At 45.9% G+C, this 60,948-nt stretch overlaps 2 protein-coding genes across 3 annotated transcripts; one reads left to right on the top strand and one right to left on the bottom strand.

The window, feature by feature from the left end:
- Nucleotides 1-560: 560 nt before the first annotated feature.
- LOC143836138 (uncharacterized) lies at nt 561-45,954 on the bottom strand. Of its 2 annotated transcripts, XM_077335011.1 has the most exons (7): nt 45,328-45,954; nt 6,676-6,793; nt 4,298-4,357; nt 4,035-4,052; nt 3,256-3,417; nt 2,318-2,402; nt 1,564-2,157 (listed from the first exon to the last, which is right to left on the bottom strand). In XM_077335011.1, the coding sequence occupies exons 1-7, from the start codon at nt 45,486-45,488 to the stop codon at nt 2,153-2,155; spliced, it is 609 nt and encodes a 202-aa protein (XP_077191126.1). In that variant the 5' UTR covers nt 45,489-45,954; the 3' UTR covers nt 1,564-2,152. The 2 variants fall into 2 exon arrangements, with proteins under 2 accessions (XP_077191125.1, XP_077191126.1); XM_077335010.1 differs by lacking the exon at nt 4,035-4,052 and having other exon boundaries at nt 561-1,717; nt 45,328-45,946.
- LOC143836137 (uncharacterized) lies at nt 17,165-20,823 on the top strand. The gene is made up of 4 exons (XM_077335008.1): nt 17,165-19,130; nt 19,598-19,681; nt 19,862-19,945; nt 20,225-20,823. The coding sequence occupies exons 1-4, from the start codon at nt 18,509-18,511 to the stop codon at nt 20,752-20,754; spliced, it is 1,320 nt and encodes a 439-aa protein (XP_077191123.1). The 5' UTR covers nt 17,165-18,508; the 3' UTR covers nt 20,755-20,823.
- Nucleotides 45,955-60,948: the final 14,994 nt, after the last annotated feature.

Raw genomic sequence — 60,948 nt, 5'->3', positions numbered from 1 at the left:
ATCGGGGCAACTACTTGAGATCAAAACCAAAGAAGAGCCACATATGATTCAAGTCACCTAGAGTAGCTTCAGGGTGTGTCCAAATTAGTGCTGGTTTTCATGCAATATGGCACCGAAAATGGAAGAGTCAGTGCAGTCCACATAACATTTATTTGTTTGTTTGTTTATTTGTTTGTTTGTTTATTTGGATTTTTATACTGCCCATTCTTTATGGCTCTGATCTGTTGTCACTTACTTCGAGCCTCATTAAAGAGAATTTCAACTTTTAAGAAAGCCCTAGAAAAAAATCTAAATTGTAATTTCTGTAATGTAGTTAAAAATTTGGCGAGAGGGAAAGGGGTTACTCTTGAGAGAAGCTTCACAGGTCAGACATTCAGTCCTGCTTTCCTCATTGACATTTCATACTTCCTTTCCTGAGATCTGCAGTCACTTTAGTCAATCTTTCCCCAAGTGCATCCATTTCCTCGCCTCCTCTATGGTAGCTACAACAGCAAAAGCAATTACAGGCTAAAAAGGATTCCTGCTCAAAGAAACAATTCCTCAAAGAGTGAGAGATGGCACACATCCTCCTCCTATCACATTATAGGCCCGAGTCTGACCTTTCATTCCTCTATCTAGGCAACTTCACCTCTGAACTAGTCATTCCTTCCACTGTTTCCACCCCCACGTCTTCTCACTTCACAAGATTTAATGACATTTTGATTTTTTAAAAAATCTTTATTTTCAACATGAATATGTGAACACAGAATTTGAATAAACTCTGCTGTCTTCAACAAAACCTTTACAACTTACCAAGAACAATACAGGAAAAGACAGTGAGATTCTCCATTGCTATGAAAGCTCCAGTGTCTCAGGTAAATATCTTAAGAAAACATGGTATTGATTGAGTGTCTGCCTTTCTGGCTTGGACTCAAGGCAGAATATACAAAGTGAGCAAATACAGTTGATGAATAGGACATTCAATATACAATGAAAGAGGATTAGGGTTGTACAACCAACTAGAAGTCTAAACAAACAAACCCTAAAGCAAAGGATAACATGACACATTAAGCAAAATTCCATTGTAGGATCCATAATGATTTATACTGACACACTGGTCACTTGATTCAATCCAAAGGTATTAACAGTGGAATAACAATGGAGTCTAAATTTAGTTTAAATGGTCAGGATGTGGAAATCACCAAATAAGCATTGATGTCTGTCAATCACATTTTAAATTTTCTCTTCTTCCATGGGGCTCAATACTGTGGCCTGTAAGTTTCTCTCCACAAAGAATTAGGGAAATTAGGTTAAGAGATGGGTCCCGAGTCACTCAGTAAGTTTCAGTGTTTAACAGAGATTTAAACCTGGATCTCCCTAGTACAACATTCTAACTATCTGACAATACTGAATCATGCCAAAAGAGATGGCCTCAATGAAACTCTTCTTCTGCCTAATTTAAGGCTCTTGTCGAGATGTCTTCATACATCCTTGAAGAACAGCTTTGTGCCTTCACCTTCCCCCAGTTCCCCAGTCAAGCATGCCCTTTCAGCTGCTTCGCTGTCCAGCTTGCAAATCAGAACTGGAATGCCTCCATAACTCTGGGAAACTATATTTACTGCAGCTTGTAACTTCAAGGACACACCTCCAGTGGTATCATGTGGGAGCACAGATGTGACCACTGGTGGGTCCATATTTCCATCAGGGCCAATAGTAATGGAATTCACAAGTCTAGCACCTGTTCCAGAATAAACACATGATTCAAAATTACCACATTAGAACACAACATAGACAGGCTCACAATGAAGAAAAAGAACACTGCATTTTGAAATAACAACATTAATCTTTATAACCTGAACATCTCCCTGTGACACCTAGCAAAAATGATGACTCAAAATGGTTAAGACAAAGGCCCAGGGATCAGGAGACCCAAATTTTCTTATATGTTCTTTTGTGATTTTGAACATCCAGGGTGGGGAGGATTGTGTTGGCAGCTGAGTTCCATCTGAGCCAGGCTTTTCTTCCTCCCCTTGCAGATACTATAGAACTTGGGCAAGGTCAGAAGCACAAGCCCTTGGTAGCAAGACCTTCATCTCTTACCCTGTGGCTTACAGACTGTTCTTTCAGAATAAGCCACTGTATCCTAGAATGGCCCAAGATGGATTTCTTTGGGTCAACCTGTTGTACAGAAGAAGAAGATTTGGTTCTTATCATACTTTCCTTTTAAAATATCACACAAACCTGGTCTCTTTCCATCTTTTAATGTTGCTGTTCAAAAGAAACAACAGGTAAATAGACTGAAACACAGTTCTGAAACATACAACTCAATATTGTGTACCTGGTTTGTCCGGTGGACAGCTGTATATTCCACTCACATCTGTGAGAAATACAACTCGCCTGGGAGAGAATTTCTGAGCAAGAATCTGTAAAAGGAAACATTTAATATGGAAGTACATGAATTTGCTTCACAGGGAGTTAGTCCATTTGTCTATTTAATGTAGTACCACCTAGTGTAACAACATCTAATCAGACTGGTAGCAGCTCTCCAAGGCCTCAAAGAATAGGGCTGGAAAAGACCACTGCCTGATATTCTTCAAATGGAATTTCCAGGGATGTAATGTATGGGTTCCTATCACTTAGGCATGCCCCACATTCTAATTGGGCAACATTCTTATAATTTATCATGTGCCTTACCCTACTATCTGGAAATTCATTGAAATTATTGTAAAGATTACCATTTCTCTATTCTAAAGAGAAGACTCACAGAAAAGAGTCTTAATTGCAGCTCAGGGATGTTTTCTTCAAGCTATTTGCATATATATTGAAATTAAATAAATGGGTTGAAATTAAATCAACAGTATTCATCCAAACACTATAAATAAAGTCCTGACAGAACAATTTATCAGTGGAACAGGCTTCTTAAGAATGTGGAAAGCTCTCCTTTGGAGGTTTGTAAGCAGAGATGGCCATCTGACAATAATGCTGATTCAATGCATTTGGCAGATCATGAAATGAAGTGTAGGAAGGAATGAGCTAGTGCTTGGCTCTCCTGGCCCCTTCTTATATGCCCAGATTAGCCCAGGGATTTGGGGGGCTTTTTGCTTTTCTCTGGGCTTAAAGCAGGGGCCCCTGGGGGAGTGGAGGGGGGAAGTAGCTGTGAATTTCTGGCCCTGTGCAAACAATGGGTTATACTTGATGACCCTTGGGATAACTTCCAGTTCTTTATTTCATTACAGTTATGTGCAGAAATGTACCCTCCTTTTCCCCATCTCTTACCTCTATGATGGTATCGCCAGATAAAATGCAGCAGTGCTGTTCCAAGTCCAGTGCACAATCACCATGTAACACTGGGACATAACCTGAGTCCAAAACATCTTTCACTGTATCAATACCAGCCTGACTGACATTTTTCAACGTTGTCTTCCAGGTTCCAAAAGGCTTTTAAAAAGGCAACAAAGACAAACAATATTTATCCAATCCATACGCTGGGTCCCAGCCTGCCCTATTTTGCTGCTGTGTTCCTTGGGTCCAAGGAGCCTTCCCCCAAAGCAAGAGGCTTCTCCTCTGGCATATTCCTGGTACTGGAGGAATGTGTAGGTGGAACAGACTGTTGAGCTATAGCCCTATATATTTATAATCTCCCAGTAGTTCTTGAACTATCAACTAGAGTGCACCAATCAAATCCAGTTGCAAACTTGGAACCAAAACTCAGATTTTTGTGTGGCCCTATCACACCTAGCTATCAGACATCACACTCCTGTCTCAGATTTATTGCTTGTTTACAATTAAGCAACACATCTGAATTGCTGGAGCATGATGCATTCCTATGTAATGAATGAAGTGATCTTGCAAAACGAAACTGAAGGAGAGATTAATTGATGAGGGATATGGGTGGATACATTGTTTGATTCCCTGATGGTGCTAGACATTTAAGTCTGCAATTTTGTTGCTTTTAAAAGAAAACAGAGTGGTAACATTTATTTATTAAGCTGAATCCTCATCTTAAAAAGGTAACTGCATATTTAGACAATGTACGAGTATTCAACTATATTTACCTTTAATTGAATGACCACCTGAAATAAAGAAGACATATCCACTAAAAATCCCTTAATTATTTGACATCATATTGTGAAGGCAGAAGACTAAGGTAATTTAGGGCAGATCCAAGGCCTATGTATGCCCCAGCACTTCTCTTTATGGCTTGATTCCATGCCCCAACACTTAACTCCCCAATTCCTCTCTTCCACCCATGGTTATTTCTTCCCCAGAAGGATATCGTATCATAAAAGAAAAGGAGGCAGGGATCAGGTGCCCTTACCGAAATGCTCACTGCTGGAACTCCACTCCTTACCAACTGATCTGTCACCAGATGGGTCAGCTGTGGGGAAGGAAAAAATGTCACTGAAACCCTAAAAGCTTTCACAGTTTCTTGAGCTCAATTTTAAATATCAGTTTAGTAATAGTTCTCCAATTTAAGGATCCATAAGAGGGGTGGGGGACAGAAAAGCAACCAAACTGGCCATGTGTATTTATTGTATCTGTTTCAAAGCTTTCATATGACACACCTGGAGGCACCAGATAACCTTAATTTGTCTGCAGTGTTCCTGTTAAGCTGTTGCCGAAGAGACCCAGGCACACCAGTATTTTGGCAATGAGTCTACGGAAACATTGTGGGCAATTATCAGAAAAACATGCTTATCCACTAGCCTTTGTAGGAAAGCACAGAGACCTCACGATGGCCTAGTGATCTCTGATTTCCTGCACAGATCCTAAGCCAATCTGGAGCAGGGATGGATGAGGTTACAACCCTGCTCTTTAATGCCGGCTTGAATCTAACGTAACCATTTATGATGTAAGAGGAGCCTTGCCAGGTACAAGCACTGGATTCCCCTGGAGGCACCGCTTGGGTTGTCTGAGGCTGGACAGTGAGCTATCGCAGCCGGGTGCGGACACCTTGGACTCTAGTCAAGAGAGCATCACTGCAGTGATATGATGCAATGGATTCTAATGAAGCTGTCAGTGCCACCTTTGACATCCCTTCCTAGTTTGTTTTGAGAACCAAAATATCACCTCGCAGCTTTTCACAGGATCAGGATTTCAGAACTGTCCCAAAATAGACTATCCCTAGGGACAACATTTATTTATTGAATTCATTTGTACGCTGCTTTTCTCCCCAATGGGGACCCGAAGTGGCTTGTATTATGCCCCTCTCCTCAAATTTATCCTCACAAAGCCCTGTGAGGTAAGTTAGGTTGAGAGAGTGTGGCTAGCCTAAAGTCATCCATCAGGCTTTCATGTCACAAATGGGGAGTTGAATAGGTTTCCCAGATAGTAGTCCAACACTCTTAACTACTACTTGAACAGTTCTGCAGGGCCTGCAAAAGGGAGCTCCTCCACCAGGCATTTGGTTGAAATTGACCTGTGCCATCACTTCCCAAGGGCCCTGCTCCTGAGCCCCCTCCTAGGGCACCCACCATAATTCCACTCAACCCACTGGGCTATCTGTATTGGTTAATTTAATGTTTTCTACATTTTTCTACTGTTCCATGTTGCTTGTTGTTTCACTTCATTCATTATTGTTAATCTAAGATATCTGTATTTTTTCTGTTCTATGTGAACCGCCCTGAGCCTTTGGGGAGGGTGATATATAAATATAACAAACAAATAAATAAATAAATACATCACACTGGGTCTCAGCTTCCAATCTCTTTTATTCTCCGGACAAAGTTCTTGGCATGTATAACTCAACTGACCTTTGTATCTTTTTCTGAAGGCAACCAAATAATAAGTCCAGACAGGCATTTACCAAGAGACTGTAGGTTGTCAAAGAAATGCATTTTGTAAACTACAACACGCCTGTGCAGAAACCCACTGTCTGGCCTAGAGCCTGGATTATACACTGCCATGTTCCTTTCATGAGCTTCATCAAATCATGCACAGCAACTGATACAACTAGTTATCATCTAGTTTTATAAAATACAAGCAGAGACCTTATCATTCTGCCTAAAGGACTACCAATGTAGGAGAGTCAACTGATACTGAAAGTCTGGACAGTGAGATGAACACATGTCCAGGTGGTTAGAGATAATCAATAATTTCCCACACATTCTGAGAGCACAATCATTGAGGTGATGGGCATGCATATTCATAGCAGTCACTGAACAAACATTGGTTCTGAATCCAAGGCTAGCTTGAACTCCAATTCATGATGTAATTTGTTCTTCAATTAGCCCAGCAGACTATCAGTTGATCAAATGGGCAGTGAGGTCATACAGCTTGCAATTAGCAATGCTGGAAACCTTTACCTAAGAAGGCTTCCACCAACTCCAGTGACCCTTCATTCAAGGTACAGAAACTCAAGTTGAAAGAAGGCTTCTTTGGCTAGACAGATATGCAAATGATCAGGATAGGACTTATCTATTCTGGTTTAAAGCAATTAGAAATCAGTGGGTGAACAGAATGAAGACATTTTTAGGTAACAGTCTGGAAACTCAAACACACTTGAGACAATTATTTCAAAGGTTCAAGAAATCAAATTGCCCGCCACCTGTTCCTGCCCCATCCATTTGCCAGAATTCCAATGCACCGTACCTAAAGGTCCTAGTAGGAGCCTTTCATAGCACAGGATTAAAGAGATGATCAGAGGGCATTTACAAGGCTGCTGAATGAAGTTGTTTGATAATGATTGCCAAGTACCTTGGTGACAGACAGTCTGGTCAAACACAGCCCTTGTCTCAACCTGGGGCTCACAGCTGATCCTGTTGATGACCCACAGGCAACAGCATGTTGTTTTGCTTGGAAATGTCCAAAGGAACTGGAAAGAAACAAGACAGTGGAGTTACGTAGAAGAGAAAGCTGGCTCACTCAGGCCAACGGCTATCATCGCTTCTTTAAAGCCGGCAAAGGATGGGCCAGAGAGCCTGAGAATACCTCCATGACGACTCAGAAGCTCTGAGGCAGCTCAGGCCAGCGGCATACTTTCAAGGTCTTGCATTACAAGAGAAACTTGAATTAATGAAAGGCACGCTTACACTATCTGTTTATTGCAAGCCATTTAGAATGCCCGCTCTGGCCGAAGTGCACTGTGTAGCTGGGCTGTGAGCCAATTCGCATGACCGTCACTGGCCATCCATGTGTAGCATTAGATTTTCTTTGCAATTGCATTGGATTCAGGGATATTAAATTTGCACCCCATAGCACTTATGCAGGTAGTTGGTCTTAACTAGGCAGTTGACATGCTAAGATCTGTAAGTGCTGTGTCCAGCCATTATGAGAACGGGCTCTTAAACTTTTTCTCTGAGCACTGGCTATTCTTAACATTCCTGACTCTTCCGTGGAATACAATAAACAAGCAAAAACATGAGTACAACTATGAACATAGTTAAGCGAGGATGCACCAAAAACGAGCATAGGAGGTGAAGAAAGATAGGGAGAAGATTTCTCTGTGTGATGCTTATCCATCGCCTGACTTCCTGCTGCCACGGTAGCCACTCTGGAGACAGCCAATGGAGCCCTACTACTTGAGATGCGGAAGACAGCAGACTCTCAGCTTCACGGACCCATCTCCAATATCAGATGCTGCTAGAACAACAACCCTCCCTTTGCTTGAATCATGATTTGGGCAGCTGGGTGGATGCAGTTGCTGACACTATTTCAGGTCAGTTTGTCTAATAATAGCTCTGTCATACCACTTCCAACAATTTGGTAGAAGAACAGTGGTTTTTATACCCCACTTTCCTCTACCATGAGGTCTCTCAAGACGACTTACAATCTCCTTTCCCTTCCTTTCCTCATAGCAGGCATCTTGTGAGGTAAGTGAGGCTGAGGGAGTTCTGAGAGAACTGTGACTAGCCCAAGGTAACCCCACAAGATTTATGAGGAAAAGTAGGGAATCAAACCAGTTTAGAGTCCACTGCTCTTAACCACTACACTATGCTGGCTCTCTGGAAAACAAAATAGGCCTTCATGTAAAGATGCCCTTTGAATGCCATGGAATCTCACATTAGAATCCTGTGAGAAAATTTAAATGAAAGCCCTGTAAAAAAAAGTTGCCCAAATGGAAGTAGAACAAGGACCTATGAATACTCCCTGGATTCTGGTAGAAACCACTGGAAATTTTCTCTGATTTAAGGTGGTTCCATCAGCATAGCAGGACTTGCCCACCTTCGTCCTCCCACTGCAGCTGGAAATATCCTCCCAAACAGGAGATCTTCTCCTGGAAATACATGAGGAAGGAGTTGGAGGACTGCACTGGGAGGGATGATTGTGAAAAATGCTCTCCTCTCTCCTTCCATTTGTGGAATCCTCTGGATTCAATCTGTACCTAGGCCTGGGTACATAGTTTTGTATTCCGATTTCCAAAACAATACTGTATAGCAGTGGTCCCCAACCTGCGGGCCATGGCCCGCCGCCGGGCCGCAAAGGCCTCGGCGCCGGCTGTGGCTCCTTCCCTCCCCCCCCCAAGCGAGAAGCTCGCCAGGCCGCGAGCAAATCGGCCGCCAAAGCAGCCGATTAGCGTCTTGCCGGGCAAGCTTCTCACTTCAGGAGGGGAGGGAAGAGAAGCTTGCCCAGCCGCAAGCTAATTGGCCACTTTAGCGGCCGATTAGCTTGCGGCTCGGAGGGGCCGGGAGGGGAAGCCGCGGCTGCCTGCATGGCGGCGGCGCAAACGCGCATGCGCGGACTGCCGCACCGCGCGTTTGCGCCCCTGCCGCAACGCGCATGCGTAGCCGTGGCCGCATCACGTGCATGTGCGGCTGCGCTGCGCATGCGCACATGCGTGATGCGTGGCCGAAATCACGCGCGCGGCACTTCACGCGTATGCACATGCACGAAAGTGCTGCGCATGCGCGATTTCATCTGTGCATCGCGCATGTGCGCATGCACAGCACAGCCCTGATTCCCTCTCCCCCCCCCTCCCGCAGTAGGAAGCTTCCCGGGCCGCAAGCTTGCGGCCCGGGGAAGTTCTTTACTGCGGGGGGGCGGGGAGAAGGAACCGCGGCCTGGCGCCCTGGCCATCACGGCCCGGCACCGGGCCGCGGACCGCAGGTTGGGGACCACTGCATTAGTCCATCTATGTTTCACAGCATGCTGACATAAAGGTAAAGTGCAAGCACCCTGTGCAAGCACCAAGTAAACCCTGTGCAAGCACCAAGTTATGTCTGACCCTTGGGGTGATGCCCTCTAGCGTTTTCATGGCAGACTCAATACGGGGTGGTTTGCCAGTGCCTTCCCCAGTCATTACCATTTACCCCCCAGCAAGCTGAGTACTCATTTTACCAACCTCAGAAGGATGGAAGGCTGAGTCAACCTTGAGCCGGCTGCTGGGATTGAACTCCCTCATTTGAGCCATAGCATTAATAGAAGTCCTCTTTTCTTATCACTTGGACCTACTGAACAGAACCTCCTAGGTAGAAAGAAAAATCCCTGTCTTGGGAAGACTGTTCGTAACATCTTTCTGCTACCTAGTTCCTGAGCTGTAGGAGATCAAGGCAGTTTCTAAATCTCTAATTCCAGGGGATATCCTTATTGTTGACCTCGTTGACACCTTTCTAGAAAGCCAAACATACCAAGGTCATGTACCAAGCTGAAGCAGCAGCTATGTGAGCTCAGGCACCTTTTATAAATAACTATATGAAGAGGTGGCAAAGATCAGTGAGGTCATTCATACTGTTCACCCAATTCATCCTTGAAAAGTGGCCACGTACGGAAGCTGTGGTTCCTCACATGTTGGCAATGCTACAGTCAGTCAGTCATAAACCTGACTGCTGTTTATGTTGACGTGCCCCCGGGGGTCACACATCTAATCTCAGCATGAGAGGTTCCTTGTAAAATCCATGCACATACTCAAGGCTAGCCGGGAAATAATTTTTACTAGAGCTGGCAGTGTGGAAAGGGTACTGGTGTTGATGGTAAACAAATACGGCACTGAGAAAGGGCAGTCTCCATGGGACTGCTCCCACAGGAATGCCGAGGACTGTCTGCATTTCTTTACCCAGCAGGGGTGAGGAATTGAACATTCTGCTGAAAGTTTGCTTCAGTGCCCGTCCTGTTTTGTGCTTCTGCTTCTACCATACAAAAACTCTTTGTTTGGATGCTACTGTAAAGTTACAGAGCGCTCTGGATATACAAGCTGTTTAAATTGACATGTTTTTTTAAAAATTCTGCAGTTGTGCTACTGGCAGGCTGCCTCTCTCTGGCCTCCTTACCCTGGTATCCTTAAAGCCACAGGAGTTCTGTACCGCTTGAGAGACTGACATAGTTCGGGTGCTGAGGCTCAGGAACAGAACATCTGTTTGCAAGCAGCAGACCCCAGGATCCACCCCTGGTTATCTCACAGTTTCAAAAAAGACTCAGGTAGAAGATAATGTGGGAGACTTCTGGTTGAGACATGGGAGAGCTGCTGCCAATCAAAGAATGCTATCCCTGACTGACCCTGACTGATCCAGCTTAACGTAAGAGAAAGACAACGTAATGGCACAAAGTCTGAGTAAATAATATCTCAAAATATCATTATCTATCAATATCATTATTTATGTAATTATGTATTTATGTATGTATTTATTATTTGGATTTATTACCCGCTGCTATCACACAGCATCTCGTGGTGGGTTACAATAAAATGATAAAAACCGCAATTACATATAAAACCAAAAAACCGCTCCAGTGATGAGACAATACACACACACACACACACACACACACACAAATAAGTCCTACCACGCCCACTCCCCTCCTTCCCACAGCACCTCTGGGAGCCATAACATTTGGAGGTGTTGACAATCCCAGTACAGGAAGGTGTTCAGTGTGGAAGGGACCCCCGATCTCCTGCACCCCGAGCACAACCAAAGACCTGGCAGAAGAGCTATGCCTTACAGGCCCTGCAGAACCATACAAGCTCCTGCTGGGCCCTCAGCTCTTCCAGGAGCTCATTCCACCGGGTTGAGGCCCAGGCCGAAAACTGAAACACTGATGAACAGACTGGCCATGCTGTTTCAGACTTTAAGAGCCCTTTCTCAGTTTTGCAAGCAACAAGATCTTCTGATTTTATTTGTTTATTTTATTTGTTTATTTATTTTTGAATTTGTATACCACCGCTCTCAAATTGACTCACGGCGGTTCACAGTAAAAAGATAAAAACCAGTACAACCCCAAAAAAACCCTTAAACATTAACATTAAAAGATGACATTCTAACTCCCACCCCCTGTCCAACTTGCAAGCAAAAGCTCTCTCATTGGAAGTGAGGGTCCTGAACTAACCAACACTAAGGGTTCCCCCATTGGAAACTCCAGAACCTCACCAAGGCTTCAACCATATGCCTGGTGGAAGAGCTCCATCTTACAGGCTCTGTGGACAGCTGAGAAATCCGACAGGGCCCGTAGCTCTTCCGGGAGCGCATTCCACCAGGTAGGGGCCAGGGATAAAAAAGCCCTGGCCCTAGTTGAGGCCGGGCGACAGCCAGCAAATTCATACCTGCAGAGTAGAGTGCCCCGTGGGGGTCATAAGCAGGTAAGCGGTCCCACAGATAGGGCATGTGTTGAGATCTAAGATAGTTGATGTGCTTTTACCACTGTGTAGCCTCTTTTTTTTGTGCACCAGTTCAGCATAAGCCTTCGCGTGTCCATGTGTCTAAGGTAGACTTATAGCAGAATCAGATGTTACAAAAATAACATCTTTTTCACAGTCAGAGTAGTTCAGCAGTGGAATAGGCTGCCTAAGGAGGTGGTGAGCTCCCCCTCACTGGCAGTCTTCAAGCAAAGGTTGGATACACACTTTTCTTGGATGCTTTAGGATGCTTTGCGCTGATCCTGCGTTGAGCAGGGGGTTGGACTAGATGGCCTGTATGGCCCCTTCCAACTCTATGATTCTATGATTCTATGAAAACACATGGCAGATGTATTTAAATTCTCTCCTCTGTTTCCATAGCATCTAAGCTGTGTCTTTTTTCCTGGCTTCTGCTCCTGGCCTAAAGAGGCAAGAAGCAGTATTCTACACACTGATGCTAAGATCACTGTTAAATGTTACATGCATGTTACAGTAACAACCATATAGTTGTTACAACCATATAGTCATATGGGCAGTGACACTGATCTTTCTCATGGTTAGCATCAGGGAGAGAGACTGTTGCTTATGTTGCCAACAAACCAGGATTTATTGGTTATAAGACTGAGCAACTGACATGCTTAGGATCATGCATTCTTCCACACTCCCTCATCTGCTTTCATGATGCTTGGAGATTACAGACTCCCTGGGTTCCTGAAAAAACTGCAGTTGTGAAATGACAAACTATGGTTTGTTGTCTCATCTACAGTCTAGGATTCTAAATCAAGCTCAAATAACTGGCTTCAGCAGGCCTATTTTCTCAATTTCAAAAGTGGTTCTGTGCAGTAGGCTGTTGTTTGTGAAACATAAAGCCCAAATATTTATCAAGGATGAATTTAGTTGTGACAACAAATCAAGGTGTTGGATATAATTTAATGATATGTTGATGCTCCTACTACTATTGTACAGCACTAGAGCATTAAAATCTTCAGATCAACATCTGCGCAGAGTCTCTAGCCCAACGGAGGTCTCAACCAGGGACTGTATTTCGGCCCTGTACCCATCCTGGTGGAATGTGTTCCCAGGACAGATCAGGGCCCTCTAGGACCTAAATCAGTTCCGAGTTTATAGGCAAAGCCTAAAATAGCATCCACCAAGAGAGGTTGGCCTCACTAATGGGAGGAGGAACAGAACTAGAAGATCAGTTCCATGCCAAAGGACCCCCTGTTTGGGAATTTTAGTTGTGGGGAGGCATTGGTAATAATTGTTTTAAATGTTAACTCTCTGTTGTTGTTACTGTTGCCACCCGCCCTGAGTAATATGGAAGAGTGAGACAGAAATAAAGATGCGCTAGCAGGCCACCTGGCAGGGCCCCCCCCCAACCTGGCGCCACCAGCCTCCTCCGCCCCAAGCTTCGGCACGGGGAAAGGAACAGGGTCCCTCCCCTTCCCCTGGCGTGAAGCCTTCTCCCCCGCCGCCCTCCCGGCCCAAGGGCCGGGTTCCCAGTGAGGAAGAAAGCAGAGACGTGGCGGCCCTGCTGCCTTTCCCGCGGTGAAGCCTCAGCTGGCAGGCGCTTGGCAGTGGTGGTATTAGGGGGTGTTAGGGGGTGTGCGGAGGCAATCTGCGGGGCGAGGGAGGGCCCCCCACAGCCCCTGACCCTCAGGCTCCTGTTGTGGGGGCGGCGCAGGCACCCTTTACCTCGTTCTTAGCGGGCAGTTGGCGGCCGCACGATCCTTCTGCAGGCCAGCCTGTTAGCGGCTATGCAGCCAGTCCTCAGCGTGGGCCCACTGTTAGGCGTGAAAGCGGCTGGGCACACTGGCGCAGTGCCAGCGGCTGGCGGGAATCAAGCAGGTCCATGGCTCGGTGTGCATGCGGGGGGAGTGAGGGGCCACAGGCTCCGTGTCGGGCTGCCCTTGGATGGTGGCCACCGCTCCTCAGTGCAGGCTCCTCCTCCCTGGGCGAGGTCCTGGCGGTTCAGGACCTTGGAGCTGGCGGAGCTGGCAGTGCCGGCGTGGAGGCAGGCAGGCCTCATGGCAGGTCCATCCTGGGGGCCAGCAGCAGGCTCGCAGAGGCCTGGCCAGTGCGGTTTGTCGGGCAGCATGCTGTTGATGGCCGGGTGGAGGCCCCACAGGGGTGGTGATTGGGGGTGGCAGGTCGGGAGGTGCCATGTGCCTCCTGATGGGCTGGAGCTCCAGCCAGTCAGGCGATTGGCCCCTCGCCTGATTGGCTGGCTGGAATCATTCACATAAGGAAGTTCTGGATGGGTACAAAGCATTCATTTCATGAATACCAAGAAACTTTGCCCCAACTACCTCTAGCTCCTTTGCACTAAGGAGTGTTGTCCAAGATCTTTATGGAACTGCTGGGTACAGAATAGGGCCCCACAGGGCATAAAGATGTCATCACTTAGCCTCCTGGCGCAAGTCATGCACTGTGTGTTCTCACTGTGCACTTTTCCCTCCCAGGCCTAATCAGCAGAGGCCCACAAACTGGGCATATTCTCCTCAAACCACACACACACAAATTCCACTAGATGAAAAGAGAGACGTTCAAAGCTACAGAATGCAAAATGAGATGTGCCTCAAATAATATGCTGAATGAACCTAAAAAGCACATGACTAGTCTAAGGTAATGAAAGATTATTCATTCAGTGTCCTGAAGATAAACATGTCACAGACGGCCCCTTGGAGGATATCTGATCTGCCAATAAAAGAGATTGACAGGAGCCTGCTGGCCTTCACTTATGTCCAAGGCAGAAAATCGTTCCCTGCCACTAGCTTTGCTTTAAGGACTTGGAGTTGCCCCAGTTGAAACTGGACAACAAAAAGCATTGTCTCCCTCTTTCTCAGGAGTTGATTTATGCCTCCTAACCTATTAGTCAACTGATCTGTCTAGGAATTCACCACAGAGGACCTGTGTCTAATTTACTGAAGCCACCTGTGGCACTTCCCATCGAGATCCACAAATAACTTTTAGTACCTGGCCTCTCGTAATTTCTACTCTTTGACCGTTTAGGCACTGGAGGATTCATGCCGGGCTGCAGGCTGGAGTTTTAGTCATGGCAGGTTGCCACACCTCTTCCTGCACCCACACAGGGTAGCATTTGGCCCGGTGTGCCTCATCTGCCCCCAATTTGTTCTCCTGCACAGGAGCTGGGGCAGTGAAGTTCCCAGTGCGCAAACAGTCTATATGACATTTATATCACTTTTAGATCCCCTCATGTGCTTGTCAGCCCCAATGACATCTGTGACATTAGGGATTGATCTTGCTGTCCATATGAGCCTGAATCAGCTGTCAAGGTTTCAAATTAATCTGACAATCCATGACATTCAGCCTTTTTATAACATTAGAAAAAGGCTAAGATAAAGACAGGCAAAAGGTTAAATTACAACATAGCAAATTTAGAGTCCAGTAGCTCCTAACTGTTTTTTTCCTGACAAACATCAAAATAATCAAATCAGTTTCTTTCTCTCTCTCTACACTAAAAGCATTTATGAGTCCTTTCCCTTCCAGTTACATATCCTGATGGGGCTGAATTAAAATAAATTTCCTGGCAATGGCCCTACTGAATAATAATTTATCAGCACTGCCAGAGACATGTGGATTGGAAGTATGAGACTACTGCTGAAAAGTTTGAAGCACATTTGAGTCCATTCCTTTAGGTCAAGTTCACTGCCAGACAAGTACTCCAAAATGCATTACGATACAGACAGGGATGCTGAACCCCCTGCCAGGTAGCCTCATAAACAAGGAGATGGTTTTTCACCAGACTGCTCATCAGCCCACTTGTAGCTGTTAGACAGGTTGTTCCAACTCATCCTTCTGACCTGGAGAAGGCAATGCATTTGGCTTTTTGTGCAGTTGTGTTCTCACGTAGCTGTATAAAACTTGATTTCTTACCTTGCTGTGCTGCTGTTTAAACAAACAGATATGCTAGTCATAAATAAACACTGCATTTTGTTTAAAATCCTGCTATGAATTGTTTGCTTAAGGAGCCCTTAGCAATGTCCAAGGCTACCCCTCTGCTTGGATCAGCAGCATTTTCAAAAACCTGACACAAACCTGTTCAGCAGGCATTTCAGTTGTTCACTGCTAAACTCAGGAGATGATAATTTGATATCTTTGGCTTCAAAGTTTAAAACACCCTCAGTGATGGATATACTTCAGCAGCAAATGAGAATTTAGGGAGGGAACGACACATTCTACATATCCATCCCTTGTATTTAAGACAGCCAAGATAACCTGTGCCACTTTTTAAAAAATCTCATTTTGCCAGATCACTTATATGCAACAGGAGGCACCACTCATTTCACCCTAGCAAAAGGCAACTTAGAAGCGAGAACTAATTTGGACAATCTGTAGTGCTAAAGGGAGGTTTTAAATGTGATCCCGCAGATCTGATGCATACATTCAGAAATCTGACAAGGAAACAAAACCTGCAAATTCCAAACCCACAAGCACAACATGGCAGGATTTTGTTCCCATCTCCTGATAGCACAACTTACAGAGTAATTATTTGTTCAGAAAAGAATTCTGCAAGCACTGTAATTAAGCCAGAAGAGACGTAAACTGCACAGGCTAGACCAAATTAAAAACAAAAAATCTGTACTCCGTCCATAGTTGCCCATGCACCCCAACACATGCATTCATGCAGTGTTTCTTTGCATGCAGGTCTCCCCATGGAATTCAGCAATGTTGCTGCTCCATGTGTGCACATAGAGTTCCCATATGTTTAAATGAGCAGAGAAGTCCTGGCAAAGTGGGAAACATGCCCTGCACAGTCAAACTCACAGGGAATCACTAGAATGGAGGCGCTAGAGTATCAGGTACAAGTTTTGTTACTTAAGTGTTAAAATTTCTGTTGGAATCAATAAAAACAGTATAGAACTGAATGACTGTAACATTCAATGGCTGATTGGCAGTCACAGCAGAGCTTAGTAATTATCATACAAGGTCCCCATTAATTGCCATGATGGTCCTCTTTCATCCCAATGGCTTCAGCCAATCCAACATTGCATCAGGTTTGGTCCTTTCCCTTAGGAAACCTCTACAGAGAAGCCTTCAGACTGCTGTGGACAACCTGTACCTTCCCTGTCCAAATAGTATACTCATGACTATGCCAATAAAGGTTTTCTGAATCTGAATCTAGTACACTCATGTTGCCCATTATTTCTTAACTAATTTGAAGAGGAGCAGGACAATCAACTGCCAAAACAATGTGGCTATTCAAAAACAGCTGTTTCTAAAACTTCCCAAGAACCACACAGACTCTGTCATCTGGAGACTTAGCTGAGGCATTGATTTATGCCCCTATGACAGAGCAACCCTACCCTGACAATGTGGGGCGAAGTTAAACCACTGGCAGTTTGTCAACCTCATTCCCTAAGGGAGGATTCCATTTTCACTGTGGTTTTATCATCTCCCCTAAATCATGGGAAGGAAAAAGGCAGTTCAGGCCACAGATCAGCAAGGGGAAAAGCTGTTTTCCTCCTCAGAAAATTGCCATCACTTCTGATAATGCTAGCAATGTGTAACAAAGATGTGTCTCACATATGCCTTACATACCCTCCATCTATTTCACTGAGGCACGGAGTGTTTCTCCTTTGGGCAGGGAGACACCCATTCTGAGGGGCATTTCCCACGGCTTAAAAATAGCACAATGGTTGCTGATTGAAAACGCTACTAATTTGCCATAACGCACGACGTCGTTAACGATCTGCAACAATCCTGAAACCGACCCGCAAAAAGCGCTTCGTTGTAGCGCTTTTAGGGGAATCCAGAAAACTGGATTCACCCTCCGGATAGCGATACACTCCTGCAACCAATCTGCAACAGTAGCGCTAAAGACCTGTGCGTTACCATTGTTGCGGGTTCTTCAAAGTCCCTCCTCCCGAGCCTGTCCTCGAAACTTCCGGCGAACTGTTCGCCATTTTTTTTTTCTCCGAGCGAGCGGGGATCTACGAGGCAACGGGACAGCGACTGGCTTTCAAGCACGATCACTTTAGGAAATTCTGCCCGGACACCACAAGAGTTTTTCACAAGCACAGTGGCACACACCGTCACGTTCCCTAAATTTGGCCAAAGCTTAAAACCCCGTCTACCATCGGCCAGTCCTAGCGGAGTCAACGTACAGGGAGCATTTAAAAAAATTCTCCTCTGAGCGTGCCAACGAACATTCGCCGCTCGCAGTCTCCTGCTTAGCTTAGAGGGGTTCAATAGACATGATTCGTGGTGATATCATGAGGGGCGGCTTATGTGTAGTGGGTCTTTGTGTGGTTCCCGGTGCGTGCTTGTGCTTGGGTTCGGACAACCCCTTCCATTGGCGGCTAGACCTCCGGCAAGCGGAGTTGCCGTCCCCCGTTCATTTTAAAAAATTTTCCTCTGAGCGTGCCAACGAACGGTCGCCGCTCGCAGTCTCCTGCTTAGCTTAGAGGGGTTCAATAGACATGATTCGTGGTGATATCATGAGGGGCGGCTTATGTGTAGTGGGTCTTTGTGTGGTTCCCGGTGCGTGCTTGTGCTTGGGTGCGGACAACCCCTTCCATTGGCAGCTATACCTCCGGCAAGCGGAGTCGCCGTCCCCCGTTCATTTTAAAAAACATTCCTCTGAGCGTGCCAACGAACGTACGCCAGTAACATGTCATGTTTGGTTGATTTATGCTGTGGCTGGTGAATATTATTGGGGAACTGCCGAGTACTGCCGCACTTGCTCTCGGTTGAACACCGGCATGCGTTTGTGTAATGGCGGACATTTTCCTAAAATGGCTCCCGCTGCATGTTCAAACTGCTCTTCTCTCGTGTAAACGAATCAGCGCATGCGTTAAGTCAAACAACAAGGGCGCCAATCTGGCCATTAGGAGCAGATCCTGTTCCCGCGCGAGGAGTTTTGAACGTGACATGTGACCTAATGTGGCCAATGCGCGTGTCCCCTACTGCCCTCTACCAATCAGGAGCCGGCTAGTCCCTTTGTCTTTGTGTGCGGGAAGGTATATGATCCGTTGCACCCTGCACCTTCCACCACCATTTTGCTCAGCTACCAGCGAAAGCAACATGGAATCGTCTTCTCAAGCCTCGTCCGTCCCTGCAACCGGCCGTGGCCCAACTTGGAGGGACGCGGAGATCAGGGACCTGATCGGGATTTTCTCGGAGGAGAAAATCCAGGACGCGTTCCAGTCCTCCCACAGGAATAGGGAGGTATTCGAACAAGTGGCCATTAAGATGCGCGCCCTGGGCCACAACAGGACCGGCCTTGAATGCCGGTCGAAGACCAAGACAATGAGGGCAGAGTATATGCGTGCCGTGAACCATAATAAGGGTTCCGGCAACGAGAAGGTTACCTGCCCCTACTTCGAGGAGCAGCGCCAGCTGTACGGAGACGGGGAAGGATCCGGCAGGCCGAAGCGCGTCGGCCGGAGCCTTAAGGTGGTTCGGAAGCCGGCTGCCCCGGTCGAGGAACCACCCGCTGAGGAGGATCCCGGCGAGGGCACCTCGTCCAGCTTTCGCCCTCCACCCCCCGTCCAGCAACGAGCCGCGGAATCGGTAACGCTGGACCTCATCGCCATCGTTCCTGGGGAGCCAGAGGAGGCTCCTGAGCAAACGCCCCTTGCCTCCGGTAAGTGATTTTATTTTTATTTTATATTTCCTTTTGAGCAAATGTGTGTTCTGACGTTTGGCCATCGTTTTCTCGTCAGTTCGTTGCAACGCATAAGATGGTAGGCTGTGGAGTGCTTGCTGTGTTTACTATTTGAAACGGTTTTCATTTTATAATTTAATTTTAATTTTTAAAAGATTTTAAAAGATGGTAGGCTGTGGAGTGCTTGCTGTGTTTACTATTTGAAACGGTTTTAATTTTATAATTTAATTTTAATTTTTAAAAGATTTTAAAAGATGGTAGGCTGTGGAGTGCTTGATGTGGTTAGTATTTGAAACGGTCATGTTTAACCAACAGCCCCAAAATATTTGCTGCATGCCTCGCCCATAGGCCTTCTGCAGTACTTTGGCTCACTACTTTGGGAGCTTGCTTTGTGGTTCATGGTGTATGCTTGCTCATTTTTCAATATTTTCTGCTCTTGTCCACAGAGACACAGTTGCCAGGGACGGGGCCCCTCGAGTCTCCAGCAGCACCTGACGTGGATAGTGATTCGGGGGCATCAACTAACATTGGTAAGTATTAGTTAAAATAGGGGGGGGGGGCTGTTTTGACTGCTTTGTGCTTTTCTGTTTGTGCAGGGCAGCAGCACTGCTAAGAGAAAGAAGAGAGTCCCTCTGCGTTGCTGGTGTAGCCTTTGAAGCTGGCTTTGCCACCCTTTGGTCCTAGATCTGTTTTTTTTCCTTTTTTTGCAGATTTCATACCCGGAACACAGGAGGAGGAACAGCCTGGGTTGCTTGGACCTCCTGCACGGCGCAGGCGGATACAGATTCAAGATGGTGAGCGTGCATGACCTGTTCCTTTCGAGCCATAGCTGCAGGACAATGTCGCTAGGCACTAACCATGTGCTCCCTTTTAATTGTTGAGAGTCCTGCTGTGAAAGTAGGCAAAAGTAAAAGCACACCATGGGCAAACAAACAATAGCCATGTGCTCGCCGGGGATTGTTTAAATTCTTGGCAGGAAAACACGGGGACAAAAAAGAACACCATGTCCACCATGGTGTGTTTTGACTTTATTGATGTCACTAACAGTTTTGTTTCTCATTTTTTGCCAACAGAGGTTCTTTCAGATGAGGAGGAGGAACCACCCCTGGCTCCAGGCAGCCCACCACCTAGAGGTGCGCTCCCAGCAGAGGAGAGGCTTACGAGGGAACGCGGCAGGCTGAGGCGCGTCTCCGTCTTGACAAGCGTGGGAGAGAGGCTCCTTGAGCACTGCTATGAGGAGTCACGGCGTGCCGCTGCCGCTGACCAAGCCATGCTCACACTCATTGCCCAGGAGGGGAGAAAATTGAGGGCAGTCCTTAGAGAGACAAACCAAATCCTACGCGAAGGCGTGGAGGAGGTGCGACTGATAAGGAGACTCATGGAGAGGGCTGTAGTGGTCATGGAAAGGGCCTACCCTCCACAAATCGCCCCCGCCCCCCCACCACCACCCACACCACCACCCCCACCACCACCCACACCAACACCACCACTTCCAGCACCCACCCCACCGACTCCCTCTCAGAATGCCTCCACCCAAACACGAAGGAGGACTATTCTCGGAAAGAGGAAAATAAAACCAGCAGACAAGTACTCCCCCTCCTAGTTTTGCCCACTTTTTCTATTTCATGTTATCTGTGTTTTGTTGTTTGTTGAATAAAGTTTATATTTTTGACTCTGTCTCTGTGTACCCTACTGTAGAATCTGCAAGGCCGAAAGCGGCCTCTCTAGTGATTGTCTATATTGTGGTACTGCTGTGTGGGTTGGAGGTTGGAGGGGTGTTAGTTCAAGGAGTTTTAGGAGTGTGGTGTGGGGTTAAATATGTGCGAGTTTAAGAAGTCACACTGGAGTCTTGTTATAAAATTTGCAATAACATTTTATTTTAAAAAACATTTTAACAGGGGAAAAACATTAGGGAATGAAACTTGGAGCCCCACCAGCACCACCACCCCCCACCCCCCTGGAAAACCTATTTTTTTTAACAAAACTATACATTTAACAGGGGAAAAACATTAGGGAATGAAACTTGGAGCCCCCCCCCCCAACCCCTACCCCAAAACACAAACAGGAAACAAAACTCAGGTCCCACCGCTCCCCTCCCCAGCCCCTTCCATCGCCCTCACTCTCCTGCACAGCCGTCCCACGGTCCCCCTAACTTTGCGCCGGAAGAGCTCTTCGTCCTCCTTCTTCTTAACTGTGTGGGGAGGGAGAAAAAGTACACATTAGTGCCACACATATTTTCAAATTTCTTTAGTTTACATGCATACACTTTTAAGTGGCCTTAGCCACAGTGTGAGAAGAGTTGGGCAGTGGGGAACATAACCTACGTTCTTCCGCCTCCCTCTGTTGCCTTTGCTGCTCAATCTCCCCTTTCAGCTCTGCCACTTGAGCCTCCAGGGAAGTAACTCTGGCCTCCATCGCACGCAGCCTTGCCTCCACAGTTTCAGCTATAGAAATCAAACAAAGAATTTAATAACACTTCAAATGGGAGCATCACAGCAGGCTCCCATATGGCTCCATGGGGGTACACACACATGGGTCTCCCGCACAGGCATAAAACTCTCACCTGCAGCCTGTCCCGAGGTGGAAGGTCCCTCTTCCTCCCCCTCCTCACGCTCAGGTGCTGTTGCCAGCTTGGATGGTGATTGTGTGGCTGGGCAAAGAAAAAGACAAATCATAATTAAAAGCACACAAAACAGAGATGAAACACAGCTGGTGGACACACCACAGTTAGAGTCTAAGCGCATAACCAAAGTGGTTCTACAGTACTGGCTGGCTAAGTCTGAGGGGGTTGACAGCATCTAAATACTTTCTCGAATTTCATTGGGGACAGTAGGGGAAAGAGGCAGCTAGTCATTCCATGCATGTTTAAGGGTAAAACACAACGAGGGCAGCACTCACCCATATGCCTCCTCATGTCCAGGGGGGGCTTCCCAGCCTTCTCCCATATTTTTACCATCTGGTCGTGGAAGACCGTCCTCCCACTTGGCTGCGGGATCCCCCCCCACTGTTCCAGACTGTTTAGGAAGTCCAGCTTAAGGCGCTTGAATTTTGTCCGGACCTGCTCCCAGGTCCGGACGTAGCCCCTTTCCCTCAGCTTTGAAGCCAACACCAGGTAAGCACCCTTGGTGTGGCAGTGGGTGCTGGCCATAAGGCGGCCAACACTTTTCGATTGGAGCACAAGCTCCAGAAGTGCCTCAGCCTCGGCGCGCTGCCAGAAGGAGCCCTTCCGTGGCTTCGGCATCTTCGGAATGACGGTTAGGGAACGAACGTGCGTTGCTCCGATAGACCACCCCGTTTTTTAAATGTATCAAAGCTGCCCACCAATAAAATTATTCATTGGAACATAAGTGGATTGATCCTCCGGTTTGACAGGGGTCGCCAATACTTCCTGGCTACCCGCCTCCCCGAACTTTCCCCATTCAGCGCTTCCGTATTGTGTTTGTCAATTTCAGTTGGGAGTTAGCATTTAGGGCTGTCAAAGTGCTTTTGGACCAGAGAATCCCCGTTTTTTTGCTGGCAAAGTACACAAACCGCACAAGACAAGGTTAAACAAATAACACAAAACTTTATTCACCAACAAGAGAGTGGGAAAAACAATTAAACACGCCTCCTGTTTCTGTAGATGTGGGTGGCTATGGCGTCCCGAACCTTGCACCCCTCTGCATAGATTCTTCTTCTCCTTGCTTCAGGGATGTCTTGTGTGTCCTCAAGGACAACAGGATCAGGTTCATCCACAGGGAAGGGGATGTTATGTCCCTTGTCCTCGCATATGTTGTGCAAAATGACACACGCGATGATCAGCGGAGTCACATTGTCTATATGCACGTGTAGTCGGGACATCAGGCAACGGAACCGGGACTTCAAACGTCCAAAGGCACGCTCCACTACATTCCTTGCCCGGGAGTGAGTGAGGTTGTAGTGGCTATGCACGTCTGTCCTTGGCCGCTTGTAGGGAGTCATGAGCCACCGTCGTATTGGGTAGGCTCCGTCCCCGAGCACCAACGGCGGCACACGCACGCCCTCAATGGTGGCGGTGGGGTTTCCTGGAACAAAGACCCCTTCGTCCATGGCTTTCCTGAGGTTGGATTCCCTGAAAACAAGGGCATCATGCCTCCTGCCACTCCACCCCACCTCGGCATCGATAAACCGGCCGGAGAAGTCCACTGTTCCTTGCAGGAGAACAGAGCAAAAGTCCTTCCTGTTCCCGTACTCTTTTATGCTTCCCCCGGGGGCACGGATAGGGATGTGGCTTCCATCGACGGCCGCAAAACAATGCGGGAATCCAAGCCTGGCAAACCCGTCCATACTCTGGAATAAGGGAAAGAAAAGAATATAAGCCATTGCATGTCAGCGTGGGGTGTATCGCGTCTTCGTTGCTGACCTGTCAAACAAGAAAAAAAATTTAAAGGGCAAAGGGGATAGAATGACACTCACCGCTCCAAGCCGGTCTCCGAGGCACACGACTTTGCTGAACAATTCCGCCTCCATGGCGAGGCAGAACTCCTTAAGGATATCGCCAACCGTAGTGACTCCGAGTCCGAATTGCTGGGCTACTGTCCGGAAGTACTGAGGGGTGGCCAAGTACCACAATGCGGCAGCCACCCTTTTTTCAACTGGAACGGGGCGCCGCATGCCAGTGACTTGCCTCTCCATGCGTCCACGTAGAGCCTCCACGAGTTCAAAAAATGTCCCCCTCGACATCCTGAAGTTGGCAATCCAGTGGTCATCATCCCAGCGAGTCCACACAAAATTCTCCCACCAGTCAGAGGATCGTTCGTCCACCCAGAACTGTCTGGGGAACCGGACCTCTGCCAGTGCTTGCCAGCGTTTCTTGGCCGCCATGGTTACCCTTACAGAACGTCTTCTGCTGCTGGTCAGCGTTCCGGGCACCCGTTCTCGGTACTCCGCGATAGCAGACGTCCGACGCGACAAGGCGGTATTCATGCGCTGGAGCACCGCGAGCATGTAAGCCAGCAATTGAAAAATAAGCCTCTCCATTGCAACGTTGACCTGTGCTGCGGGCAGTAGGCTACGCAAACAAAAGAGTGAGGCCGACCGCGTGTCTGCCCAGGTGCATATAAGCAGGTAACCTGTGGGCGTGTACTGTGGGCGGGGATTAACCAATCAAACATGTCAATGCATCTGGTTCCTAGAAAACAATAGAAAACACGTTCCAAGGGCGCCAATGATCGGACGATAACGCGTTGCTACGGGGTTTCCTGGGTTTTTTAAAAAAAAAGGGGACCCCGACAAGTTCGGCTTTAGGGTCGAGGTCAAAGGTGTGCCTGCAGTTTGATTGACGGGCACGGGAGGCCAGAAGCGCTAAAAAGGGACCTCCTTTGTAGCGATAAGACGGAGAACCGGAAGCCTGTGGGTTACGAAAGTGGCGAGAAGTGAAAGTGCCAAATTCCGCAAAAACCGCAGCTGTGCGTTACGGGCACGGCTAGTTACATTTCGCTACTTGAAGTAGCGCTTTCACAAACGGCAACCAAATAGCAACTTTGAGCTCTGTGCGAAATGGCACTGAGAGTCAGCCTTACTGCCGAAATGCTCCCCCCATGACATTGTAAAATCCCATTCTTTCCCTTTGAGTGATAAATAATTTGTTGCCCAATAACCTGCTCTGCGGCAGTCTCAAGGCAAAGGGGCTGCTTATTCAGCTGGTCAAATGTTCATCTACTTGGCTCAATGCAATTTTTGACAACAATGCAAACTCAACTGCATCTCTGGGTTGGAAATGGCAGGCTGTGCCCAAAATTGCACTTCAGTTGCCATGTATACATGTTTCCAGGCAAGATTATTAGAGAAAAGGGTTCGAATTCCTACTCTGACATGAAGATTGCTGGGTGACCTCGCAGGAGTAGATCTCTCTTGCCTTAGCCTACTTCATAGCATTATTGTGAAGGGAAAATCCAAGAGGGGAGGCAAGCATAGACCACCCTTAGCTCATGAGAAGGACAGGATGAAAATGTACAACATAAGTAGGTAAAATTCCAGAGACATGTGAGAAAATGAAAAATGCATGGTTAAAAATCTTCCCAAGAGCTACAATAGTGCTTTACCTGGCATAGAGACCAGACTGTCTTGGGAAACAGGGCACTGGTGGAAGCAATGATATTGCATTAAGAATAGAATCTGTAGATCATTTTTGCCTTCTGTCTTCCCCATCTGCCAAATGGTATATGTGAGTTGATTTGTAGCTTTCCATTATTAGCTTGGTATAGTGGTTAAGAGTGACAGTTTCTGATCTGGAGATTTGATTCCACCTGCAGCCAGCTGGGTGACCTTGGGCCAGTCACAGTCCTGATAGTTCTGTTCTCACAGAACAGTCCTGTCAGAGCTCTCTCAGTCCCACCTACTTCACAGGGCGTCTGTTATGAGAGGAAGGGAAGGCAATTGTAAGCCGCTCTGAAACTCTTTCAGACAGTGAAAAGAGGGTTTTAAAAACCTACTATTCTTCTACTCCTGCCTTATGTACCTCCAGAAAAGCCATAGACATAAACACATGACTCTGCTTTATTCAGAATCAGATCAGTGGTCTATCAAGGTCAGAATGGTCTACTCTGACTGGTAGTGGCTTTCAAGGGTTTCAACCAGGGATCTTTCTTATGATTTGCCACCTGTCCTTTTCACTGGAGATGCTGGGGACTGAAAGTATCTTCGGCATGCCAAGCAAATGCTCTAGCATTGAGTCACACCCTCCAAAAGTCCCCTACATTTAAGCAACACCTTGTACCAATCTGTTTCTAATGATATTCTATTGGTAAGAAAAGTGAGCTATAATTACTCACAAGACTAAAGGGAAGCATAATCCTAAACAGAACTAGGATGAGCATGAGCCAAAAAAGTGCAATTTGGTTTTGTTTGCAGCATTCCCCATTTGCAAACCACAGACCATCCCTAACTTTTAGCTGCCGCACAAACTAGTTTGGGTCGTGAGGTGGCAAAACAGCCACTCACCAGCATGTTAGAGACACCAAACTCTGCCTGCTTTCTACCTGCTCTCCAGGCTTGGTGAGGGTTGGATGTACAGGCTCTGAAGTATGGCCCCCCAAAGATGCCTCAAGAAAAGTACTTTCTGGGGAAAATTACTGCCTGTATAAAACTGATCCCTCTTATTTTTGCTACAGCGGGCAAATAGAAAGGCTGAGGTAAGTTGGGACAGTCCCTGTTGCTGAGACTGGGAACTTCTCCACCGGACTGGCCGGTGGAAGGAACACTTTCTAAGGAGGTGCTTTTCAAATAGTGCTCTTCTCCCTGCCCCCAATTCCCTTGGAAGCAGCATGGCCAAACAAGACATGGAGAACTGCAGCAGCCATTTTGAAAGGCTTCAGGAGTGTATCGAATGAATCCTGTGCAAGCTAGAGACACCAAACTTGGATGGCAAGTAAGGGAGCTTCCACGAGAAGGCCACTGTGCGTTTGGTGTCTATAGCTTGCACAAGAGCCATTGTATACAATCCTGAACCTGTGCACATAAAAATTACCAGGGTTCAGGGATGCATAGAACAGATCCTGTGCAAACTAGAGACATTAAAATCCCAGGGGACCTCCCCCAGATCCTCCTCAACATGCCCTCCAAGTTCTCCCCCCACCATTGCTTTGAAGTTCTGTAAACATTTAAACTGAGCAGAGACAGTGTGTCTGGAAATGTATCCGCTCACAAACCAGCACAAAACTCCATGAACAGCATGAAAGTTTGTGCAAACTTGATGCCAGTTGACCTGCCACAAATTTGACTTTGCAAGCCACAAACCATCCCAAATTAATCACAGACTTTAGCTGGTGACCCGATTCATGCCCATCCCTAAGCAGAACTGCCTCCTTTTAAATTCACTGAAATAAATGGGATTATAAAGCCGACACTCTGATTAGGATGCAGATATTCCTTTCTAGAAAAACCACATAGGTTTCTAGCAGCACTCATCCATTTCTCTAGAGATCAGCACTCTGCTTCAGGGCACTACTGCTGCCTTCACAGCCTATGTCCTTCACTTCCCTCTTTCCCTGCTTACCTCAGCAATTGTTTGGGGAAAATAATCAACTCAGGGTCACATAAACTAGCCAAGCATGCCTGAAGAAAAGGAGGGGGCTCTGAAATTGCCACCTAAAGGAGGAGCCAGAAAGACGCACCTGTTGCTCAACAGCAGCCAAGGCTTATGTCAGAGCGCCGCAAATATTCTCCCTTCACGAGGGCTGCGACCTTTTCAAGCGTGTTTTATGGCAGCCCACACCCATTAGGGGCTACTTGATCCTCTGCTAATGCAGCAATTACAAAAGGGACCACAAGGGCTAGCCTGACTCCCTGTCAATGAGCTAAACACTTTCCCTAGGGGAGGGGACTGCTGAAAAGGGGCACGTTTTCCCATTCTGTCCACTGGCCTATGTGGTCCTTCCAGCTCAATTTTACCCTTACCGTTAACCTGCAGTGATCTAATAGCAGCTGCATGATACCACTTGAGAAAATGGGGATAAGCTAGCCAGCCAGACAACTTTCCCCAAAGCATTTCTGCAACAAAGGAACATGAATAGTTCACAGTGTTTTAAAAATGCCTGTAAATATCCTTAGATGGCCTTGCGACTTTGCAAGCATATTTATACTCCCTTGTTCTCTCCAGCAGGGGACTCAACGTGGCTTACAACACTTTTTTCCTTTCCTCCATTTTATCCTCACCACAATCTTGAGAGGTAGGTTAGGCTGAGAGAGAGCGACTGGCCCAAGGCCATCCAGTGCTCATCCGAGGCAAGAGCAGGGACCCTAGCCAAGCCGTCTAACCACTACCCCCTACGGGCTCCCATCAATAATAATCCTCAGCACTTCTACAATTCAATGTTTATAGCACTTCATCTTAAGCATATGATACTGCCGGCATAGCAGACAGGACAGTCGGTTTTGCATCATTCTTGTAACGTAGGCCAGTACTACTATCTTCATATTGCAGTTGTGAGCTGAGGCAGAAAGAATGCAACTTCCTTAAAGCCACCTCATGAGTTCCTGGCAGAGTGAGATGAATAGAGAGGGAAAGAACAGAGGAGAACCTTTACCAACTGCGCTATTTTGCAGAGGATTTTTCCTTCCTCAGTTCAAATCAGGGCCATCCCAAGAGTCTTTGGTGTCCTACGTCACTGGCACCCTAACCCCCATCGCCCAACCTAGAAACATGCAGAGCCAGGCAAGTAGGCAGCCATCGCGGCTAGCTGGGTGAGGGAAGGCAGCCTGGGTGAGCATGCCCTGGGCCTCCAGTGCCGTCACTGATCAAGTGGCTGCACTGGAGCTAATAGTTCACAGTGTGCGACTCACAGCCCTATCCATCAGATTAGCTACCATATGAGTTCAGAGTCACCCAAAGATTTAGTCTACTGTTGAGCTCGTGTTTTGATCTTTACTGATCTGAGTAGAGTCTCTTTTTTGGTCATAAGACAAAGGAGAACTGTGGGACCCAAATGCTTAAATATACATATCTGTGGCTTGGTCACTTAGCCACTCATTTGCATCAGCATAAATACCACAAAGAATGCTCTGAAAACTTTCCTATTTCCACATTGCTGCTGTTCCCTGACAAAAACTGCAGAAGGTCCTCTAGTCCCTTAATGAAGACCATTAAGGAAAGAACCCTAAAGACAGGGTTTCTTTATATGAAGTTCATCTATATTTCTGCTTCTGGAAAAATCTGCTCTCGCACATTGTATAGTGGTGTTTTAAGACGGATAATCAATATTTACAAAATGGCAACTGCTACTATCAATGCGGTCTTGGAAAGCTGTAAGCACAGAGATGTATCTTCCTATACCTTAGTTAAAGAAGCCACTGAGTATTGTTCAACATCAAATAGCTCATTAAAGAACACACTGTTCATTATTAAAGTCTTGTAGTCCCCAGCTTCCATTCTTTGAAAATCAAGGCAATGTACATTAGATCCTAAATCAAAAGTTCAAGTCCCTGTTTTTAGCCACATTCTTTTTCACAGCCCATACTAAAAATAAACGAAATGATGTGAAGCTAATTTTCCTATTTATACTCATATCACCTGGATATTTTAAAACCCAAATTGCCGAACCAATTATCTTTAAACCGCGGTATAAATAAAGGAGTAAGGGCTAATAGGGAGGAGATAGGGCGGGCCCTGTCCGTGAAAAAAACTCAGAGGGGCGAATCAGGAGCCGCGAATCGGCTCCTGATTCGCCCCTCCGAGTGGCACTCAAGGGCCAAGTGGCCAATGGGGAGCTGCGCGCAGCACGGCTCCCCATTGGCTACTTGGCCTGTCCTCGGCTGAGCGCTCCGGCGAGTCGGTCGTCCGTAGAGTCGGCCATCCTTGCCTCTGCGCTCGCACACAGGTAAGTCCCCAGGAAAGGAGCAGGGCCGCCGCGTCTAAGACACAAGGGTGGCGAAACTGTGGATCTCCAGATGTCCATGTGCTGGCAGGGGCTCATGGGAATTATAGTTCATTGACATCTGGAGAGCCACAGTTTCGCCACCCCTGTACTTGACAAATTCAGCACATAATTAATAAAAAGATGTACATATGAAGAGATTTGTACCCATTACATAAACACAGAATGTTTAAGTACCAGGAAAACAGAAGCGAGGAAGATAATTACCAGCTGAGGAGCCATCACAAAGCAGATGTTGTTTCTGTTCCCATCAGCCTTACTACAGATGGTGAAAGCTTCCAGAATGCAACTTCACACGCTGGTCGTCAGTAGTGGGCACATTCATAGATGCAGTAGCAGTCTTTCAGGTACCCTGGTTCCATGATAAATATATTTTGTTGTCAAGTCACAGATGACTGACAGTGACCTTGTGGGGTTCCCAAAGCAAGAGACATTCAGAGGTGGTTTGCCATTGCCTGCCACTGCATCACGACTCTGGGCTTCCCTGGCGAGCTTCCATATAAATACTAAAACTAATTAGAGTCACCCCTCTTTGCTTCTGAGATCAGGCTATCCTTGGCTATCCAGGTCAGGGCAGATCCAGGTACCTTGTTATCGGCACCTAGTAAATGTAAGAACAGCACTTTGAATGCTGGCTGAAAATGAACAGATGGCTAGTCTAGTTTGTTTACAACTTTGGAGCCAGAACTCCCAACATTAGAACATTAAATTAACCTGGATGGGATCACCTGCATGGATACTCATGGTCAGAATTTGCTTTTCATATATGTAGTTGGCATACCAGTCAACCTTGGTGAAACTTCGTGCAGATGACATCTCATTCCAAATCCCCAATTTATCTTTCTCAGTGGTTTCATGTAGATATTAAACATCACAGGGAATAGGATAGAACATGGCAAGACTTCAGAGTCAAGATGCCACAAAATGGATTAGCTATCCCCCAGCACCACCTTCTGGAATGAGTTAGCCAGATAGGAACACAACCACCCCATATGTTGTGTCTGATATCCATCTCAGCTATCCTGAAAGCTATCAGGGACAATGGTATCAAAAGACGTTTAGGAGAAACAACATGGCTGCAATCACCCTGTCTCAGCAGAGGTGTATCTGTGATGGTGCCCGAGGAAGTTAATTTCTTAAACTAGGCAAAAAACTGGACTGAAAAGAATGTAAGAGTGCCATCCTAAAGCATGTTAAGACAACAGGCTTAGAAGTGTGGAATGTTGCTTATGGCGGTACTGTTCATAACACATGAATGCTTGAAGTTCCAAAATACTATTCAAGCACATTGTCATAAAAGATGATACATGCTACCAATCAATAGTTATTAAGATGTGAGATTAGGGATGGCTTCTTCAGAAGGGGTCTTATGATTTGACACTACCCTTTAATGCAGCAGTCACTACTTCCTGGACCCAAGCAGGCAACCTCATGCAAGCTTTGAAAACCAAGATGGGCAAGGATCAAGCAGTCACAGAATTCTGAACGAACTGTCCATATCACTGGTCCTCACACAATAAAATCCATCCAACCAATTGGGATTAGGCTGGACTCTAGTGACATTCCCAGCCTCGTCTGAACAACTAGGGACAGGACACTTTACAGGCTGTCAAATCAGACATTCAATTTGTGTGCCTTTTTAGAACATTATTTGAATTGATTCCAAGGATGGAGACATGGCAAGTGCTCAACAACATGTCCCCAGTCATGTCAAGTGTGAATTTAGCATGAAAGATTGCAAGTTGTTTAAAAGTTTAAAAGTGAGCTACTTTCTGTTTGCCTTCCTTTTGTGCCAAAAAGAACATGGGTCCCTTGGAAAGGAGACCAAACAAAAGCTGGATGCTAAAGCTGATGGGAGATAGTAATGTTAAGGAGCGATAGGAGAAGGATGGGGGAAGAGAAGAAGGGGAGAGTTCACGCTCATGGTGTGGAGGGATCGTTTTTAAAATGGAATGGAAGTTTGTTTCAAACTATTTTTAATGCAACATAGACATGGGGTGAGATCGCCACATGCACCCAAAGGATTGACTGGCAGGGCGGCTGTTGCTGTTCTCCTGAAAGGTTAGCAAGTGAAAAGCACAAAGAGATGAAACCAAGAGGGTGGGATATTTGTAGCTGGATCCTTGGACTAACAAAGCCATATATAGGCAGATCCAATCTCAACGCTGCAACCCGGCCGCCGAGTCTGAATTTACAGCAAGCATTCTGCATCCTCTCTCAAAGTGCATTCCATCCGGGAGTGTCTGAGTACTACATCAGAGCTCCTGTGACCATTTTATACTGCAGAGTATAAAAATTTGGGGAATGGGAAGACTTTCCATTATGTCATTCAGTAAGACAGGAACAAATCTGGTCTGGGATAAGATGATATCCAGCTGGGCCATGGCTCCAAATGGTCAGTCAAATAGGCTATTTGGCTGGGTATTATTATTTGATATTATAAAAAATTTTCCATGAAGTCAAAAACATTGTGAAGGTGGCAGTCTACTTTTTATTGCATCTTGGAGGTACCAGTAATCAACAGGAAAAGTCCTTCAATCATTAGCTAGCTCTACAGGATTCCCCCAAACCACACTCATTTAAGAATCAGCACCCATTCTGGTCCACCAATTCTCCCCAGCCAGCTTCTGCCCTCTCAGCATGACACAGCACATCCTATTGGCCAAGTGTTGTAACTGCTCACATCAACATTGGGCTTTGAGGAGTTATCCATTGTTTTGCCTTGCAAGCAGAGCTATATTTAAGTCCTCTTACAAGCTTCAATCTATGTCTTTGAGCTTCTCCAGGTCAATGTCAATGGATGGAATAAGGCTTTGGGAGAAAAACCAAAGCACATGGAATAATCCATATGACAACCACACCAGCAACCAGATATTCAAGAAAACAGAGCAGAGAGGATATGCATGAGGTTGTGACAGAGACTGATGAGTGTTTCCAGACTCCCAGATCCTCTCTGGCATGCCCAGCAGGCATGAAAGTGCAAGTGCTTGTCACAGGAAGATGAATCTCAGTGGGTGGTCATATAGAGAAGTTCAAAGCACAGCTCTGTAGGGCTACTAGCCAAAAGACAGATGGTCACACTGGGATTTGCTACATAATAGTTCATATTTCTTATGGATCAGTAAGACGTCTAGAAATCTGCTTCAACAGGAACAAGTCCCCTTGGACAATATTCTCAACCAATAATTGTGACCTCCACAGAGACAGCATGACACACAAGAAGTATACACTATCCTGCGTTAGAGACACAAGAGAATAAAATATTTGAAAATGAAATAAAAATATGAGGTCCTGAGGGAGCAGACCTGCAAAGCCAGGAGATCCCTTACAGCATATCCCCTGAGACAGAACTCAAAGGTGTATCTTTTTGAAACCAGACTTGGTAGCCCCACCAATTTGAGCTGTCCTTATCTTTAAAAACAGGCAGAAGAAAAAGGTGATTCTTCAACCTTGCTGGAAGCACTGCTACAAAAGTCATCTAGCTCTGAAGAATCAAGAGAACCTCAAGGCAACTGCACTGGATAGATTCTGGGAAAGCCACCTGCAAAAGGTAGCAGGTAGGGACATCAGCAGTTTGGATATACAACAACAAGACAGTTGATGTTCCACTACCAGAAGACCAAGGGGTTTAAGAGACCTTTGCAGCCATCATTTTTTACCATCAGTGGGTAAGGCCAGAAATGTAATTACCTTACAAGACCTTTTGAGGAAAAGACTCACTTTAACCAAGAGAGAATCATAGCTGTTCACATCCTAAATTCAACCGAAACCATGCAAACTTCTAATCAGGCAGCAGCATTAGAAACACAAAGAGGGATTGGAAATAGTTTTTTTATAATTTAGACTGAATCATGGTGCAGTTTGAGATTATGCTAGGGGGACTTGCATTCACTGAGTAACTTCAGATGACTCATGCTGATCGAAGTGGACAAGTTGCTAAAAGCAGCAAAACCAACTACCTGCTCTCTAGATCCATGACCATCATGGCTGCTAAAAACATCCAACAATAGAATAGTAGCCCCCCCCCCTCCAGGAAATAATCAATCTCTCACTTTCAACAGGAGAATTCCCGGAGGGTCTAAAAGAGGCAGTGGTTTGCCCGCTACTCAAAAAACCTTCTCTAGACCCACAGCAGCCAACCAACAATTGCCCCATGTCACACTTAGTGTTTCTGGGGAAAATGCTTGAAAAAGCAGTCATGGACCAACTATCAGAATACTTGGAAGAAGCTTCGGTCCTAGACCCATTCCAGTCTGGTTTCCGGCCTGGCTATGGGGTAGAGACAGTGCTGGTCGCCCTGATGAATGACCTCCGTCGCCAGCTGGACTAAGGTGGATCGGCGCCTGACTGAACTAAAGCAGTTCTACGGGCCTGCAAAAGGGAGCTCCTCCACCAGGCATTTGGTTGAGGTCGACCTATCCATTGCTTCCTATTGGCCCCCCAAGCCCTCCCCTCCTACCATGACTGTGAACAAATCCACCTAACCCCTGGGTCTCAGTATGAGTTGAGCTAAGGCTCCTTGCCATGTTATTGTTGCTACTGTTATTATGTTAATGTTATTGTTGTTACCAGCTTACTGTTACCAGAATGATGTTACCTGTACCATTTTGTTGTTTCATGTAAACCACCCTGAGTTGTTCTCCAAGAGTCAGAACGCCTCCTTTCCTATTCAACACCAATTAAACTATATCACCGCACAATTTGTCATTCATTTTTCAAGGAAAAATTTATTCTAAATAACTGGACAAATAATGACCCCCCCCCCCCCCCGAGGCTATGACTGCTGAAATAGGAGTGTAAATTGACTGACTCACGACTTCACACCATCCTAATCCTGGACATTTATCAGTGGCTAAAAGGGAACATTTATTTCTCAGTAAAGCCTACTGTTAAAAGTGCTGGCAGCATTTACTTCCCATCATGCCCGGCAGGGTTTTGCAGAGTTTGCTTCCCAACTGAAATGGGGCAGCTGTTTTGAAGTGAGTGGCAGAAACAAGGCAGGAGGGGAGCCAGAAGAATCCCACAAAGCCTGATAGAGTGCTGGGAGGGGGGGGGGTTCAGGGATGCCAAATGCTACTGCCCAAGCTGGATTTAAGCCATGCTGCATGAACAAGCTCCCCTTCTCATACAAGGCCCTAAGAATGCAAGAGCTTTTGGACAGCAGAAACATGGTTCTACCATGCCATGGTCCATAATACTTATGTGCTTAAGAGCCACTCAAGACAACTGATTTAAGATCCAGCCATATTCCACCCTGAGAACTGCGTGTACTTCATATACTATGGACTGGGTTTTGTTATCACCTTTATCATGGAAATCAAGGCAGCATCAATAAGGTTCCCGCTGGGTTGCGATGAAGGCACTGATCAGGATCAGGCCTGCAAAGCTTCAGTAAAATTGCTGTCCCATACGTCTGTGCCTCTCAAACCATATATTGGGGGTGGGGTGACAGGGAAAAAATATGACTACAGGTAATAAAACTACAGTTCCATCCCATTCGCACACTGTAGGTTAGAAACTTGCATGAAACAAAAACAAAAAAAAATAAGGTAGTCTTGAGAGTTAAAGTGATGTTATCAAAATAATTAAAACATAAATTCTATTTTTAATAGAAAGGTTAATAGAAAGGAAAATCCTGCTGCTTCTTATTACTGCAGGTCTATGTTGGAAAGGTGAGTTTTGTGCAATTCTGAAATACAGAGGAGCCTTCCCAGGTCTGGGGTTTGTGAAGTGCTATGTCACAGAAGCTTTGGAACACTGATTCATAAATGCCTCCTTATCACATGAAGGTTCTCAGCTGTTATGCATGAACTACCCCCAAAAGTCAGTTTTGTCAGTGGGTAGGACATAAGTGATACTCAGGTTCAAGTCATTGCACTTTGAAGCTCATTTTATGAGCCTTTTCTGCTTCCTGTTTTGTATCCTTCCATGTCTTCTCTAACCCCAACCCACTATCCTTACTGATATTGATGAGGGAGGGAGCTTTAATAGGAGTCTCCGATTTCAACCCATTCCAATATATGGAACTCCATTCTGCCCATTTCTCTTGACAGCTGAAAGTGGCATTTACGGTGAAACAGCCTAGCCTCATGTCCAGTTCTGCAACTGACCAATCATCCAGGAAGCTTTGCACAACCTGCTACTTGCCTGCCTCTGCACTACATTTCCCACAGGGCATGACAAGGAGGCACGCAGGCCAACTCACTCGAAGCGCATCCCGAACTCCAGGGCAGGGACATCTATTTCACATCCTTACTGGGGGAGTCTGAAAATTAACAGCCCACCCACCATTGCCACAGAGAGGAAGTCACCCACTTTTCAGGTTTTGTTACCCTGACCAACAAGATGCATAGGCACCCGGAGTCAGACCACTAACAGTGTGATTCTATGAGCTTAGATTGGACTCCTTCCGCATGGGATTTCACTGTGACTCTTCTCCCCAGCCCTGAAAGCATTACTCATCTATCCCATCTGCGCAACACTCTCCCTTCCAAGACGTACAAGAAAACAGGCAAGCTCTGCAGCTGAAATTCTTCAGAGTCAATGCTGACTTCACACATTAGATTTATTCTGTTACGGCTATTAACTTAATGGCTGTTCACAGCCTGGTTCTGCTCCTAGGGGAGCTGGTCTCCTGACACCGGCCTCCTGGTATTGCCCCTCTGTCTGTGTGTAACTAAAGGCCCGTCACTGATACTATATCTGCCCCTCCCCCCTTCTGCATACTGGGAAATCTCCTTTTCCCTCTCACTTGGAGAACACCTGCTCCTGACCTTGATTAATGGCAATTATGCATTAAGAGATTCTGGGCAGCCTCAAATGGAATAATGTGCTTTACGTATCTCCAGGGCCTTGTAGAGCAGGAACGCAAAATGCCTTGAGAAGCAGTTATAAATTATATCTTCCAGTAGTCCCGAAAAATGTGTTCTCGTGGGGAACCCAAAGTACAGAATATTCCAATTGGCTTGGCATTGTGACCTTCCCACTGCTGTTTTATGCTACTGGCTCCCAAACTTTGGAACAAATGAACTTTTGCTGTTACATCCCAAGTTCCAGAAGCTGCATGAAAACATAATGAAGTCATGCCACCTCCAGTATCCGGTGCCAGAATTAGGGTGGCGGAAGACGAATCTGTTGATGGATTTGTGAGCTGCTAAGGGGCCACAGGGTTGGATGCTTTGGCTGCTTCGGCAATCACGGAAGCCCGAGGTGGCCAGCCGCCTCGGGCTTCCATGATCACTGTAGTAGCTGAAGCGCCCCGAAGCACCCAACCCTATGACACCATCTGAAAAGTTTCTATTGTAAGGACTAAATTACAAGGTGAAAAGATCCTGTGATAAAAGGAGAAACATAAGATTCAACAAAATTCCTATGAAACCCCAGGAAAGCCATTTAAAAGCCATTGTCAAGGACACGATAGCGGCCCTCATATTCAAGTCAATTCATGGCAAACGGACTGGTATGCCCAGGCTATTCCAACCTCTCCTCACAAGGTTAATTGCTGTTGCATTGGGGGCCTTTTGCTCATAAAAAAGACAAGGCATTCTTGGACCATAGTATGTAAATTCTTTTGCCTCCTGGCATTTTGAAGCTACGGATTTTAAAGTAGTGCTTTGTAGTCTGCGTATTTTATTATGTTTTTGTTGTTCTTTATGTTGTAAGCTGCCTCGAGGTAGAAAAGTAACTAATACATGTTTTGAATAAATACAATTTTCAGAATATAAACTTTGGAGTCAAAGCTCCCTTTGTCACAAACCCCTGCTAGTCTATTAGACCTGAACCTCTCTCTTCTACCACAGACCAACAAGGCAACCCTCTGAAATGCTCTTAAAGAAATCAATCTCTGTTGATATGTCTGATCCCGGAGCAGCAACACTTCACAGCAGATACCACTGGGGATCAAGTTAGTGGCCTCTTGAGCTAAATCGAGCGTTTCCAGCCAGGCCTTAGAGCCAGGAACTGTACAGATGTGTGCAATTATACTGGTATGAAACCGGAGCACAATCAGAATTCATCTCCACATTTAGGCAGCAGCTCAGTACCTGTGACTGATCTTTCACTAAAGGAATATGATGGAACATGAGCAAATCAGAGGACATTTCCCCCACTCAGTGGGGAATTCAGCAGGCACTGAGCGAACTTCCTGACTTCATAAAAGATGGTGATGAAGTATATTTACTATTTTCCCCGCTCAGTGGGGAAAACAGCTGGGGGAAAGGAGGCTGGAGAAGATGCAAGCAAATCCTGTGGATGCTCAATTATTAGAGCATCCTCAATTTTTTTTAGGGGAAGGGGCGGGAATCCCGACTGCAATAGAAAGATCTATCCTCTTTCCAGTCCCACACTCATCAGATTTTTCTCAAAAAATGGGGATTTTAAGTTTGCAACTTGAAATCATAAATAAATGACAATAGACACTGGCAGTTAGCGAGGGCCGATCTTCTGCCTGCACACACCTTCCTGAATACCTCAAAAAAGCTCAGCCAGCCACTGGCCCCGTTCTCCTTTTGCCTAAGGCTGTATTTGGTCATAATGACCATAAAAGTAAAAACCTGCTGCTCCCCAGAACTTTGCACTTATCCAAGATTTCATTGAAACTGGGCCTGCTACCCCTCCTAAGCAAGCCTAGTTAAGCATGCCTGCATGGCACCCACCTGGGTTACCAGCATCTGGCACACGTATTAAGTATGTGGAACAACCAAGCTTTGCATGGGTAGCATCCAAGTTTAACCAGGACTCAGCTGGTGCTTTTGCCTGGCTGTCATCAGGCACTGCAAGGATTTCCACCATAATCAGCCATTACCCTGGGGCAGGCTTTGTGCAGCCATCCCTTCCTGACTCTATAAAAGATGATGAAGTGCATGTCCTATTTAGGATGCAAGGCAAAGGGGCCACTGATGATCAAAACTGACATGCAGTCTAATTGGTGCCAGCTGCACGCCTTACCCCTCAGTCACTTGAGTATCAGCCTGGGATAGCAGCCCCCTTTGGCTCTTCAGGCCTTTGAAAAGTTTGCTGGGCAGGTGGTAATTGAAAGATCTTCACACCTGTTCCTGAAACACGTTCAGAGCATGGGGCTAAGCCCCTGCGCATCAAAGCACATTGCTCTCAAGTACCGCATGTCACGGATCCTCTGGCTGGCTCCAATACATGCCACAGATGCTTTGGTGCCTATGCAGAGCCACCCACGGCATACTAACCCTGAACGTAACCCAATCGCTGCAGACAATGCCCCACTAGTCCCATACCAACGGCGTGCCACTCATTGCAGCCTTTAAGTCCAGCTTGGCTCTTCCCAGAGCTAATCCATGTTTATCAGCAGCAACTGAAAAATGACAGGTTGAGGAAGGCAAGCTGGAGGGAGGCTGTAAAAATACACCGAGGTTGAGACATAGAGGAAGCACATTCCTTGGGAAAGAGACAATTTGGCCTGTTTCTTGCCTAGTCGGCAACTCCCATGTTTTTGTTGTATATGCAGTTCTGCCGAGGACTGAGCTTGAGGTCTGAGGCAGGATCGAGACTCTCAGCCTCTGATTGACTCAGAGCTGGCTTACCTCTCCAGGGGAGCCTGTGTGGATTAAAACGGACTAGCCGCAGCTTGATTGATCAGCTTGCGGCAGGATCCTCCAGGGATCTACTCAGCTTAAACCTTGTGTGTAACCAATCACCCTCAGCCATGGGTCAATCTATTATTTAACTAGTGTATATACTGGGGGGGAGGCATATTGTGGTTGATTTCAGTGAAGTCTTGGTGCTACTTGAAGAAGAAGAGTTGGTTCTTATATGCCGCTTTTCCCTACCCGAAGGAGGCTCAAAGCGGCTTACAGTCGCCCTCCCATTCCTCTCCCCACAACAGACACCCTGTGAGGTGGGTGAGGCTGAGAGAGCCCTGATATCACTGCTCGGTCAGAACAGTTTTATCAGTGCCGTGGTGAGCCCAAGGTCACCCAGGTGATTAGGGAGTGCAGAATCGAACCCAGCTCGCCAGATTAGAAGTCCGCACTCCTAACCACTACACCAAACTGGCTCTTGGTGTTACTTGTATCATGTATCATCACCAATAAAGAGCTGCAATGATTCCAGTGTCTGTATGTTCCTGAACCCACGGAGCTAACCGATTTCCTGAATAATAAGCCAATATTCATCAATGTACAGGCCGCATATTCCCGGCAAGAAGCCTAAATGGCAGCTACCATAGAAGTAGCATAATAAGACTAAAATAATCCACATTTTACTGCTGCTCTTGAACAGGACCCCCATGTCTGCTGCCTGAGGTCAGTTCTTCTCTGTGCCACACCTGCCAGCCACCCAGAGAGAAAGCAAAGCTCCAAGGAACACCAGGCTAGTGGTGCTGTGTTTGGAATGTCCAACTAGGGTCTTGGGGACCCAAGGATACCTCCTTCCTCTGCCAGGGAAGCTGACATGATAACCTGGGGCCAGCCAGGCACTCTTGGCCTAGCCTACCTCACAACATTATGTGAAGATGAAACAAAAGAGAGAACAACGCAGGCCACTTGGTTCCCCACTGGAAATTTAGTTCAAGCCCATCTGTGAGCGCATTAACAGCGTGTGGGTACAACTATCTTGGTGCCACAGCAGTCTACACTGGAAAATCCCACTGCAAATTACAGTTACAAGGATAGCACAATGTACAACAGCGTGTGAATACAAGATGTGCTTTGGACTGATAGTTCTAAATATTGCTTGTACACAAATGGATGTAGAGCTTGGACAAACAAGTGATCAGACCCCAGAGAAACACGTGCCATTCTCTGCCATTGTAGTCACCTGAGTCTTGACCTCACCAGTATTTTCCAGAATTTTGTTCCCCGTTATGGGTATAGCTATTAGATCTTTCTCTCTTAAGCTATAATCCATCCTCAAATACCTGCTTTGCGTTGCCCCCGAAAGCATTTCTGGAACCAAAACAGTAGGGAGATCAAATCAAATCCCTGAAGTTTGTAGGATGAACACTACTGCCACCTGCTGGAAGGTAGACATGACAAAAAATGTCAGAGTTTCTTAAGCTTTTCCCTTGCAATGCTCCCCAAACTGGGGTGGGGTGGGATGGGAGAGACGTTTAGTGATTTCCTCCAAAGACAAGACAAATTAAGGAGGACCAATTCCCCCGACAGCATATTCCTGTAGCCCAGTCCAAAGGATGGATTTATTAATGTTGGAATACATAAGATCCACCGTGTGCACGACTGAACAGAATATAAAGAGGGCATTGGAGGGAGCATTGGAGGAGATGTGTACTTAGAATAGGAACTTGCTGATATTTTTCAAGTAGTCTCTTCCAATGCCCTGATTGGCTCATTTGGAGACTCCCTGCTCTTTTCAGCACACTTCCTTCCTGCTTGCCTGCACCACAGGCAAAATGGAGGCAGAAGAACACAATTAGTTAGGTCTCTCTCCTCTCTTTCTATACAAAGTTGTTTCTCTTCTTAATAAAGATGCTTTCTTATTTTAAGCCAGTGGTTCTCGACCTGGGGGTCGGGACCCCTTTGGGGGTCGAAATACCTTTTCACAGGGGTTGCGGCAGGGCGAGCAGCATGGGGGGGGGGCACCGACACTGTTCCCGCTCCTCCTGCAGAACTGAACTGAGAAACCCTGGGGGGGGGGGATTTGTATACAATCATGAGCAATGGATCTTCATGCCATTGGTCAGTTTTGGTTAAATTTCTGTGAAAGAACACGTGCTTAATTTTATGGTTGGGGGCACCACAACACGAGGAACTGTATTAAAGGGTCACGGCATTAGGAAGGTTGAGTACCACTGTTTTAAGCAGCCTGGTGCTCGACTCCTCCTGGCAAATTCTAACTCTGCAAACAATTAAAAAGGACCAAGCAGGCCCATAGATAGTTGGGAGAGGGTCTGAAAAAGAGAACAGGACATGCAGTCAAGCTGCAACGATTTTAATCGCTGAGCAAAAAGGCTCATATTAAGTAAAAATGTTTTATCATTTATATACTTATTTATTTATGTTTCATACTTATAGGCTGCTACTTCCGACCACTCAGCTCATGGCTGTTAACAACTTCTAAAACAGACATACAAGCATATGAATTTATTAGTGAGGCAGGCTTCATTAGAACCCCAGAAGCTACCCTTACATCTTTCTTATATATTTAATTTAATATAATTGCTGTACTGCTTATTTCAAAACAAATTCACCTTCAGAAAGCCAAACAGGATTTCTTTTACCATACGGTGACCTGACAAGTTTTGTTTTTTACAGACAGCTGCTGTTTGGTTGGAATCAAACTAGTATGTGCCGGTTCCTTCCAATTACTCTTCCCACTTTAGTCTGCCCCTTTTTCAGTGTCCCAGAACATCTCTGCTCCATTTTCACAGCACCAGTGGTAAGCCTGCCATGCAACTATCCCACAGGGACCAAAGAGAACCTCCATATTCAGAGACTGTAACCCTCTGAACACCTGTGCTCGCAAGCAACATCAAGGTCCTCGAGGAAAAGTGGTTAGACAAATGTGTGGAACAGGATGCTGGATTAAATGGGCCAGCAGAGCTCTCCTTACATTCTTAAAGATTAAGAATGGTAACTACCACAATGGGGTAGTTACTGACCTGGAGCCAGACATCCTGGAATGTGAAGTTAAATGGGCCTTAGGAAGTCTGAGCAACAATAAAGCTAGTGGTGGTGACAGCATTCCAGTTGAACTATTCAAAATCTTAAAAGACGATGCAGTAAAAGTGCTACACTCAATATGCCAGCAAATTTGGAAAACTCAACAATGGCCACAGGATTGGAAAAGGTCAGTTTACATTCCAATCTCAAAGAAGGGCAATGCCAAAGAATGTTCAAACTACCGCACCATTGTACTCATTTCTCATGCTGGCAAAGTTATGCTCAAAATTTTACAAGCTAGGCTCCAGCAATATGTGGACCGAGGACTTCCAGAAGTACAGGCAGGATTTCCAAAAGGCAGAGGAACTAGAGATCAAATTGCCAACATACGCTGGATCATGGAGAAAGCTAGGGAGTTCCAGAAGAACATCTACTTCTGCTTCACTGACTATGCTAAAGCCTTTGATTGTGTGGAACATAACAAATTGTGGCAAGTTCTTAAAGAGATGGGAATACCAGAGCATCTTATTTGTCTCTTGAGAAACTTATATGCAGGTCAAGAACCAACAGTGAGAACTGAACTTGAAATTACTGATTGGTTCAAAATTGAGAAAGGAGTTCGACAAGGCTGTATACTGTCGCCTTGCCTATTTAACTTGTATGCGGAGCACATCATGAGAAAAGCGGGATTAGAGGAGTCACAAATTGGGATCAAGATTGCAGGGAGAAATATCAACAACCTCAGATATGCAGATGATACCACTCTAATGGCAGAATTTTAAAAACTTGGAGGTACACAGATTGGTGGGTGAGATAGAGGATAACTTCTCAGTTCCAGGCTCCCATTACCAAGCCATACTCGAAGTAAATGAACACAAACTTGGAACTGCCTCAGACTCAGCCATACAAATGGCCTATCAAGGCCAGTATTGTCTACTCTGACCGGCAAAAGCAGTCTGGGGTCTCAGGCAGATGTCTTTTATGCCCCCTATTGCCTGGTCCTTATACTGGGAGATGTCAGGGATTGAGCCTGGGGCCTCCTGAGTGCAAAGCAGATGCTCTACCCACTAGCACACTGTATAACTGCTGAGGCTGCTTCCAGGAGGGTGGAGGGTTTTTTAAAAAAACCAAGAAGCAGCAATTCATAAGGTCATAACTTCATTTTTAAGGTTACCACAAAGCTTCAGCTAAAGCTGAAACTTGAAACAGTCATTCAAATCTGATTTAGAAATAAACAGATTGGTATCTGTCCTGCCCAGCCCATGATTTCTCAAACAGTCACAGCTTTAGATGGCTCTTTAGCCCCCCACATTAACAGGCCCAAATGCCACCATTAATACTCCAACTGCACAACTGGCCCCAGCAGAATCATTTGTCAAAGTCCAATCATTCTGGGATTAGAGATAAGACTTGAAATCTTGCATTTTTCCTTCTTGTCAGGGTCTTTCTGGCCATTACCTTACACTGCAAAGCAAAACAAGAAGAAAAAGACAAACAGCGGATTCTCCTTCAAGGGTCAGGTTAGGAAGTCACCAAATGGCACCTGGCATTGTGTATTAGATACAAGAATTGACTGGTCATGGGAAGAAACCTAAGAGGCTGTAAGCTTATCACATGCTAAATGTCACTTGAAATGATTGAAGTGCCCATGATTTCATCCTCCTGGTGATAAACACAACAAGCAAGCACAGCCGCCTCTTCCATTAGGCGGCAGGGTGGGTCAACAGATTGGGGGGGGGGGATGTCCTTTTAAGGGCTGCATGCTGCTGATTAGTTTATTTTTACACTTTTGCCAGCCTGGCAGGGGTGAAGAGGCACTGTTGTATTTTCTGCTCCAGGCACCAAAGTGTTTTGGTTGACCTCAGTAGCTCCTTCATTTTCCAATCAAGTAACAGGTTGGCAAAGCACTCCTCTGCCCATGAGCAAAGAGAAATTTGACATATACTTGGTATGTGTGTATCCTACAGACTTCATTTAAAGCCAGGAAATTCCCTTTGATTCTTTTTAAAAAGAATCTCCATAATAAATCAACTCCACGTCTGTAGTTGATTGTCAGGGAAGGGAAGAACAGCTGCTTTTTATACCCCACTTTTTCTACTTAAGCAGTCTCAATGTGGCTTACAATTACCTTTCCTTCCCGTCCCCACAACAGGCAGCTTATGATGTAGGCGAGGCTGAGCTCTGCGTGAACTCTGGCTAGTCCAAGGTCACCCAGCAAGCTTTATGCAGTGGAGCGGGGAATCAAACCCGGTTCTCAAGATCAGAGTCTGCCACTCTTCACTACCACACCACACTGGCTGTTGAACAGACCAAGCTGTAGTAGATGGTTTCATGTCTATCAGACTTTAGGCCTGGACAAGCAGAGAATGAATCAAGTGCACAAGAAATGACAAGAGATATTCCAATCCAGAAGTGATGGAAAGATAATGGCTACTGAAAGAACTAAGGCACTCCCATCCTCCTTATTTGAAGTCACACACAAGGAGATGGCCTTGTGATCAGGTAAGAGGGACCTGCGATCAGGTAAGAGGGACAGGAGAGGTCTGGCCAAGCCACTTTCTCTCGGCCTACAGAAGAGGCAATACAGAGAAATTTAAACCCACCATAAGAGTGGGCTTGATAAATACGTAAAATGTGAGAAGGAACATCCAGACAGAAAATTGAGCTGAAAGGTCAATTTCAAAAAGCTGGAAAAACAGGCCAAGGTCTGTGTTAGGCAGGTCAGTGGACCTAAACATATTTGTGCTCACACACTTGTAATAGATCCGAAAGAGGCTTATATTAGTCAAAACACAGTCGCCAAAACCCAGATCCCGTGCTGGCCTAAATGGGTCTTGAAATCGCGGGTTCAACCACACAGAGCCTCAATGCAATGCAAGCAGCCAGTGCCTGCACCAGGCGTGGGGGTGAGAATAGCACATATTTATTTGCTCTAAGACCGCTTATGCACTGGAAACTTCACTGCTCCAGCCCCTGCGCAGGAACACAAATCGGGGGCGGATGAGGTACATCAAGCCAAATGCTCCCCCATGTGGGTGCAAGAAGAGGTGGGGCAACCTGCCACAACTAAAACTCCAGCCAGCAGCAGGGCGTGACACCTCCAGTGCATAAACGGTCTAAAGCAGCTTCAGCCGCTACGGTAGCAGCGGGCAGGGAAACGGCAATGAGGGGATCCCCGGCCGGCGGGCGCCCTACCCTGCGCCGTGCACGACGATGCAGCGCCTCTCGCCAGCGCCGTGGAGCTTAGCGACCAGCGCCGCCGCCTTCTGCACGGCCCCGGCCCGCAGCGTCTCCAGCTGGTCCTTGTGCGTCAGCGCGCTGCCTCCCAGTTTCACGATGCAGTCCACCGCGGCCATCGCACCAGCCCCGCAGAGGAGGCGTCGCTCCCGGACCGCGTTAACCCTTGGCCTGCCAAAGCCGGCCGGGGAGTGTAGCGCGCTCAGTGCGGCCAGCCTCACCGGCTGACGGGGAGCGGTTCGCCCTTCAGTGACATTTCTACGGGTCGACGATCTTGCCGTGTTGAAGAAGTTGCAGCGAGGAATGCGTCAAGCACTCCCGAAGCAGCGCTGCCCGCGGTGCATTCATTGATGACATTTATCTTTTAACAAACCCACTGTGGTCCCCCTCTTTCTGGCCGTGCCCAAGCGAGGCTCTCTTTCCTTCCCTCCGCTTTTGAAATTAAAGAGCGGCTTCGTAATTCTTCGCCTCACGCCTACGTGGGAGTAAGCTTCCGTGAATGCAATGGAATTTACTTCTAAGTAGACCTACTGGGGGTTGCACTCCTGGTTTCCTTTGGCCATTGTCGCTCCCTTTCTCCGTCAAAATTTAAATTGTCACCCCCCACGGAGGTAGGGGCCAGTCGTTTCCCTTTCCTTTTTGCGAATATTATTTTTGTAAAGCGTTATAGAAATTAAGGGAATGATGATGTTGATCACCACCGAAAGGCACTCTGCACATGCTCGCTGGTGCTCTAATGCCAAATAAGCAGGAGCTTTAATCGTGGGGTGCCTGGTGAGCGAAGGCGACCACCTGGCCTGATGACACGCCTGCGGGGCATAGACACAGAACTCGTTTATCCTATCCAGGGGTGGCCAAACTGTGGTTCTCCAGATATTAATGGGTTACAATTCCTATGAGCTCCTGCCGGCACGTTGCTTAGCAGGGGTTCACGGGAATTGTTAGTCTCCTTCGCAATCCAAGGATGACAATTTATTAACGGTCCCTTACTCAGCCTCTTGAAAAGGCTCTGGTTGGCTGCAAGTGGTGCCTGTTAAAATGACGTCAGCGGAAGACAGGCGCGGAGAGGAGCATGCTGGAGTCTGCCATCCCTCGGAGCTGCGTCGGGGCTGGGTGTTTGATGCTCTCCGGACTAATGCATGGCCATTCGGGGGGAAACTTTGTGGGGCGTTGTGCCGTTCAGCTTGCCTCCTGCAATGCACGCTCGCTTTTACAAACGGGTCGGGTTTCTGTTCTGCGGTTAATGAATGCGTGGCAGCCTGACTTTTTCCGACAAAATGTAACCTGCATTGCTGTGTATCCACTGCGGCTCTTCAAGAGGCATGCAGAAGTGCACCGCTGGAGCTTAATTAGAACCTTCTGGCAATTGGTTGGTGGGCCGCTTCTGAATATGGAGGCTCAGCTTAGCTGGCATAGATGATTTCTCCCCCTCACGTGAATTTGCCTACTCCGGAAACTAGCTAAGCCAGCATTTCTCATCACCTGTTAGAGTAGCAATACTAGCATTGTGTTTGTATTGCGAAAATAGTGGCAAGCCGCTCGGCAGATCATTCAATACAAAAGATTGGGGGTGGGGAGAGAGAAAAAGATGTGCCTGAGTGTGGCATGAGGCAAGTTTGCATTTTGTAGGGGATTTACCGTGGAGAAGGAGGAGTGTTGCAGGCTTCTTTTGACCAGATGGTGCAAGGGGGGCAACGTTTAAAGCTGCTCCAAGGGTGACAGAAAATGTCTTCTTTCCTTTAAAATGCAATTTTTAAAAAAAAGTCAGGCTTTCTGGATCTCTCAAAAGGCACAGCAGAAGTAAAACTTGGGCTTGTAGTGGTGGATCCCTCGCATGTAATATGCCTTATGTGAAGAACTGCTTTATTTTGATTGTCCTGAACTCCCTTCCTCTCCTCTTCATTGGGTGATGCTCAGTTATTAAAAGAGATGTCTCTGTTCTTGCTGTTCCTAATTTTAGTGTACTCTATTTTTCTTGAAACCCTTTCCAGTACTGTGCTGTTAAGCTGGTTCATCATATTCCTTCATATTTGACCATCCACGAACTGGTCAAGAAATAGTGAAACCAGTCATTGAAAAACTAGCTCTTTGCTCATGAGTCTGGCAAAAAGCATGTGGAGCAAACCAGTGGGTATTCAAGCCCATTGTCACGGAGGTGGAGAAAGACGGCGTGTCTTAGATTAAACCAGATCCAGAGAAGTAGAAACAGAAGGTTAACATTCACATAGCTGTTCAGGCAAAAACAAAATGTTTCATATGTGTTAGCTGCCTTAATTGTACTTCTAAACCAGGTGAAGCCTTGCACATGCAAAATTGACTGGAAGTGGCTGCCAGAGCAAGAGGAGGAAGCTCTGCCCCCCTGACTGATTGCTGGATCCAATCCACTGTTGTGCTGCTTGTGACAGTGGAAAGAGCCCTTGCACAGTTCTTTAGTGTAGCATCAGCAGCATAAGGGATCTGCATGGGAAAATGCTTATGTGCTAAGTCATCTGTTTTATTTATTTCCCTTAACTACTCTCCGGCACAGTGTCACTATGCAGTATCCTTCATTAAAAAGAATCTGGTGGGGAAGAATGTTGTCCTTAATGATGTGGGTAGGCAGGAGTGGTGGGGGGTAGAAACTAGAAGGGGCAAGGAATAGATCCTGCCATAGCCAGGGTTCGGTCAGCTGAGCAGTGACACTGATTTCTGAGGAAACAAATTTAAACATTTAAATGGAAGAATTGGGGTGGGGAAAACATTTTGGTTTCCAGTATAGGATGAGAGATTTGAAGAATAGTGGGGTTTTATATGCCACTTTACTAGGAGTCTCAAAATGGCTTACAATCTCTTACCCTTCCTCTCCCCACAACAGACACCCTGGGTCTGAGAACTGTGTCTGGCTCAAGGTCACCCAGCTGGCCGCATGGGGAGGATAAGTGGGGAATCAAACCCAGTCTTCCAGATCCACACCAGCAAGCTGGCCCTCTTTTGCACTTCCAAGAGGCCCTGTGGCCTGCATTTTGTGGTAAACAAAGCTAGCTGTTCTGACATGGCAGGACCATTCAAGTCATGTTACCTTCTGTCTATTTATCTCTCATGCTTACTGGGGTTGACAGCAGCTGCAGGGTCAAGGGAGAGAAAGGCCTTGCAAGCAGTTGCTGATCCTTGGCCTTCCTCCTTAGGTTGCCTGCCTGCCCTCACAGTGTTGGAAAGTGTGGGCAGGTCTTCTCACCTGAAATGAGTGTGAAGAGTTCCACAATGAGTAGAAGAAGAGTTGGGTCTTATATGCTGCTTTTCTCTACCTGAAGGAGGCTCCAAGTGGCTTAGTCGCCTTCCCTTTCCTCTCCCCACAACAGACACCCTGTGAGGTCGGTGAGGATGAGAGAGCCCTGATATCACTGCTTGGTCAGAACAGCTTTATCAGTGCCCTGACGAGCCCAAGGTCACCCAGCTGGCTGCATGTGGGGGAGTACAGAATCGAACTCAGATTAGAAGTCCACTCTCCTAACCACTACACCAAACTGACAGTGAGTTCCACACTCACCTGAAATGAGTGAGAACAGTTTCCACAAGAGTTATTTTTTTAAAGACAGTGCTTCATTTCTACCAGCTAGCTGTGCTGCAGTCCCAAAGGATCTCTGGCGCTTTTTAAATGCCTGGCTTTTCACTGCAGCCCTTCCAGCAGAGGCTACTGAGAAGAAAGAGCCGTTCTCTTTTTTCCATAGAACGGGGGAGTGGGGGGAGTGTGTGTATGAGCCCTTCATTCTTATGAGTAAAAAATGAAAATAAATTCCACTCATAAATTCATCTTTGTGTTTGACCTCTTGTCCATTAAAATAAGTCAGTATGAAATTCACATTTTATGAATGAACATCTACTGTGAGCATCAGAAGTTATTATTATTATTTTAATCATTCTATTTTGTGTTTTTCTCCTAGATGAGGGGACAATGCCTAAGGGAATGTGTGTGTATTGAGGGAGGATATACTTCATTGAAGGGTGGAAGGAATGAGGTGTAAATATTTGGGTTTATATACTTCTGTGCTTGTTCAGTTGGCCTTTATTCCAACCTTGTCTGCAAGGGAGTCAAGTGGGAGGACCCCAGTTTCTGGGTCAATTCCACTGAACAATACGGTCTTTGCATCTGCAAGGAAATATAATCTCTTATGGCACTGTACTGATTTGACTCATTTGCACCCTCCTGTGGCTTCTGTTGAGATCAGCAGCTATTATAGTTCTTGGGAATGGTTTTCACACACCAATTCTTTGGTCAAACATCTCGCAATTCCAATATTTAGTGAGTTTGCTTTTCAGAATTTTAATGTTTTTGTTTCTGCTTTCCCATTTGAGAATGTGACTGTGCAAGGAAAAGTTGCTTGTTTTAGTTTGTCCTATTGAACTATTGTTATTAAATTGGATTTGTTACCGGCCCAACAGCGAAGCATCTTGCAGCAGGTTAAAGAATAACACCATTAAAATAAAACACATGTGGCAGCAAAAAAGCTCTCTTCCCACCCCACAATGAACCCCCTCATGGTGTATCATGGAGGGCATCACGGATGATGATGGTTTTTTCCAGTGATGGTCTAGGCCAGGGGTAGTCAAACTGCGGCCCTCCAGATGTCCATGGACTACAATTCCCAGGAGCCCCCTGCCAGCGAATGCTGGCAGGGGGCTCCTGGGAATTGTAGTCCATGGACATCTGGAGGGCCGCAGTTTGACTACCCCTGGTCTAGGCTAATGTAGACTCGCCTCCCGGCTCTCTCCTGGAGGGACCCGTGATCTTCCATGTCATGGCCTCAGCCATAAACCCAGTGGAAGAGCTCCATTTTACAAACCCTATGAAACACAGAAAGCTCTCACAGGGCCCTCGGCTCTTCTGAGAGCTCATTCCACCAGGTTGGAGCCTGGACCGAAAAGGCCCTGGCCCTGGTTGAGGCCAGAGAGGTTTTCCAGGAGCCAGGAATCACCAACAGGTTTGAACCCACAGAGTGTAAAGCCCTGTTGCGGGGGGGGGGGGCATAAGGTGAAAGGTGGTCTCTCCCAGACAACAAAGAGCCTTGAACCTAATTGGTAGTACAACTGGTAACCAATGCAGCTGCCTCAGCACAGGCTGGATATGAGCCGTCCAAGATGTTCCTGTGAGGACTCTAGCGGCTGCATTTTGCACCAGCTGCAATTTCTGGATCAGGGACAAGAGCAAGCCAGCGCAGAGCGAGTTACAGAAGGCAATTCTGGAGGTGACCGTCACATGGATCATCATGACCAGGCATTCTGAAGTCAGGAAGGGTGCTAGTAGCATTGCCTGGCAGAGCTGGTAAAATGCCTGGCGGGCTTCCCTCATGAATCTGCGCCTCCATGGATAGGGAGGTGTCCAAAATCGCCCCCAAATTCCTGGCCAGGGGCGCGATGTTCAATTGCGTCCTGGACAGAGTGGGTAAACGTGCTTCCTGATCTACCCTCTTCCTTCCTAGCCATAGGACCTCCATTTTGGAGAGTTGAGCTTCAGACGGGTCTGCTTGAGCCACCCGGCTACAGCTTCTAAACATCTGGCAAATGGTTCCAGTGGGGCAGAGTCCATGCTCTTAGCCATTACACTACTACACCAACCACTACACTACCACCAACTGACTTGAGGGAGAGGAAAGGCTGTGATGATCATCTAAGGGCCAGGAAGGGACAGAGGGGTCAGTGGACTGCATCCAAACTTGCAGAGTCCATAGGCACCCAGGGGATCTGCACCATTCCCAGCCAGGAGAGCAGATCCCCTTGCCTACTGAAGTCTGCTGCTAATGGAAGCAACCTATGTGGGGGAGCCAATGGGAGCCCACCTCATTTGGCTGCTACTAGACCACCTGACAAATGAAGAAGAAGAAGAAGAAGAGTTGGTTCTTATATGCCGCTTTTCCCTACCCGAAGGAGGCTCAAAGCGGCTTACAGTCGCCTTCCCATTCCTCTCCCCACAACAGACACCCTGTGGGGTGGGTGAGGCTGAGAGAGCCCTGATATCACTGCCCAGTCAGAACAGCTTTATCAGTGCTGGGGCGAGCCCAAGGTCACCCAGCTGGTTGCATGTGGGGGAGTGCAGAATCGAACCTGGCATGCCAGATTAGAAGTCCGCACTCCTAACCACTACACCAAACTGGCTCTCTGGACATCCAGCAGAGTCAGCTGCGCTCATTTACATGCCACCTCTTAAGGAGGCCCCGAACCCAGGGAGTAATTGCTCACCAGACTCCCTGCCAACAGGCTGCATCCCATGCAAACCTGCAGCTGTGATGAATTATTGATTGTGAAACACCCACCTCAGACACTGAACAAGGCTGTTTTCATGTTAACACAGGGTGGGTGGGTGGGAAGCCGCTCTCTAAGGGGTCCTGGACTAAGAGGCCCAAGACCCACGCACGAGTCCTGCTTCACCCCCTGATACCATGCCGACTGTATGCACGCAGTGCGAACAGACTGCTGGGGTGGTCGTGTCCGCCACCAGCCAGCCCTCCGCAGGTGTCAACAAGAGGCCATGGTAAGCCTCAGCCGTGTTTTACCATAAAAGCTTGGAAATATAATAAAATCATATTCAGTAAAGCTATTCCTCACATGCCTTAATCAGTACATTAAAAATATTTCTATTTTCCCTTTTTTCAGTTTCTCAATTCGAGAATAGTAATCCTATAATATAAAAATGTCCATTATGTACAATCTCTATTACATGTGCATTAACTGCATAAATCCAAACAATAATAAATTCCCACAGTTACTCACATACCTGAGAGTATCAATGTGGCCACTGGCTCATTTTTTTTTAATAAAGAGGCTTTATACTACAGCTTCTGTCTCACCTTTTTTTCGTCTTTGTGGTTTTGACTGGTCTTAGTTATTCTACTCGGAACCTGGCAGTTCAGCTGAAAGGTATAATGCATGCAGAATACTCAAATACTCAATCAACTTATGTTAATCAACAAAAAGATAATTGCAAAGATAAGAATATTGTAATTGCTTAGGGAATGAATAGAACCTTTCAGTTTAAATCCACCATATCCTGGTGCACCTTGTAGGATCATAGATTCAAGTCAGTAGGCATGGCATTCTTATTGCACTGTTGTTTCCCCCCCGGCTACAGCTGTGCTTTCCCCCCCGGCTACAGAGTTGAACCCAAACAAAAGATGACCTGAAAAACTCAGCTTGTTATTTCTGTAAGGCCCTTGTATCTATAATCAATGAGTCGGCAGTTCTGGGAGTGGCGGCATACAAATGTAATTACAAATAATGATAAAACAGATTATCCTGTGTATTAATCCATGAGACACTCTTTGCTTATATATGTGGTCTTATAATTTCTGTTTCATTGGGTCTCACAAAGTGTGCTGTCCACACAGAAGCTTGCACCTTGAATAAAACTTTCTTGGTCAAAGTTGCCATTGAGCCTATTTTGTTCTAGTAGAATCATGTTTACATGGCTAGTATTCACCACATATTTCATGCTTGTAACTGCACAGGCAATGCATGGTGGGAAGCCAGTAAATAAAAGCTGGTGTGTGCCGCTCTACACACAATGTGCATGTCTTCTTTTGAGGGCTGTTCAAAGTAAAACATTGTGCTTCAGGGACCACAGACCCATAAGCAGAGTCCAGATTGCTTTGATGCATGCAACCTACCTTAGCACTTGGAAAAACAAGAAGTGTGTCAATAAATCTGTGGGAAGGATAGTCACAGTCCCACCCAGTTCTTTCACTGACCAGTGTTTCTGGTTCTTTTCCTGCTGTTTACCAAATGTCCTTAATATCTCACCAGGGACAAAAGAGGAATAGGGTCCATGCAAACATCTGCTTTCTCAACAAATGAGTATTGGATGGTGAGGACACGATACTAATGGTCCAAAACTGCTTTGGGGCACAAGACGTTTTGAATCCACCTAGATATATTTTATGTACAGGAAATTGCGTATTTATTATTGCAGCTGTCAAGGGACCTTGCCAAGACAAGGGGGGTTTCCTAGAGTTAAAGATTACTTCCTGCAACGTTGTTTATAATTTATTGTGTTTTTCTCTTTTTGATCTAAAATATCCATGAAATAATTAAAGAGACACTTAAAAGAAATTTTAGAATAATAAATTTAAATGGAGCATTGTCTTCAGTGTTGGAATGACAGATTTATAGATCAGGGGAAACAACGTTGTCTAATTCTGCTCTTCTAAGATTCTAGTACATTTTGTTCTATAAATGTCAGGCTACCTACTTACAGAATAGCTCTAAAGGCCTCTACTACAGCAAAACTTAATTGCCCTGAAGAAGATAACTATAGGGTGTTCTTTCACTTAAATATCGATGGATTCTTGAGATGCAGTTCCACGGGGATAGCCTTGGTCGTCTCCTAAAACCAGAATTAGGAAAATAACCTCATGGACCCTTAAAGACTTACAATTGTAAGACCCTTAAAGATTCACTCTCACACACATATATATACATACATACATACATACATACATACATACATACATGCATATATACATACATATCTTTAATCGCTCCTTGCGGATCAGAATAAATAAAGCCGTAAGGGCCTCGAGAGAGAGCCCTGTCCGGGATGAGGAAGGGTGCCGATAGGCCCCTTCCCCTGGACTGACAAGCGGAGGGCCCAATCAGGGGGGAGCTTCGCGCCTCCCGATTGGGCCCTCCGCTTGTCAGTCCAGCCCCAAACTGCCAATCAGCAGCCGCGCTGCTTGCCCAGCCAACAACCAAATGGGAGGCGCAAAGCGCCTCCCAACCCACCCCACCCCCCACCAGAGCTTTCCTCCCGGCGGCCATTACTCTGATGGCCGCCGAGAGCGAAGGTAGGCTCGCTGGCCCCCACCCCGACAACAGCTCCCCAGACCCTGGGGAGCCCGCTGGCCAGCTTGCTGAGCCACCCAGCACCCTCCCCGGGGCCTGGGGAGCGTTTTCCTCCATTGAACGCCAAAGAAAAATGCTCCCCAGGCCCCGGGGAAGGCAAGCCGCGGCTTACCTTCCCCAGGGCCTGGGGAGTGTTTTTCTACACTGAGAAGCAAAGAAAAATGCTCCCCAGGCCCCAGGGAAGGCGAGCTGCGGCTCACCTTCCCCGGGGCCTGGGGAGCGTTTTTCGACATCGACAGGTGAAGAAAAACGCTCCCCAGGCCCTGGGGAAGGTGAGCCTCAGCTCTGCGAACCACGGATCACCTTCCCCAGGGCCTGGGGAGTGCTTTTCTACATTGGGGGGGGGAGCCAGACCATCCCCCAGGCCCCTTGGGCCCGCTGTATTTATTTTACAGTGGGCTATACTGCTAGTATACACATATTTCCAGTCACCAGCACTTTCTGGTGGGGAATGGGAAGGCGACTGTAAGCCGCTTTGAGCCTCCTTTGGGTAGGGAAAAGCGGCATACAAGAACCAACTCTTCTTCTTCTTCTCATGCAACATGAAACTGAACCTCTTTTTCTGTCTGACCTAGCAGTAGTGATAGGAAGTAATGACAGGAAGAAGGCTGGACAAGAAAGAGGGTTGTGCCTTTTCCTGGAGATGCAAATATAATCAAAACCTCCTTAACAGCTACACACGCAACTGTGGATTTTGTTATTTTCACTACCTTTGTATTCACAGTTAGTTTTTTCTGTTCTTTTAAATTTAGGTTTGATCACAAAGCTTTTAGAAAAATTCTATATTAAGCGGGGGCCAGTTTTTTGGGGGGCTCCTGAATCACCTTTTGAGATTTTCTTCCTATCATCCTCTTACTGTTCTTGATCCATTTTAAAAAAAAGGAATTATCTATAGATACTCATATCTTAGCCAAACCATTTTCTAGGGTAGCCGAAAATGCCTTAAAATAGTATTTGATGAACAGTATTACGTATTTTTGTACTATGCGACTGGATCAAGATTCATCCCCTTAATAAACCATGCCCTAATGACTGTCTTAGATATTTCACAGAAATGCAGACTAGAAAATACCCTTGAGTAACATAATTCTTAATATGCACATAGTGAGAACTCACACATGAGCAAATAGGGATTAAAATAAGAACAATAAAAATGTTGTCTGCACAAGTAAACATGTTTATGCACACAAAGTGGAAGCTGTTGGCTGCAATCCAGACCACAGTTATGCACACTTAGGTCCCAGTGAAGGCAATGCAAATGAACAATGAGCAGTAATGGGCTGGACTTCAGCCATTTTCGTTTTGCGTCTAATATTTCTCATATGCTGGGTAACCTTCCAAATGACTCTTATGTGTAGTTTTGTTTCTTATAAAGCTGCCTGGGAAAGACTGAAACATGGTTTGATTCTGCAGGAATAAGGGAGTTGCGCAGAAATCATGTAGATGGAGTTGTCAAAGGAGTGAAGCCTGAGACTTGTAACTTTTAGCTTGTAAGGTTCTTTTTGGTGATATTTCTCATAGTAGACAAATAAGAAAAATGCTCCCAAGAACAATCACAATGGCAACAAAACACCAGAAATATCACACACAATATAATTTACAAAATATTTTAAATGGCTCAAACATCTAACATCTCTTTACTGTGACTCCTTTACTATGAAGTTAGAGCTAGGGTGATCAGCCACAAGTTTTGCTTATGTCTATTTGCAGTTTACAGTCAGGCAGCACATTTTTTGGATGGACTATGTAGTTGTTTATTGATTGGTCAGAAAGTTGTTTTCATGTGTTCCTTCCTAAAAGTACAACCCAGTCAGTTCATGATTTGAATGCATCCATAATGAATTTTGACTGTGTCCATAATGAGTTTCTGATCGACAGCAGTACATTCACTAAGAAGTGACTCACAAAGTTTCTCACTGCCATCATGAAAACAGGCGATTCTCAGGGGAATTTAAACAGTAAAGAGAGCTGATATTCTGAAACCTGGAAGATCAAAACATCTGGCAGAAAGTTATAGACCTATTTCTCTTCTGAGCTCCTTTTATAAACTCCTTGAGGGATTAATCCTGAACAGAATCAGTGACAAAATTAAGAAACATGTTCCCAGGATCTAGACCCCATCATAGTTAAGAATACCAGATTCTCAGTTTAACAACTTTCATTGAGGTGGGGTATCAGAACTGTCTTAAGACATGAGAAGTTTTTTGTCAATCTGACTGCCACTTTTACCAGTCTGTTAATGGTCTGTTGTACAGGTTTTTAAAGAACATTATTTGTACAAGTTTTGCAGAACATTATTTTGACTATTAAATAACATGCTGAGTGATAGAACTTTCCAGGTAATTAAGATTAAGGTAAATGTATCCCCTGTGCAAGCACCAGGTCATGTCTCACCCTTGGGGTGATGCCCTCTAGCGTTTTCATGGCAGACTCAATACGGGGTGGTTTGCCAGTGCCTTCCCCAGTCATTACCGTTTACCCCCCAGCAAGCTGGGTACTCATTTTACTGACCTCGGAAGGATGGAAGGCTGAGACAACCTTGAGCCGGCTGCTGGGATTAAACTCCCAGCCTCATGGGCAGAGCTTTCAGACTGCTGCCTTACCACTCTGTGCCACAAGAGGCCAGGTAATTATGGCTCAGTAAATTAGCAAGCTGATGAAATGGAATAATAGTCTAGAAGAAGACTAAGAAGAGTTGGTTCTTATATACCAGTTTTCTCTACCCAAAGGAGTCACAAATCTCCCTTCCCTTTCCCCACAACAGACACCCTGTGAGGTAGGTGAGGCTGAGAGAGACCTGATATCACTGCTTGGTCAGAACAGCTTTATCAGTGCAGTGGTGATCCCAAGGTCACCCAGCTGGTTGCATGTGGCAGAGTGCAGAATCAAACCCGGCTAACCACTACACCAAGCTGGCTCTCTACCCTAGGGCTTGGTCTTTGCTCCAGTTCTTTTCAATCTATACATCTCTGATGTTCCCATGATGATATCCAGGAAGTTTGCTTATGCCGATGATATGGTGATTGCAGTAAGACAGAAATCAAGACTGCTACCATAAATATCTCAAGTACAGGAAAAATGCTCCCATTTCCATCTCAGTAATCATTTTGCCAACTGTGAACTGAATGTTTACCTTAATGGCACCTAACTAACACACAATCACATACCTAAGTACCTTGGCATTGTCCCAAAATTATGTGGTACAACTTAATGGTTAGCTTTGTGGTTGGTGCATAGTACTGGGGAATATGGTGGTTCACTGTGACTCAGTCCCCATGTCCACAAAATTGTTGTCCAACTCAATACAAAAATAAGAATCATCATTAAATATATATATTATATAGATATATTAAACCCACATTGCTTCCCCATTCTTCTTCATGAATATAGAAAGATCACTGAAAACAGAGAGTTACCTATCCACAAAGACATGGTTGATGTGGGCCTAACCAGACTAAAGTCCTGACACCTGGCAATAAGATCTGCACAAACCCTGCAACCACAAAATGTCATGCTAGGGAATGAATGGCTGCAACATGGATAGAATCAGTTCCACCTGACATCCATGACTTCATAAACACTGATGACAGGCCCACACAATTTGACTTGCCACATAAAGTATGGAAGATGTCTAATAGAATATGAACAGACTTTGGTAGTTGTGCAGACTTGTTGCTTGAACAGGGAGTGACTAACTAAAAAGGATATCTTTGGGTCATGTTGGATAACTCATGGTGGATAGTGTGCAGCTATAGTTAAAGTGATAAATTCTATTCTGGGGATTATTAGGAAAGGAGTTGAAAAATAAAGGCCCATATTAGAATGTCCTTGTTTAGATCCATGGTGACACTATATTTTAAAGATTGTGTACAGTTCTAGTTCCCTGTCTTGAAAAAGATTTCACAGCTTCAGAAAATACACAGAAAAGGTCCACAAAATGATTAGGGCTGGAATCTTTCCCCTAAAAGAAAATTAAATGTCTTCCACAAAAATGCAAGGCTTCTGTCACCAATCAGAAGTATTGGGATGTTCGGAGGAGTCTTTTGTGACTTACTTTTAAACCCAGATTCAAGTCTGAGGAACCGTGCATGTACTCGAAAGTTCATGCCTTGAATAAATCTTTGTTGGTCTTAAAGTTGCTATTGGACTCTATTTTTGTTGCGTTACTTTTAAACATTGGGCCTCAGAAACAGCATTAACTATACAAAACAAGCACTCCACCCAAATAAATAAAAAACTATTTGAATTAAGTAATACATTTTGTTTGTAAATGGGAATAAAATACAGTTTTGTTCTTCCATTCTTGTATATATTCGCTAACAGATGTTGGTCTGAGTGAATCTATCCTCTGTTTCTTATAATGTTTGATTGGGATGGTTTCTGTATATGATCCATTCCAGCAGTCACCGACAACAGTAAAGTCCTTGCCATGACTTTTGACTGAATTATACTGAGTAGTAATCCACCCACTGTTCCCCGGCTCTCACTGAATACATCCAATCACATCCTCAAATGCCTCAGATTCCATGTAGGTCAAATAAATTTATTTGGCATATCAAGGATAATGGAGTCCAAAGAATACAGAGAGAGTACAGATTAGAATCTGGGCTCCACATTGTCATAACAAATTGCCAGCATGCTAACATTATCCATTTTGCCTTTGTAAATGGAAACATTTCCCTGCTGGTCATCCCCACTCTTTATTCCTTCTTTCATGGAAAACATTCATGTTTCAGTTGAAACCAGGGACCAGTAAAGCACATTCAGCTGTATGTGTGCTAAATATAGCAGGACAATTACCCAGCACACATGGATTGTTCATGCATTCACTGTAACTTGTGCACAGGACTTGTTTTTATCCTATGAAATTTTATCACAGATGGTATGATACCATGCCAGGTTGATGAGGTCATGGATGTTTGTGAACAAAACCACAAGTTGCCACATTCAATAGGGCCTAGAAGGCAATGTGGACACAGTGAGGCTGAGGACAGCAATTGCAAAATAAAATGTTACTTTGGAACAGTAAAATATGAGATCCTATAAACAGCCCTGGAGGGAGAGATATTATTTCTACAGCTCAGCACACGTTGTCCATAGGTCAGTCAGGATGAAGAAGAAGAGTTGGGCTGTATATCCTTCTTTATCCTAGGAGTCTCAAAGCAGCTTATAATCACCTTCCCTTCCTCTCCCTAAAACAATCACCTTGTAAGATAGGTGGGGCTGAGATAATTCTGGAAGAACTAAGACTGGGCCAAGCTGGCTGTATCTGGAGGATGAGTAAGGGATCAACCTGGGTGTAGTCTATACAGAGCTTTTATTCCAATCCCAGGTCGATTCAGTCCCTGCCATCTCCACTGAATGCAATTTCCATTTTGATTTTGTCTGATTTAATATTTCCCTCTGCAACAACCATGATTGATCCGGATTGACCCTACCTTTATCCTGCAATATCCTGGAGTGGATATAACCCTCTTTGAAGAATTGGATTGAGAAAGCATGAGAAAGCATGTGGAGCTCTGGCTGTTTCGAATTTGTTCCTGAACTCCATGTTAGAGAAGCCCTGATTGGCCAGGGCATCAGTTCCTGGTTTCCTTAAAGTGGAAGTCCTAACTTTTCTCAGCGGAAGCTGCAGAAGCCTAAACTTCTCTCAGTAGAGATTTGCCTCTTGGTTTTTTTCTCCCTTCTCTGCTGCCTCCAGTCCTCGCCTCCCCGCCTCGCCCCCCACCCAGTCCAAGAAAAGAAAGAGACTCCTGCTGTGCTTGGCTCCCTCCTCCCCTTCTGAGCTTCCCTAACCATGTGCAGAGCACTTTTCTGTTTCGATGGGGGGGGAGATCCGAGTTCAACATGATCCACAATGGAATAAACAAAGTAAGCACAGACTCCGCCTTGGTTCTTTAGGTGAGAATCCTGAAGTTCTTAACCACTATACCATGCTGGTTCTCAAACAGATTGTATGTAAAATATCTATGGATCATCTGTATTCTCTAGAAGAATTCCAGGCAGTTTCCACTGGAAAGAGGATCTTGGGACTGAGCCAATTTCGAAAATCCCCATGAATTTTAAACTAGTGTGTTGGCCAAGAAAGTGCATGAAAAAAGACCTGATTCATACCAGACCTCATAGGCACTAGGAAACATAGGACAATTCTACCAAACTAGTAAACATAGGACAATTCTACTAAAGTATCTTTAACAACAAAAATCGTAGGTGGAAATCTTTGGCCTATATTCTCTCTAACTTTACTAACAGCACAAAAAGGATATTGTGATAGAAGCAAAAATAAAAGCCAAATTACGACTGGATAATGTGTCTAACGAAAGACAAAGAATAAAGACAGAACCAGTAATTTTCTGAAGGACTCCCCCCGCCCCCAACACAATCACTTCATTTTTCATCGAGCCCTGACATCAATCCTTATAACAAGGCTCAGCAAGCATTTTTGCCTGTTGGGGTTCTTTGGGGGTTATTTTGTGGCTGCTGATAAAGCCAGCAGTGTTAGGAGATTAATGCTTACTGTTCGATCCATGCAGGGCAATTTAATCTGAACAAATTAGTTCCAACAATTAGAAGACAATGGGCTGACTGATGTCATTCAGTGGTTTCTAGGAGCATGGCAACAGAACAAAACCAGCCTGGAAAGTCTCCCATTGTAGCTTTTAGGATTTTCTCTGGTTTGCATAGGGAACATTTGACACTTGAAGAGGA

This window comes from Paroedura picta, chromosome 4 (genome assembly GCF_049243985.1).
Source record: "Paroedura picta isolate Pp20150507F chromosome 4, Ppicta_v3.0, whole genome shotgun sequence".
Lineage (NCBI taxonomy): Eukaryota > Metazoa > Chordata > Lepidosauria > Squamata > Gekkonidae > Paroedura > Paroedura picta.
Note: the sequence above shows the minus strand (reverse complement) of the source record. Positions and strands in the feature narration are given on the sequence as shown.

Excerpts from the sequence above, each read along its gene's own strand:
- LOC143836137 (XM_077335008.1), top strand. The coding sequence starts at position 18,509 with ATGATCCGTTGCACCCTGCACCTTCCACCACCATTTTGCTCAGCTACC. Across the intron at positions 19,131-19,597 it reads GCAAACGCCCCTTGCCTCCG|AGACACAGTTGCCAGGGACG; the intron begins GTAAGTGATTTT and ends TCTTGTCCACAG. Across the intron at positions 19,682-19,861 it reads GGGGGCATCAACTAACATTG|ATTTCATACCCGGAACACAG; the intron begins GTAAGTATTAGT and ends CTTTTTTTGCAG.
- LOC143836138 (XM_077335010.1), bottom strand. The coding sequence starts at position 45,488 with ATGGCCGCGGTGGACTGCATCGTGAAACTGGGAGGCAGCGCGCTGACG. Across the intron at positions 3,418-4,297 it reads TTCCAGCAGTGAGCATTTCG|CCTTTTGGAACCTGGAAGAC; the intron begins GTAAGGGCACCT and ends CCTTTTTAAAAG. Across the intron at positions 2,403-3,255 it reads CTGGCGATACCATCATAGAG|ATTCTTGCTCAGAAATTCTC; the intron begins GTAAGAGATGGG and ends TTCCTTTTACAG.